We start from the raw sequence: 72,089 nt of genomic DNA on the forward strand, positions 1-72,089 counted from the left end.
AAAGTCCATTTGTGCACTAGGGATAAATATTGGTTCCACTGTCAGAGGTCACATAGACTGCCCAGGCCTCCTAACTGACACCTACATTCAGAGGGCTTGGTTAGGTCTAATGTTGCTTTCCCAGCGTTATGACTGGGATCCCTGTGCTCTCACTTGTTCAGGCCAGCTGTTTCTGTGGATTTCTCCAGCATGGTCTTGACCCCTTTGCTCATTCCTCCTCCCTCTCTACAGCTGGATTCAAGGAGTATGGCTCAGTGCTTAGCTGTGGGTGTCTGCTTTTGTTTTTACGATGGCATTCAAGGCAATCATAAATGTCATTATGAAGGAAAGGCATTTAAGGTAGCCTCTCCACTATTGCTTAGATTCTTAGTTGGGGTCATCCTTGTGGATCTCTGGACATTTCCCTAGTGCCATATTTCTCTTTAAACCTATAATGGCTCTCTCTGTAAAGGGAAACCTTTTCCTTGAGAGAAGCCTTCCTGCCAGCCTGGTTCCAGACCACATCAGTCCCAAATAAACACACAGGAGGCTATATTAATTATGAGGCTGTTGGCCTTGCTTGTTTCTTACTGTCTAGCTCTGACTTAAGTATTTATCCCATAATTGTTAATCTAAGTATTACTCTTACCGGAGAATCGTTCCGGGCTTCCTACCCCATGGCGTTATATCTTGACTCTCTGTGTTTCTCCTTCCCAGAGTCCTCCTGGACTCCTAGCCCCACCTATCTTAGTTCACTATTGGCCAGCAGTGCTTTATTGACACAGGACTTCCACATCATCCCTCTATTAAGGTATCTCTTTTCTCGCTCTCCTCTATTCTTCCCCTAACTCAGTCTTCCTGATCCCTTATGTTCTCCTCTCCCCTCCTCTTCTCCCCTTCTCTTTTTCCTACCTCTCTCTCCTCCCTCCGTGCTCCCAATTTGCTCAGGAGCTCTTGTCCCTTTTCCCTTCTCTGGGGGACCATGTATGTCTCTTTTAGGGTCCTCCTTGTTTCCTAGCTTCTATGGTGATGTGGACTGTAGACTGATAATCCTTTGTTCTATATCTAATATCCACTTATGAGTAAGTACAAATCATGTTTGTCTTTCTGTGACTGGGTTACCTCACTCAGAATGGTTTCTTCTAGTTCCATCCATTTGCCTGAAAGTTTCAAGATTGCATTTTTCCCCCGCTGAGTAATGCAAAACATATTATATTCTTAGTGTTGCTTGTTCCTATGTTACATTCTGATCGTTTGTTTAATAGTAAAATCTGAATATGATCTTGAAACCTCAACCACACAAATGTGAACATGGATGAACACTTTACTTAGGAGCCTCTCTCCTTAACCTTAAGTCTGGTGTCACATTGAAGTTCCACTCAGAATACATCTTTAAGTGTACATATGTACAAAATAGTTCCTTCATTCCGGCTTATCTAATTTTCTAAATCGTCTAAATGAATACATACCTTTTAAAAGAAACAGAAACAAGGTTTTAAAAATGAGATAGAAATTTAATTCCAGCACATCATAGGTAGCTCTCTAGAAATTTATGGAGAAAGCAAGACAGAGACCCTTACTGAGGAGAAAAGCAACTTACTTGTTCGAATATAATAATAGGAATATCCATTACATTCTTTACCAATTAGGTTGCTAGTTAATTGGAAAAGGACCAGCTAGTTAAATTCTTGGCACACAATAGCTACTCAACGAACATTAATTAATTAATTAGGCAATAGAACAGTCTCCAGGAAGCATTACTGGGGACTCAAAAGCCTTGACAAGGAATCTGAAGGACACAGGTGGTGTTGTCATTTCTCTGTCCAACTAACAGTTGGGCATTTCAAAGAGAAAGGAGGCCACAGGAGGTGAAAAGCTGGCGATACAGATGGCGTCAAAGAATGAAATTCAGATTTTTGGATCCGGGTCTGAATGACACCAAAATGATGAGCTTTGGGCTAGAAAAGAAGCACATGCTAGCAGCACCAGGAACCATATGTTTGTCCAAAAATGAGCTATTCTGGTTAAAAGGTCCTGAAAAGGGAGGGTGTGATCTGGACACTGGTTGGAGCTTTTTCCCTTCTCAATTAAGCAGAATTAACCCACATCACTGAAGAGTTTCTAGTCAGTCACTTCTAAAACAAGAGGACGATGTTTCAGAACCTTCTACTCTTAATAGTCTATGGGTGGTTAAAGGGGAAATGAATCTGGGTTATATATTCACCTACTGTGGAGACCCAGCAGATGAGACCTGGAAGGAATCATACTATCAAGATAGCCAGTTGGCGAACAGAATTATACTGAAGAATAAACTGTGAAGTCATGACCACGGTTTCAGATGCCTATGGACCATTGTGTGGGGTATTGTAGAGAACAAAGAAATCTGGATACTATGAAACCAAAATGCAGTGAATGCAGTGTTGTGGCAGTCCTCTTCAAACTCAGTAGGAAGCTACGCAGTGGGAAAGTCTGGCGAATGTGAAGCAAATAGAAGCAGCTTTGCGCACGGGCAGGATATACACCTGCTCAGAAATTCTTAACTGTCAGGGTGAAAGCATTCAGTGGAATACAAGGAGGGTGAAAAGGGACAGGACCAACCACACCACAACGATTCATTTAGCAAGCCATTCATTCGGGCTGTATGAGATTCCAAGCAATTACCAATGGGCGTGGTACAACCAATCTGAATACGCACTTCGGCTAACTAGGAGAAACGCTGCCGGGGAACAACTGGAAGGGCACCCCAAGCGCACGGGCCGTCCTCCATCCCCGTGTTTAGCAACTGAATAGTTAAACTGGTGCGTGCTCACATCCGTGCAAGCAAAAACAGCACAGAATGTGCTTTAACACAGACGTCCCACTTGGCACGACTTCTTTAGTCCAAATTTCCGCTAATAAAATTCTAAAACTACATGTTTTGTCTTTCGAAAATTGTAATTTGCATTTAATTTAAATATCCACTTGACTGGAGATGTTTATCTTCATTCTGTGTCTTCCTGGTTTATATCATTTTTTTTTGCTTCCTGTTGGCCTATGGGAATTAAACACCTAACAGTTCAAAGCAATCCTTCAGTCCTTGTGTATGAGACAGAGTCTTGACTTTAAACATGTAATCTGTTTAAATAGGCATTGAATTAGTAAAGTCTCATAGAAATTTTAAATAAATGACTTACTATTAGTATTTACCTTAAGGGGAATTCTGAGCCAGCCAGAATTAATTTTATTTTATTTTATTTTTGGAGAGGGGGGTGTTCAAGAACTCATTATGTATTATGTAGACCAAGGTGACCTTGAGTGCTGGGATTAAAGGTGGACATCACCACCACCTGGTCTCCTTCTATTTCTTTGCACATGAATATTATCTATAGTTATAGTTTTTCTTAATCTGAGTAAACTTTGCCAGTAATTATATAGTCATCAATCTTTTTATTTTATTAATTCTATCCCATTTTACAGACTGCTCATGGATCTAGGTAACCCTGGCTTAGGAAACTTAGGTCTCAATCCTTTGTTTCATTTCACTTTCTCTGTCTTTCTTATGCTGTTGCATTTTTTGTTTGTTTCTGTAGCACTAAATGAAATCCAGTTTCTTGACTTAAAAAAAACCCTACAATTACTATCATCTCCTAAAATAAATGGATATATTTCATAATAAACTTTTATGTATGTGGTTTGACCTCAGTCTCTGAGCTAGGCTTCTGGTCCTGGCCCCTGCTGCTGTGGTAGATCTCCTGTAGGACTATTGTTTTCATCATCAAAGGACAAGAAACCTCTCCCACTCATGGTGTTCATCAACAAGTGGGTGTTTGGTTGTTGTTTTCTTTAGTTCCTTGCCTTTGGTTCAGGAGACACATAACGTGTTTTCTAAAGCAGGACATGAAGTTATTGTCAGTGGGGGTGAATGTGACCACAATGTATGATATACATGTGCAAGAATGTCATCATGAAACCCATTATATTGTACAATGAATACACACTAATAAAATAAACTTAAATAAATGACTTCAGTAGCTGATTAATGTACTCAATATCTGATAAATGCAAGATTTGGGATAAAAAAAATAATCTCCTGAGAGTGGGAGAGGTGAAGCCCCGTGGTCTGTCATGCAGGCTGTCGTGGTCTGTCATGTGTGCTGTCATGGTCTGTCATGCCTGCTGTTATGGTCTGTCAAGGCCCTTGTCCATTGCCCCTTGACGCCCACTGAGGATGGGAACATGGGAGTGCTGATCCCACCTCTCACCAGCTCAGGAGAGCGGTCCCTGCACCTCACCCTGGTAGCACAGTAGAGCTGACCCCATCGACAGGGCCACAGGTGATCCGGTGCCATAGACACATAGGCGATGTCTCCCCACGCTTCATCTGCCACATGATAAGTTGGGAGAGGGAGATGAGACCTCCCCTGCCCCCGCCTCTGCCCCCGCCCCTGCCCCCGCCCCCGCCCCCGTCCCCGCCTCTGCCCCCGCCCCTGCCCCTGCCCCTGCCCCCGCCCCTGCCCCCGTCCCCGCCCCTGCCCCCGCCCCCGCCCCCGCCCCCGCCCCTGCCCCTGCCCCTGGATACCTGTGGCAGGTGAGAGAGCTGGCCCTGAGGTCATGAGACTGGGAAGGATGGCCCTGGCCCTCACCAGCTGCAGCAATCAGGAGAGCTGGCCCTGCACCTTGCCTGAGCTACACTAGCGCTGACCCTGTTGGCAGGGACGTGAGTGAGCCAGACTGTGGGCATGAGAGCAGGAGACATTCCCTGCCCCCTCCCTCAGATGTCACGAGTGGAAACGGTAATGGAAATATGCTCTCCCACCCCTTGCCACCTATGGCAGGCAGGAGAGCGGGGCTCAGGCGTGTGAGAATGGAAGAGCTGGCCATGCCCTCGCCAAGTGCAGCAATCCGGACAGCAGCTCCTACACCTCACCTGGGCAAAACGGTAGAGCTAGCCCTGCTGCTGTGAGCACAGGTGAGCTGGGCCTGAGGGTGTCGAGCTACACTAGGAGAGCTAGCCTGGGCAGTGCTGCTAGACTAGGAGAGCTAGCCTGGGCAGTGCTGGAGAGCTCACCTGGGTGGTAACCATGAGGGAAAGCAGGCAGACTGACCAACCCAGCTGCTACCCAGAACTATGAGGTAAGCCCAACACAACACCCTCAACATCTATGAACTGCTGAAGCAACGTGAAGGAGCCAGACCTGCAGATCCAAAGCTACAGGATCTCCAAGACACAGGGCAACAATAGGATAGCCACGGGGAGTCCCAGTGAGGTCCCAGTATCGATTGTATAGCAGAAGTCAGAGGCCTTGAGCCAGACCAAACTCATTGCGATGAACACTTACAAGCATATACATAGACTAAAGGGTAAAGTGTGTGACTCACGGGGCCACACTACAGCTTCCATGACAAGATTTTTATTTGTTTTTTGTTTGTTTTGGTTTGATTACTTAGGAAGGTTTTTTGTTTGTTTTACTTTTAAATTTTGTTGGGGAGGGATTTGCAGGGGTGGAGAGAGGAAGAGAGGGCATGGGGAGACGATTGGATGCACGATGTGAAGTCCACAGAGAATCAATAAAAAAGGTTTTTTTAATCATCTTCTTTTATGCCATACATCTCCTTGACGGTGCATTATATAAGAACTGGATAAAGGCCGGTGAGGGGGCACAGTGGATAAAGTTGCTGCCTCTGAGGCTCAGATCCAGAACCCCACGTGGCAGAAGGAAAAACTGACTCCCACAGTTGTCCTCTGACCTCTACACACACACTGTGTACATGCGTGCCATGGCACAGGCACACACGTGAACACATACAACAAATGAATGAAAAGTTTAAAAAGAACAGTCAAATACACCCAGTCACGGCGGTGTGATAAAGGCGGCTTCCCTGTCTGTATCTAACTCTATTCTGTGCCTGCTATTCTGTGACAGAGGTTTCACAATAAAACTAAAACCATAAAAAAAGTTCACTTTACAGAGAATACTGTTGGCATCATGAGTGTGGAGGGCTTGTACGAATAGTGCTATACAATGAAATAAACTGAAGGATTTCCATCACTTTTGTAACAAATGTTTAATAGTTCTCCTCTGTTTGCATCCTTATTAAAGCCTGTGGAGTTTAGTCACTAAAAGTGGAACGGAGCATGAACGTGGCCTTCTGTATCACACTGGGCACTGACAAAGGGGTCCTGTCAACAGTCACTTAAAAAAAATCAGCGATTAATCATGGGGTTATGTTAAGAGAAGCTTTTTCTTTGAGAGAAGCCTTCCCGACAGCCTGGTTCTAGAGCCGCATCAGTCCCAAATAAACACACAGGAGGCTATATTAATTATGAAGCTGTTGGCCTTGCTTGTTTCTTACTGGCTAGCTCTGACTTAAGTAATTACCCCATAATTGTTAATCTAAGTATGTCTCTTACCGGAGAATAGTTCCGGGCTTCCTACCCCATGGTGTCACATGCCGACTCCTGTGTTTCTCCTTCCCAGAGTCCTCCTGGACTCCTAGTCCCTCCCATCTAGATTCCCTATTGGCCAGACAGTGCTTTATTGACAAATGCACAGGACTTCCCCAACAGGGTTAAAAAAGACAAGCTAGGCAAACAAACAAATTGCTTTTGACAATGCCCAAATAGTTGGGAATAGAAATCTGTACTTTAATTAAAAACCAATTCCCCTGTAAGTAATGGTGACATGAATAATGGACAGTGCACCATGCTGTGTTTCCTTCATGACATCTCAGATCCTGAGGTGATGAGGAGTGAGCCCTTCCTTCATGTTTGGTATTCAGAGTCCTGACTCAGAGGACGTGCGAGCACCTTCAACTCTGTGTGGAAAAGTCTGGAAGCATTCACAAACTACCATTGCCCTGCTCTCTAATGTCCTGTTAGCATTTAATAACTATCTAGCCGTCTAAACCCATCAGCCCCACCTCGCAGACTCGCAGGGTTTACTATGAGATTTTTCTGATTTCTATTTCTTCTCTTTTCTTTTTCACTTTAAAATTTTGGAGTGCTGGGTATTGAACCCAAGGCCTCCAAGGCAATAGGAATAGCACTGCCACTGAGATACATCCCTAGGGATTTTCTGATTTCTAACTGCAAATAGATTAAATTTTTATTATATTCTGTCATCTAACAACTGACCAAATATTGGTGTACCCATTCTAAGATTATTTACCATACCTTTTAGTTTAAATGAAAAAATAAGTAAATTCAGAGAAGCCACTCCAATATCACTTAATTTTAATATTGTAGTTTTTATTTTTCTAAATATCAATTATTAGTTCAATAATGCTAATTAAATAAATTGAGAACATACAGATATATGTATGCAATCATGTTTAATTTGGCATCGTAATCATTCAATATTTACTCTACCTTTACCTTATACACAATATTGTGCTAAGTGATATGAGTACATTAATGAGTAAGAATTCATCCACAACCTTATAGAAGACTTTGATTCACAGCTCCAAAAGACTGTTCAGGATATTATGAAATAATTCAATACAAGGTTCACCTAAGGAGTTAGGAAGTCCCATGCAGGCAGAGAGAGCTGTTCACAGAGATTCTGCATTGAGTGGGCATGTGAGGGTACTTAGATATATATCTGTGTGTGTTCCATTAGCAAACACGGATTAGAAATGCAGGTCAGTAAGCAAGGAACAAGCAAAATACTAAATTAAGAATTGAAAATATGGGTTGGCAAGATGGCTCAGTGTATAAGAGCACATGCCACCAATCCAGATGACCTGAGTTTGATCACACAAGCCTACATATCAGAAGGAGAAAACTGACTCCCAAAAGTCTCCTGACTATCCCCTGTCACACACATCACTTGCATGCTCGCATACACATTACACAAACAGACACACCCCACACATCCCATACTACACACACACACACATACACAGGCACACACACATGTACACATTTAAAAACACTTTTTAAAGGAATTGGGAATGTAAGAGTAATGGGAACCAGAACACACACCTTTAATCCAAGCACTTGGGAGGCAGAGGCAGGTAGATCTCTGTGAGTTCAAGGCCAGCCTGGTCTACAAAGTGAGTTTCAAGACAACTAGGACTATTACACAGAAAAAAAAATCCTGTCTTGAAAATTAAAAAATATATATAGAGTAATGGGAAACCATTAAAAGATTTTAGCCGGGGGTGGAACATAACCAAATTTACATATTTAAATATTTCTCCAGTTATAGAATAGATAAAGGTATGAAAGGTGACAACAGTAAAACAATCCAGATGCTATTCAACTAATCTACAGGAAAGACTCTGGGGTTAAAGATAAGTAAGGAAGAGTGGATAAAGAAAATGTGCTACATTTACACAATGGAGTATTACTTGGCTGTTAAAAACAATGACATCATGAAACTTGCAGGCAAATGGATGGAACTAGAAAAGATCATCCTGAGTGAGGGAACCCAGACTCAGAAAGACAAACATGGTAATGTACTCACTCTTAAGTGGATACTATCTGTAAAGCAAAGGATAACCATGCTACAATCCACAGACCCAGAGAAACTAAGTAACAAGAAGGCTGGAGCAGAGATGCATGAGTCTCTCTGTGAAGGAGAAATGGAATGGACATTACCAGTGGGAGTAGGGGTTTGGTGGGAGGATGTGGGAATGGGTTTGGGAACAAAAGGGATCAGGTTGGGGGACTCTGGAGGGAGAAAGAACTGGGAGAGACAGCTGGAATGGGGGGGAGATAGAAACCTAGAGCAATGGAAACTCCCAGGAATCTATGAATATGACCTGAGCTAACACTCACAGAAATGGGGGATATGGAGCCTGAACTGGACATCCCTCTTAGCCAGGTAAAACTTCCAGTGGAGGGCCTGGGACACCAACCCAGACACAAACCCTTTGACCTACAACTACAAGATATATATGGGTAAAGATGGTGCAGAAATTGTGGGAGTGACCAGCTAATGACCCGCCCAGCTGGAGATCCTTACCCTGATAGGAAGCTCACCCCTGGGGGACAGACCCTGGAGGCAGGATACACTAGAGATGTAGAATAGAGACAAACAGGACTGACAAAAAAGGAAAGAAAGAAAGTCAAGGAAATGATTCCTAATGACACTCAGCTCTACTCATAGGTTGGTGCCTAGCCCAACTGTCATTAGAGAGGCTTCACCCAGCAACTGATGGAGACAGATGCAGAGATCCACAGCCAAACATTAGGTGGAGTTTGGGGAATCCTGTAGAAGAGGGTAAGGAAGGATTGTAGAACCCAGTGGAGTCAGAGAACCATAAGGAAATACACAGAATCAACTAACCTGAGCTCATAAGGGTTCACAGAAACTGAACTAACAACCAGGGAATCTGCATGGGACTGACCTAGGGCCTCTGCACATGTGTTAGTGCATAGTTTGACCTTCTTGTGGAACTCCTAGCAGTGGTATCAAGAGCTGTCTCTGACTCTGTTGCCGGCTTTTGGGACCCACCCTTTCCATGGGATGGCTTCATCCAGCCTTAATAGAAGATGAGGTGCCCAGTCTCACTGCAACTCGATACACCATGGCTGGCTGATATCTATGGGATGCCCACCCATATCTAAAGAAAAACAGTGGAGGAGGAGAGGATGGCTGGTGGGGGGGCGGGGGAGGGAACTGTAAAGAGAGAAGGGAGAGGAAGCTTTTGTTCAGATGTAAAAACAAAAGAAGAAAGAAAATAAAAGAAGAAAAATAAATAAATACAAAAGAAAATAAAAGGGAAATGGGGAGAGGGACAAATACAGCACAGAATGTGTGACACTTGCTCATTGGTTAAGTAAGAAAGGGGGGGAGGAGGGGACAGCAGGGTCCACACTAAGATTTCTGGGTCTTCAGCTAAAGAGACGGGATAACACTTGCTAAGAAAGGAGTAGCGGTCAAACTTGGAGAAGGCAGTACTGGAGTAAGGGTTTGAATTTGGAGCAGATTTGTGGGTAGGAACTGGTTAAAAATTACACTGTCATTATAGTATATTTGAGTTTGAGGTGTTTCTGGCACAGCTGTCCAACATGAAGATGGCATACAGGTTAAGGATATTGGGAGAAGGCCTAGCCTTGGAATAGACTTGATAAATATTTGAAGGTGCATACAGAATGAAGTAGTGAGTGAGGGATGACATATTTCAGGAAGAAAGATGGGGGAGGGAAGGAGGGAGGGAAGGAAGGAGGAGGGAAGAAGGGATGGAGGTAAAGATTGACATAGATTTCTATGTTGTTGCAATATTAAGTCTGATTAAAATATATGGTCCTATTGATAGGCATAAATGTAAATTAAAACCCCCAAATTAGGCTGCTGTCATGGAAAACAGAGGGGAAATTTTTCCAAGAAAGAAGATTCAACAGAATTTAATGCTAAGAGGGTCAATGAAGAGAAATATAGAAAATTGGTTGTGGGATTAAGTGACAGTGAGTCTGTTGGCACAGGTCATGAGTGTAACAATGATGCCAAAAGAGAAGCATCAGAGACAACTGAGAAATGAACAAAATGGAAAACATGCACAGGATTTATTTGAGAAGTTTTATTATAAACGGCAGGCATCTGCACAGAGAAAACCAAGGCAGTTGAGATGGTTTTTTAAGATGGGAAAGACATTATCATCTTATGCATACATGTAAAATTTTAGCAAGAAGTCATGTTGAAGACTCATAAACAAGGAGGTATAAATAATTGGTCCCTAATGGTATGGGAAGCAAATAGATAGATAAAAGCAGGTGGAAAATTAGATGAAAGGAAATGCGACTCTGAATAGGTGAGAGGGTGGAAAATAAAAGGGAAGGTGAGTGGACTTAAGATGCGTTGCAGAAGTTTATGGGAAACGTGAACTTGTTCTGAGACATAAGGAGCACATGAAACCTCTGAGAGTTGGGGTTGGGGTAGGAAAATAGGAAAAGATCATAGCAGGAAACCAAGGAGAAGGAAGATAAAAAGCAGCTGTGGACTTAGTGTGTGACTTGCCAAGGAAACTGATGAGTGTAGACCAGCTGAGACCAACAATCAGATTTAGAGTGATGTGAGTTTAGTTAGATGTGTTTTCACTGACAGTGGCTATCTGAGTGCAGGCAAAGACAGACAGGCTTATCGAAGCTAATACCTGTTGCCAGACAGATAAATTACACAATGAAGGGACAGGATAGCATAATGTATTCGAGGTTCACCCATGCTGAGTAGCATTCCATGCTCTGTATATAATGTGTTTATCTATATACCAGTTAGCAGGTACTATAACCTGGGAAGTCTTGGAACTATTATCAATAATGTTATTACGAACATTTGCATACAAATCTTTTCGGGGTACCAAGGAGTAGAATTGCAGTGTCATCTGAAAAATATGTTTTTAAAAGTTCTTTCTTAAACTGGGGAATGGACTTCAATGATCCCCCATTGAAGGCCTCACCCTCCCTGGAGAGTGGATGGGGGATAGGAAGGGGGGTTGGTGGGGGGCATGGGAGGATGGGAGGGAGAGGGAACTGGGATTAATATGTAAAATAAGATTGTTTCTAAATTAAATAAATTTTTTTAACTGAGGAACAAACAGATTCCTAGAATGCCTGTCCCTGATCTCTAGCCCACTAGTAATACATGAGGGTTGAGGGTCCCTTCTACCTACCAACACAATATTATTGGCATATTTGATTACTGTCATCTTACTGAGTGAGATCCTTCCATCCCCCCTTAAGCTCTCCTTGTTACTTAGCCTCTCTGGTTCTGTAGACCATAGCATGATTATCTTTTACTTTAGAGCTAGCATCCATTTACGAGTGCATACATACCATGTCTGTCTTTCTGGGTATGAGTTACCGACCCAGGATGATTTTTTTCTGATTCCATGCATTTGCCTTCAAATTTCATAATGCCATTGTTTTTAAGAGCTGAGTAGTACTCCGCTGTGTAAATGTGTCACATTTTCTTTATCCTTTCTTCAGTTGAGGGACATCTTGGTGGTTTCCAGTTTCTGGCTATTATTAATAAAGCTGCTATAAACATAGTGGAGCAAGTGACCTTGTAGGAGGATGCAGCATCCTTTGTGTGTATGCCCAGGAGTAGTATGGCGGGTCTTGAGGTCGATCAAGTCCCAGCTTTTTGAGAAACTGCCATATTGATTCCCAAAGTGGCTGCTGTATTGTGATGATACCAGCTCCTCATTTTCCTTACTTTAACTGAAATTTGTTTAGCTATATCCTATGAATCGTCCCCTTCATTTTCTGCTTTTAAATTTAAAATTATGCTTTGAATTTAATTAAACACTAATCTGGGTCTTTACTTCTTATGCCTTGCAAGAAACTCTTCATTCACCTTGACACAATCCATCACTATATTAACCCTGACCTTTTATCACAGAGCTGCTGAAATGCTAAGAATTTAGTTAATCTCACTAAAAGATGTTGTCAAATGCCCTAAAATCCCTACAGCAAATCTTTACTAAAAGCACAGTTCTGCTTCGGCACCTCGATGCCTTTGTTTTTGCATCCTGGCTTTGAAAGGGTTCCCTGCCTAACTGGAGTTAGAGGAGGTCAGGGTCCAGGGTAGGCTTTCACTCACCATTAGCCTGGCGGGTAGCATTCCGCTCATCTTACCCATGAATGTGGCTTTGTGCTCCTTTACATCACAGCTCAGTGAGACAACAGCCCTGGAGAATGGAAACCGTGCATGCGTGGCCGCACGGCTAAGTCCAGTTTTCTCTTGGACATCTTATCCCTAGCCCAGCATCTACAGTAGTAAAATGGCTTGGGCCTCCCAAGCCTCCATCTCGAGTCATCTACTGGATGCACAAACCTTAGTGCGCTCTGAGCCTCTGCTTGGTGAGGAGACTGCCAGCTTCCAGCGTTTGAGTCCCAAGACAGCAGAGGAAGCGCGTGGGGTGGCATGCTCGCTGGCTGTGTCCCAGCTCACTCTCAAGTCTCCCCAAAATGGCGTGGAGTGTGTTTTACCAGTTAGTACAGAAACGATGTGGTGAATCAGCCGTGGTTTTTCTTCATCTTTAAACCGTTCTTAACTCCCCCAAAGGCATACGAGTTGGTTTATCACTGAGAAGTCAGTACCGTTCTCTCTTTACTGTGGGAACGACCCTATCCCACCAACAAATATTAAACTCGGAACTGCTTCTACGTGATACACAGAATCCTGAGGGGAAGACAGAAAGATTCATAGCATGCACAGCTAAGTCAGTTCTGTTACGGTCGGGAAAAATGATGAACTAACATCATCACAGTTAGTCCATTAATTCTTGGAGTGGGGGAGGGGCAAATGAGTGCATTGAGATGGGGAGAAAACAGGGATGGCAATGCCAGCAAGAAGTAGGAAAGTATGGTGTGCAGGGTGGATCTGTTTGAGAAAGGCCATTGGCAAGGAACCCACAGGAGCTGGTGAGACAGTTTATTATGGCCATGATTTACAGCTGAGAGGAGTACATTTAGTACACTATAGGAGTTTGTTCACCTTTTGACTGTGTGAAGTAGGTCTGTTATCTTTGTCTGTGTGTGTGTGTCTCTCTCTCTGTGTCTCTGTGTGTGTCTGTGTCTGTGTGTGCGCGCGCACGTGTGTGTGTGTGTGTGTGTGTGTGTGTGTGTTTATTATGAGGCTATCACAATGTCAACAGTGGTTCTCTCTTTGGTGGTAATATAACAAATGTCCCCCCTTTCCCTTATCTTTAGTTTCCAAATTCTCCACAGTGAGCACACATTGGCTCTATAATGGAAAGATAAATTATTAAATGACGAAATGACAGGGAGTAATAAAGTGTCTGACTGTGCTAGTCACTTCTCTCTAATTCACCTTAGTGAATATATGGGAATACATTAAGAAAACCTTCCTGAAAGTAGTTTTTCATGTAAAAAAAAAAAACAGATTACAGTTTGGTCCCCTCTCACAAAGCACAAAGCATATCTGAAGAATTAATCTTACCAAGCGTAAAACAAGAGTGACAACAAGAGCAGAGGACTAAAACCCTTTACAAAAGCCTTGCAGGTTTGGCTTTAACGAAAGCATAGCCTTTCATTGCCAAATGTGCCTATGGGTGTGAAGCCGGGGTGAAGCATAAGGCAGTCCTTGGATCTGCAGCAAGCCCTCGTTTGCCTTGCAGATGCCTGGCCTCACCAGTGCCTGGAAGCCTGGAGAAGCCCAGCATGTCCTAGGAGTTCAAAAGCTATTTCTAAAACCAAATGGCAAAATGGTTTTCCATGATCTCTCAGCTATTTCCAGGCTACAGAGATCAGGTATCTGCTGTGGAACAGTCTTTGTACACTGTAACTATGTATTACTCTCATGGCTAATAAAAAGCTGACTGAAACAAATAAAAAATAATTAAAAATTTAAAAAAATAAAAACTGAATGGCCTATAGCTGAACAGGAGAGCCAGACTAGGAGAAATCTGGGAAGACATGCCAGAGATGTAAATGCCATGTGCCTTGGGGAAGCATATAGATTAATAGAAATGGGTTAATTTAAGTTGTAAGAGCTAGTTCACAATAAGCCTGTGCTATTGATCAAGCATTTATAATTAATATTAAGACTGGTTATATCTGAAGGTTCTGACCAAGGCAAAACTCCTGAGGATGCAAGAAAAGCATTAAATGCCAGCTGTTACTCACCCTCCTCCTCCCTCTCCCCCTCCTCCTCCTCCTCCCTCTCCCCTTTCTCTTCCTCCCTCTCCTCTTCTCCTCCTTTTCTCTCTCCTTCTCCTCTCCTTTCTCCTCCTCCTCCTCCTCCCTTAGGTGGAACTGTGTTAGGAATTTAAGCTAGGGCCTCACACATGCTAAGTGTTCTACCATTTCACTATACTCCCAGTCCTCAACTTTTTAGTTATTTTTTAGATTATGCATATGTGTGTGGGTATCTGCACCTGTGTGGGTACTAGGTAGGGACTGAACCCAGATCCTGGGAATTCAAAAACTGGTACCCACACAGGTAATCTCTGGGGCCAGAGGCATTAGACCCTCTGAACCTGGAGTATAGGCAGTTGTGAGCAGCCCAGCATGGGTGCAGGGAATCATACTCAGCCTCCCTGAAAGAACAGTCAATGTACTTAGGCATCAATCATCTTTCTAGCCCCTCAATTTTTTCTTTCTTTTTATTTTTTTAAGTGTCTATGACCAATATTGAGAAAAGCCTAGAAAAATAGCATGAACATAACTATAGTTAAGTGACTCATGTTCCACCCTTGCTTTCCTTATGTTTTATCCTTTGGAATCAAGATGTGACCAGAGCTGGGCGTCTTTAGGGCACTAGGACAGACTATATCCCCTGTTCGTGAAACCAACAGCAAAGTGTTCCTAGTCCGGCTTCACCTTTCTCTCTGATGGCAGCAGGAAAGAGCCTCTGCTTTTAAGGTCTCTTGTGATTAGATCGTCTCATGCATAAGACTCTGAGTTCGGCCCCTGGTGTAGTGAAGAGAGAGAGAAATAATGGAGATTAGAGAAATGGTTCCATGTTTAGAGTTCTTGCTTCATAGGGGTCTGGGTTGAGTCTCCAGCACACACAACCATTCACACCCATCTGTAACTCTGACTCCAGGGGTCCAGGTGTGTAGAGTGTAGTCTTTCCTTCCAGTCGCCTGGGCCCTGCCACGTTGCAGTCCCCCAAATAACACACAGGACACTATATTAATTATGAAGCTGTTGGCTGTTTGCTTGTTTCTTACTGGCTAGCTCTGACTTAAGTATTAACCCATAATTGTTCATCTAAGTATTTCTCTTACTGGAAAAAAGGGTCGGGACCTCTTATTCCTCTGGCAGGCTACATTGTCTCCCTGTGTCTCTCTTTCCCAGAATCCTCCTCAACTCCTGGTCCCACCTATCTTGCTTCCCTATTGGCCAACAGTGCTTTATTGACATATACACAGGACTTCCCCATCACAAGTGCCCTGTACGGACCTCCAGGAGCACTTCATGCACACAGGACAAATATACCCATGCTGACAAAATGTCATATACATAAAAAGATAAAGAGGTGATATAGACATAAAAAGTCCATTGCGCTGATTGATTTGACTAATGCATATTATATAAAAATATTGAAATACTATGCTGCAATCCACAAATAGGCACAACTGTTACATGCCTATCATAAAAAAACACATTTTTTATTTTTTATTTAAATTAGAAACAAGCTTGCTTCACATGTTAATCCCAGTTCCCTCCCCTCTTCCCCCCACCCCCTCACCAGTGACCCCAGCCCACCAGCCAGTCTCCACTCTGTTCCCCAGGGAGGGTGAGGCCCTCCATGGGGGATCTCCAGAGTCTGTCATTTCATTCAGGTCAGGGCATAGGCCCTCCCCCAAGAGTCCAGGCATTTTAGCAGGATGGGTTGCTATAGGCATAATTGTGAGTAGTTAGTCTCCAGAAATCACATTGTGTCATTGAAACTTTATCTCCACTTTGAACAGAAATTCCTTGTTTGGCCTTTTGCCCAACTTTCTAGCAACTTATCTGTGAGGCTGACTAGCTAGATTCTCCAAGTAGGTGGAATGTTGTAGTTTGTGTACTCTATGCCTTTTCGATAAGCATAACGTCCTCATTATATGGCATGTCTTTATGTGAGGTTTTCCATACATGAGTTATACCGTGATTGAATTGGTTATAAGATGAGATGTTAGCATACATAAAGCACAGAATACACTGCATACATGTTAGCTGCTCTTGCGATTACTGCAGTTCTCAGCCTGGCCCAAGTCACTTAGCTAATAGAAATGTAGAAGGGAAACAGAAGCAATTCCAGTTGTGAAATTAATTGCTGCTACTATTGCCGAATTTTCTCCCAGAGCAGATGAGGCTCATGGCCATGACCCTTGCGGCAATGAATCTACATTTCACTTACTCAGCCCAACGTATAAAATCTGATGTACAACATCAACTTTTAAGAATTGGGCTTGCACCCAATAGATAGATAGTTTAGTAACTGAGTGCAGTCCTTGATCATCCAAGCCCTTCCCTGGGTTAAACTGGAACCAAAATAAACATTATGAAGCATGTGCTGCATCTTGAAAGATAGGTTAAAAGTTGGTATCTCTAGTTTCATGGAAAAGTGACGTTGAAAGAGACAAAATACCTAATGTAACATAGCAAGACTGAGTGAGAAGCCACTGTGTTCTTAGGACACATCTACCTGGCCCTTCTGACACCAAAGCCCATGGTCTTTTCATAATCCACATCTCCTCATGAAACCCTGGAGTTGAGGAGAGATGCCTCTGACCAAAGTCTGCCAAGAAGAGAACTGTGAGTTTGGGGACATTGAAGAAGCTACGAATTCTCTTAGCACATCCAAAGGTGGGAATAAAACCACTGACATCCATATAAGGATGTCAGACTCAGTAGAGGCTGATGCACCAGGCCCACAGCCTTTGTTGTGAGCTCTGTGGGAGTGCATCCACAGTCTTGGCTTCCCACTCTCCACCAGATGCCAGTGGCAGCATGCCCACACCAGTTGCTACCAACAAAAATGTCTGTGAGGGTAATGTTCACAAGGGAACAAAATCATTCCTCCTTGAGAAACCCTGCCCAGGGCAAACACTTCACAATTCGGCAGCAGAAATGAGTTAACTGATGAATAGAAACAGCCTGGGTCAACATTAGTCCGAAGGCAATTAAGGACTGAACCAAGGATGAGAATGAGAAGATTTATTCCTGTGTCCTGTCTTGACATAAGGCAATGAGCTGACTGGCACAAAGCTAAGTAGTGAATACCAGAGAGTTGTTGATCCACACAGCCAAGCTGTGCCTTGTTTAGTTTTCTGGTGAAATTACTGATGGTTGAGCAGACCAGTGAATCAGAGAGCTACTGTTTATGATGGAGTTTTGCAAGTATTGCTGTCCTATCTATAAAAGCTTAGGGCATAAATCTCCTTCAATCTTGACACATATACAACCTCATTTATACATTCAACATTTCCAGATATACAACATATATGTATCACACACCATAGATAGATAGATAGATAGATAGATAGATAGATAGATAGATAGATAGATTTATACACAAACTGTGTGCATAAATAAAACATACCCACTCACTATCAGCTTCTGGAGGTTAACTCTTCAGGGTGTCAAAGCAGTATCCGTTGGGGTCAATAGCTCAAGCTTTGGAGTTCTTTTCTCCAACTGAATTGGTGTTCTGCCAAGTGACCTTAAACAAGTTTATCTGAGTTTCTTGTGCCTCAGTTTCTCCATGTATAAATTAGGTACAATAACCATCCCTTACCAGGACATAACTCCTGCCTAGAATTCCAGCACTCAAGAGGAGGCAGGCAGAGGAGAACAAGTTCAAGGCTCTCTTCAGCTGCATAATTAGTTCAAGGGTATTCTGGGATATGGGAGATCCTGTCTAAGCAAAACAAAAATAAAATCAATACTACGTTATCCAATATTGTTAACAATTAAATAAGTAAATACAGATGCCCAACATGCTATGCACTGTGGAAAGTGCCTAATAGATAATTTGCAGTCAGTTTTTATTAACTAGTGCTATGATACTGACATCAAAAACACTCTTTAAAGATAATACAGTTAATACGCATTTTAGAGAGAACATTGCTAATTATTAATAGTCTGGTTCTTTTACTTGGTGATATAAGCATCCTTGCATCACTAAATATTTTACATGATCTTTTATAATATATATCCACATTGTTCAATGTAAATTGGCTTTTCCATATATGTGTGTCTGTGTAATATATGCATATATGTTCATCTGTGTACACATATGACTACAGGTGCACTCAGCCATGTGTGTGTACATGAAGGCCAGAGATAGACATGGAGAGTCATCCTCATCACTTACATGTTGAGACAGGGTCTCTCACGAAACTTGCAGGTCAGTGTAGATGGCCAGTGAGTCTCCAGAAATCCTTTGTCCCACAAGTGCTAGGGTTACATGTGACCACCATGTCCAGCTTTTCACAGGGGTGCTGAGGATTCAAACTCAGGTCCTCATGCTTGCACACCAAGCACTTTACCTACTGAGCCACCTCCATGGCCCCTTGGAGCTTCCTATCGAAGCATTGGGATGCTGAGCATGGGAGAGCATCATTTTCAGTGCTTCCTGCGGAGACAGCCCTAGAAGTAAAGATGTTGAGATAAAAGGAATTATTTATTTTGAAGCCCACTGACACAAGTTAGATCTTGAGTAGCATATCACCCAGAGTTGTCTGTAGTATTTTACACTTGGTTTGTTATGAAGAAGGCATAGGAGATTGCTGTTGAGTCAAAAGGAAAAATTAATTCAAGTCAAGATGCTTCCCCCTCAGCTCTCTGAACAGCAACTGGATTCTGAAATGCACAGCGTGGGTGATGTGAGCAGCCACCGAAGGTGACTGGCTGAGGATGAGGGGCTGGGAACCGTGCTAGCATCTCTCCAGCACCAGATTATATTATGTGTCAGCATTTCCTGATATACCTTGTCCAACCCTGGATGTCAGGAGTCCTCAGCTTCACACCATGAAGAATTGGGAGAAGTCAGGGCAGAGGCCGAGCCAACACATATTTTCCAGGTTTTCTCTCCTCATTTATTCCATTCATGGAGAATTCCTCCTGGCAAGGTGTTTCTGCCCTGTGTCAGCAGTCTAGTATAATTTTGCAGTGCTTTGCTAAAATAGTGAAAGGGCTACAAAGTTTCCAGGCAGGAAATTGCTTGAAACTGTTCCTCGGAAGGAAAACCTTGCTGGAAGAGGCTGATCACACTGACCTGAATGGGAGGTGGTGGCGTGACACCAGGGTCACATCCTTTAGCCAAGCGCTTAATAGCAACCTGCTGCTGAAGGAAGGGGTCTCAGAGGTCATCAGTACCTGCCCTTCAGTATCTAGAGATGCAAAATTCAAAGATTCATGAATCCTCAACACTGCTCAGATCCTCAAGGTCAGCCACACTGCCTCCATAGTTACTCTCCAAAGAGCTCTTTCCGAATTCCATTTAAGAATACACTACGAGCATAGCTGAGCAAATGGCCTTGTGGTATGAGTGTGCCTGCCTTGGGTGTATGCCCATGGGTGGAATTGCTGGGTCTTGAGGTAGATCGATTCCCAGTTTCCTGAGAAACTGCCATACTGATTTCCATAGTGGCTGTTTAGGTTTGTACTCCCACCAGCAATGGAGGAGTGCTCCCCTTCCTTTACATCCTCTCCAGCATGAACTGTCATCAGTGTTTTTGATCTTAGACATTCTGATAGGTGTAAGATGGTATCTCAGAGTCCTAGCAGCATTATTTGTAATAATCAGAACCTTGAAACAACCTAGAGGCCCCTCAACTGAATAATGGATAAAGAAAATGTGGTAATTTACACAATGGATTACTACTCAGCAGTTTAAATAAAAACAATGACATCTTGAAATTTGCAGGCAAAAGAATTGGAATTAGGAAAAAAACATCCTGAGTGAGGTAACCCAAACCCAGAAAGATAAACACAGTATGTAATCATTCATAAGTGCATATTAGACATAAAGCAAAGGAAAACCAGTCTACAATCCACAACCCCAGAGAAGACAGAGAAAAGAGGACCCTAAGAGGGACACACATGGATGGCCCCAGGAAGGGAAAATAGTTAAGCTCTCTTGGACAAACTTGGAAGGGAGGTAGGAGGGAGGATATGGGGAATGGGAACATGAGGGATCCAGAAGGCTGAGTTCAGGGAGGGGCAGAGGGGAAGAGCAATGAAAAAGATATCTTGATAGAGGAAGCCATTATAGGGTTAGAGAGAAACCCTGTGCTAGAGAAATTCCCAGGAGTCTACAAGGATGATCCCAGATAAGACTCCTAGCAATAGTGAAGAGGGTGACTGAATGGGCTATTAGGTGCCAGCTGTGTTAACCCCATGTTGCGGGACAATATGTTGCAGACTAGTGTTTGTGGGGCTGCAATCAGGACCAGCTGAACAACCCCAGGTCTGTTCCTGAGTGGGGGGAGTGTGCATGAGGGAAGGCTAACTATTGGCATTAAAGAAAAGATGAAGATGTCAGATCATATCAGGAGGGCAGTGTCAGTTAATGCTGAATGCCACCACGTTTATTCATGCATCAATCTTAAGTAACCAACCAAAGGTGGGGACAATGGCAGAAGACTTCTATTATCATGTATAAATGGCAGACAGCAATTACTTTCCTTTTTTTTTTTGGTTTTTTGAGACAGGGTTTCTCTGTATTGCCTTGGAGCCTGTCCTGGAGCTTGCTCTGTAGGCCAGGCCGGTTTCGAACTCACAGAGATCCTCCTGCCTCTGCCTCCTGATTGCTGGGATTAAAGGTGTGTGCCACCAACAAGTGGCAGAAATTACTTCCCTTAATTCTAAAGACCCTCTGTAGCTGCATGTGCTATCTAGCCTTCAGGATGAATGTAAACTCACCTGGGCCTATTGTTATTTAGGTAGGAACCATTCACCACCGAGGTCAGGACATTCTATAGCCATCAACCTAATCAAGCTAATATCTTAAAGACAATAGGAGTCAAGGCTCTCTGAACTCGTGGAAGGACAGAATAGATTTCCAATATACATGCCCGCCCCACACAATGGGCCTTCCACTTTAAGCAGATTAGTGACTACTCTAATTGTCATCATAGAACCTACATTCAGTAACTGATGGAAGCAGACACAGTGACCCACAGCCAACCACTGGGCTGAGCTCCTGGTGTTCAGCTGAAGAGAGGGATGAGGGATCATATAAACAAAGGGGGTCAAGAGCAGGGCGGTGAGACAGCTGACCTGAGCTAGTGGGAGCTCACAGACAGCTAGGGAACCTGAATGGAACTGAACTAGACCCTCTGAATGTGGTTGACACTTATGTTATCCCCGGTGCATGAACTGGCTTATTGGAGCCCATTCTCTATGGTGGGATACCTTGCTCAGCCTTGAAACAGTGGGGAGGAGCTTGGTCCTGCCTCAATTTAGTATGCCAAACTTTGTTGACTCCCCAAGGAAGACCTTACCCATTCTAAGGAGTGGATGGGGGAGACGGGGGTGCAAGAGAAGGGAAGGGAGAGGGAACTACGGTTGGTATGTAAAATGGAAAAACATTTAAATTAAAAAAATGTGATAAGTGAGATTAAAGTTCTGCCTAGATATACAAAGTAGCAGACAACTCAACATTTCATGCAGGAGGTACTCTTTGGAACTCTAACTAGAAGGTTCATCCCTTCTACAAGCTCTGAATTCCTAAACAAAATTATGTCTTCAGAGCAATGATGAGTGACTTAAGGTGTTTGCAAAACATTACTTAGCAATGAGCTTAGGTCTAATATTGCTATAGCAAATCACCACAAATTTGACTTAAAAGAGTAAAATAAAAACCTATGCTTGTACTTCTGTGGGTCAGAAGCATAGCCTTGGTGTCAGAAAACTGAAGTCAAGGCAGCACAGCAAGGCTGGCTCCTTCTGGGGTCCCTGGTATAAAATCTGTCTCTTCCTTTCTCACAGGTTTACTGGCTAGACACATAGCTTTGGGTTGTGGCTTCCTGTCCACAGTTTCAAATCAGAGGTAGAGTTCCTTCTGTCCTTGTAGCTTTCCCCCGACCACAACAGTGAAAGGCCCTCCTCTCTCAAAGCCCTGTATGATCAAATTTATGGACCCTCAGAAAACCCAGGATGTCAGAGAGGTTTTTTTTTCTTTCTTAACTGAGCCACATCTTTGAAGTCCCCTCTGCCATGAGAAGTAATATTCACAGGTTCCAAGGATTAGGGGACCAGTGACCTCTTTTGTTTTTATGAAGGGAGAAGCATTCTGCCTGCCATGTTAATTGTTTTCAACCCATTTTAATTAAAATGGCAATAATAGCTTCAATGTATTATTGTACCTTACAATGTCTAAACATTGATGTAGGCGCTCTCTACACATTACCAAAAAACGTTTGCAAAAATACAACAAAGTCAGTGTCACTCTCCATTTCATAGACAGTGAAAAGGAGCCAGGAGCTGAGATACAAGACCCTCGCATGCAGATTCCTGGCTACTCAGCGACGGAAGTAGTATACAGACAGCCACTTCCCAATGAAACCCCTGCTCCCTGTGTAAGCCTTGCAGCAACCACTCTCAGCTGGAGCTTGGCGAGCATCTCTATGTGGGGAAGTCCTGCCTCTCCAGCAACAGCCTACAGTTTTAGATTTCTCTGCTGCCTCAGGCTCCATCTGCAGCACCAGTGAAATCTAGAGATGAGGATTCGAAAGCTTCCTCTGGGAAAATCTCTTCTAAACCAGCTGGTGACTTGGGGTAGCACGTGACTGACAGGGCCTGTGAGCTAGTCTTTAGCAGCATCCTCTCCACAGCCAGTACAACATGGTTGTTTCTGCCCTGCTGAGACCTTAAATAGCGCCTCTGATAGCCAGGTTAGCTTTTGTAGCTCTGACTTTCTGCAAAGATCGCGGGAGGGCTCCCAGGCTGTTGAAAATAAATGTCATAGAGTAAATTCTTGTGTGCATAGAGTTAGTTTACTCTGAGGACACCAAGAATGAAAACCCATAATTCTAAATGAAGTCTTAAAATAACTTCATATTCCAGACACCCAAAATATTAATGTCACCTTTCTGCAAGATGCTGAAATAAAGATGCACATGTCATATGAATGTCAGGGCCAAAAAGTGACAGAATAAAAAAAAACTAAATTTCAAAAATATTGACATTTACTGAGCACCTTCTGTTTGCCAGGAACTCAGAAATAGATCGAATCTCCTCTATGGAATAGCTATAAATAATCAATTGTTCCTGGTCAAAATCCAAAATCTTAGTAACTTGTATGTCTGAGGTCATCCTGCAGAAAGTTGGTAAGGCCTGAGATTTTCTAATCGTGACTAGAATCTGCTCTACTACATGTGTGCTGAAGCAGGCCAAGCTCAAGGATACAGGCAGGAGAAGAGTCTACCCTGATTCATGGGGAGGCCACATGACTTGGCAACAATATTTATGTGCTCATGGGTTGTATGGGAAATAGAAAACGTTAAAGCTGAAGTTCAGGACAAGTATCGACTCTCAATTTAGCGCCAGCTATCAAAAGTCTCAGTGCACCTAGCAGATTGGGTGAGAGTGACTGCTGGTAATTCCACAGCACCCCCTCAGAGAGGCTTGCAGATCTGTGGAAATTCAGTCACACTCATCTTCTCAACAACTCTGGAATGGAACAGTCACCACAAATTAACTTCTGTTTATAAATAGAGAAACTACAGCATTTGCCCAGGGTCACTAGCGAACTGGAAAGGCAGAAGCCCTCAGACTACCACCCACGCTGCTCACCCACTGACAGGGATGAATGCAACGCAATTCAGAGACTTGCGGTGAGACATCCAGTCAGCCTGGCAGCACTCCGTCCAATTTCTGTGTCCACAGCTTCTGTGTCCATCATCCTTCCAAGCCATCACTGATGTTACACGGAGGTTCCTCCGTGTGATAAACAGCACATTTATGTTAATGAAAACTAATTGATTGTCTAACTGAAGAGCCTCAAAGTTCTGGCCAGGGAGATCCTCAAAGCCGTTCCCAAGAGGATCACAGCTTGAGAAGAACACCAACTGGAGGAAGCATTAAAGGAAGAAAAATGAAGGGAAGCCTCGCTAAGAAGGGATTTGAAAGGGACACCCAGGGCGGACTGGATGGACCACACCCAAGGGAGCCCACTGCTCCTGAAGTATTGCACAGGTCTGGCTCTCCTCGGCACTTGCCATCACTGATAGCATGGTTGTATTCAAGGGTTGAAATTCTTGCAAGCATAACAAGTGGGTTCCGCAGGGTTTCCCTAAAAACCCCATGTGTCGTCTGAAAGCCTAAGACCACTCACTGTAAACACGGGTGGAATTCAATGTGGCCTTAAACAAAAGTGTGAGGCTTGCTCCAGTTACCAGTCATTGCACTTACATGGACGTCTTTGCAGCTAAAAATGCTACTATGAGCACAAGACTTGGCACTGGGGATACACCACACAGCAGAGCTGACTGTGGTGTGGGCCGACCACCCAGCTCTTCTTGGCTCCTAGAGAAGCTCAGAGGTGCCAGCTCCTCCCTAAGACAAAAGAGTGGCTGTTATGAAAACTTCATGATATGTGGGTTGGGTGAATTTAATGAATTTGATGAAAGCTCTACATCATTTCACTTTATTGGTTCTAGATTTATTAAGGAAAACCAGAGGCTGTCACTGTACAAAATTGGGTTTGGTGTCTCCCTCTGCATCTGCCTTTCCAATCAATAAAGTCCAAAGGGAAAAGAAGCAATCTGATGTGTGTGAGGGGAGAGGCAGGGTGGTTTCAATAAATCCTGCTACATACACAATAGAGGAGATAAAAATTTTTCCATTACCATTATTCTATTTATTTAACATCGTGGCCACAGTTTCCCCTCCCTGCTTTCCCCCAAGTCCCTCCCGACTACTCCTCCTCTATCCCCACCCGCTGCATCCACCCCTCTTCAGCTTCCGCTGAGGGGAGGGCAGAACTCCCGTGGGTATCAACAAGGCGTGGCATATCAAGCTGCACTAAGACTAAGCACCTCCCCATGTATTAAGGCTAGGTAAGAAGACCCAGGATGAGGAGTAGGGCCCCAAAGGCCGGCATAAGAGTCAGAAACAGCCCCTGCTGCCACTGTTAGGAGTCCCACGAGAGGACCAAGCTACCCAACTGTAACATAGATGCAGAGGACCTAGGTCAGTCCCATGCAGGTTCCCTGGTTGTCTGCTAGACTTTGTGATCCCCTATGAGGCCTGGTTAGTTGTGAGGGTCTTCTCGTGCTGTCCTTGACATGAGCAATCAGGTTGGGGGAGAGTACTGGAAGAGACTTCTGGAAAGGGTGGGCATTTTGGGGTCAGGTAGAAACCTGGCACAAGGGAGTCTCCCAGGAGTCTACAAGAATGACCTCAGCTAAGACTCCAAGCATTGTCAGATATGGGGCCTGAACTGACCATCTTCTGTGAACAGATCAGTGCCTAGTCCAGTTGCCATATGACAGACTTCACCCAGAAACTGATGGAAACAGATGCAGACCCACAGCCAAACATTAGGTGGATCTCTGGAAATCCTGCAGAGGGGTCAAGGAGACCAACATTTTAAAAGGCACAGCACAATCCAGCTTTAAAGAAAGCAGGTGCAGCACCCAGAAGCATGTGCAAGCAGCCTCCTGAGCCCAGCCCAGAGGCTCCGGGGATTCAGCAAGATCCCGCCACAAGAGGGGCCTGGGAAGACAGCTCAGCCAGTAAAAAAATAATTGCTGTGCAAGCATAAAGACATGAGTTTGATACTCAGAAACCACATTAATAAACAATCAAACAAATGAATAGATAAATCAGTAAATATTTAAAAAATAAAACAAAGATGTGACTCCAAACCAGCTCACATCACAGAAATCAACCGCCATGATCAAGTAGGCTTTGTCCCAGGGATGCAGGGATGGTTAAACATACGAAAACGTATCACTGTAATCCACCATATAAAAAAGCTGCAAAAGAAAAACCACATGATCATCTCACTAGATGTTGAAAAAGCCTTTGGCAAAAGCCAACACCACTTCAAGATAAAGGTCCTAGAGAGATCAGGAATAACAGGAACGTACCTGAATATAATAAAAGCAATATACAGTAAACCAACAGCTAACATCAAACTAAATGGAGAGAAACTCAAAGCAATTCCTCTAAAATCAGGAACAAGACAAGGCTGTCCACTCTCTCCGTATCTCTTCAATATTGTATTTGAAGTTCTAGCTAGAGCAAGAAGACAGCAAAAGAAGGTCAATGATATACAAATTGGAAAGAAAGAAGTCAAACTTTCACTATTTGCAGATGGTATGATAGTTTACATAAGTGACCCAAAAAATTCTACCAGGGAACTCCTACAGCTGATAAACACCTTCAGCAAAGTGGCAGGATACAAAATTAACTTAAAAATTCAGTAGTCCTACTATATACAGACAATAAATGGACTGAGAAAAATCACAGAAACAACACCCATTACAGTAGCAACAAACAATATTAAGTATCTTGGGATAACTCTAATTAAACAAGTGAAAGACTTGTATCACAAGAACCTTGAGTCTGTAAAGAAAGATACCAGAAAATGGAAAGATCTCCCATGCTCTTGGATAGGTAGGATCAACATAGTAAAAATGGCAATCTTACCAAAAGCAATCTGCAGATTCAATACAATCCCCATCAAAATCCCAGTACAATTCTTCACAGACCCTGAAAGAACAATTCTCAATTTTATATGTTAAAAAACAATACTCAAGATTCAAGCTCTGTTATAGAGCTATAGTACTGAAAACAGCTTGATAATGGCACAAAATAGACAGGTAGACCAATGGAATCAAATTCAAAGCTCTGATATTAACCCAAATGGTGCTGGCATAAGTGGATGCTGGCATGTAGAAGACTGCAGATAAATCCATATCTATTTCCATGCACAAAACTTAAACCCAATTGGATCAAAGACCTCAAAATAAATACAGCCACACTGAACCTCTTAAAAGAAAAAGTGGGAGGTACCCTTGAACAAATTGGTACAGGAGACTGCTTCCTGAACATAACTCCAGTAGCACAGACACTGAGACTGACAATTAACAAATGGGACCTCCTGAAACTAAGAAGCTTCTGTAAGGCAAAGGACACAGTCAGCAAGACAAATAGGCAGCCCACAGAATGGGAAAAGATCTTCACCAACCCCACATCTGACAAAAGGCTGATTTCCAAAATATACAAAGAACTCAAGAAGCTAGTCACCAAAACACCATACAATCCAGTTAAAAATTGGGGTATAGAACTAAGTAGAGAATTCTCAAGAGAGGAGTCTAAAATGGCTGAGAGACACTTCAGAAAGTGCTCAACATCCTTAGCCATCAGGGAAATTCAAATCAAAACAACTCTGAGATACCATCTTACTCCTGTCAGAATGACTAAAATCAAAAACACCAGTGAGAGTTTATGCTGGAGAGGATGTAGAAAAAAGGGGAACACTCCCCCACTGCCGGTGGGAGTGCAAACTTGTACAATCACTTTGGAAATCAGTATGTCAGTATGTGGTGCTTCCTCAGGAAAATGGGAATCCATCTACCACAAGATCCAGCAATTCCACTCTTAGGCATATATCCAAAGGATGCACATTCATACAACAAAGATATCTGTTCCACTATGTTCATAGCAGCATTATTTGTAATAGTCAGAACCTGGAAATGACCTAGATGCCCCTCAACTGAAGAATAGATAAATAAAATGTGGTACATTTACACAATGGAGTACTACTCAGGGGAAAAAAAACAATGAAATCTTGAAATTCCCAGGCAAATGGATGGGATTAGGAGAAACCATCATGAGTGAGGTAACCCAGCCACAAAAAGACAAACATGGTATATACTCACTCACAAATGGATATTACATATATAGCAAAGGACTACCAGCTTACAATCCACACTGCCAGAGAAGCTAGGAAACAAAGAGGACCCTAAGAGAGACATATATAGTCCCCCAGAGAAGGGGAAAGGGACAAGATCTCCTGAGCAAATTGGGAAAACAGGGAGAGGGGAGAAGGAGTTAGGAGAAAGAGAAGGGGAGAACAGGAGGGGGGGAGGAGGACATGAGGGAGCAGGAAGATTATGTCAGGGGAAGAACAGAGGAGAACAAGAAAAGAGATACCTTAAGAGAGGGAGCCATCGGGGGTGTCAGTAAGGAGGCCTAGGTAATCTATTGAGCCTTGGGCAGTAGATCAGTATTTATCCCAGGTATACACATGGACTTTGGACTCCCATCCAAAAATGTGAGATGCACTCTCACCCTGAACTCTTGGGGAAGGGTCTAGGCCCTGCCCTGGATGAAATGACAGACTATGGACACCTCCAAGGAGGGCCTCACCCTCCCTGGGGAAATGAGGGGATATTGGGGGGGTGGAGAAGGGCACGGGAGGATGGGAGGGAGAGGGAGAGGGACCTGGAACTGACTTGTGAAGCAACCTTGTTTCTAATCTAAATTTAAATTTAAAAACAAACAAATAAATAAATAAATAAGAGAGAGAGCCATTATAGGTTTGGAGAGAAATCTAGCACTAGGGAAATGTCCAGAGAGCTATAAAGATGACCCCAACTAAGAATCTAAGCAATAGTGGAGAGGCTACCTTAAATCACCTTCCCCTGTAATAAGATTGATGACTGCCTTAAATGCTATCCTGGAAACAGAAACAGACACTCACAGCTAAGCACTGAGCTATATTCCTGGAATCCAGTTGTAGAGAGAGAGGAGTGATGAGCAAAGGGGTCAAGACCACGCTGGGGAAACCCACAGAAACAGCTGACCTGAGCCAGTGGGAGCTCACAGACCCCAGTCTGACAGCTGGGAAACCGGCATAGGACCGAACCAGGCCCCCTGAACATGGGTGTCAGTGAGGAGGCCTGAGCAGTCTATGGGGCCTCTGGTAGTGGAACAGTATTTATCCCTAGTACATGAATGGACTTTGGGAGCCCATTCCAAACAGAGGGATGCTCTCTCAGCCTAGACACATGGGGGTGGGGGTCTAGGCCCTGCTTCAAATGATATGACATACTTTGAAGATCCCCCATGGAAGGCCTCACCCTTCCTGGGCAGCAGAAGGGGCATGTGATGGGTGATTGGTGGGGGCATGGGAGGATGACAGGGAGAAGGGACTGGGATTGATATGTAAAATGAGATTGTTTCTAATTTAAATTAAAAAAGGAAAAAGCAGCAAAGATGTAGTGATGAGGAGGTGGGAGCATGGGCCTGGGGCTCCATGACCAGCCAGCCTAACCAAGCCAGGAAGCTCCCAGTCTCTGTAAGACAGCCTGTCTCAAAAGGCACGGTAGACGGCGCCTTAGCAATGACATCTGCGGTTGTTCTGTAGCCTGGAAATGCAATAATGAATGCACACATGTGCATGCACACATGCGCACACATACACACACACACACACACACACACACACACAATGAAATGAATTAGTGGCCACGGAGGAAGAACTATGGAGCAAATACCCAATCTCCAAGTAGTCTCAATTATAACTATAAGTACATATATTATTAATAAAATATTTAAAATCTAGTCTGTCAGATGTTAGAATAATATGCCATGACAGAGCATGATTTATTCTAGGAATGAAAGTGATTATTGCCTGATATCATGAAATCTATAATTTATCATACTGAGGGGTGAGAAGAAAAGCCATCTGATTGCTTCAATAGATGTTTTTGAGAAAACTTGATAAAATTTTAAGTATGTAGCCTAGAAATAGAAGAACATTCTTTAAGATGCTATACCTATAATCCAATCATTTAGCCACAAAATACTTAAATCTAAATCTCTTTCAATATGTTTAATATAGAAGATGAGATAAATATGTCCAATATCACAACTATTATTTTAACATTTTTTCTGAAAATTCTGGATAATAACATGAAGCCATAAAAGCAAAAGAAATTATACATATTAGGAACAAGAAGAAATTTTATGCCTATTTACATACAATAAAACTATCCAATTGAAAAGATGCAAAACAAAACATTGCAATATTTTACTTTTTCCCAAGTGAAGTAAATATTGAGATTAATGGAAAAAAATCAGAAACATGATCATTACAAAGCAAGATGTATCTTCTCTCCACTCAGTTATCTCAATTCCTGTATTTCTGTACTAGTGGCTTAGCTAGTGGCAAGCTCCATTCTCTGATCCTCAGACAGGCTTGTACAAGCAAGATACCACCTGGATCAGGCCAGCCACAATCCCAACAAAATGAGGGAGGAGCTTGTGAAGTCCCACCCATCTGAGCAGCTTTTGGCAGCTGATGGCTACTAGGAAAAGGATAGCCGTTTTTCTTTGGGGATTGCAACCACAAGAAGCTACCTGTGTGCCAGCAGATGCTCCCCACACGCGTGTACATACAAGCAGCGCTAAATGGACTCAGATGGTATCACATGTTTTTAAAGACGAAAGAGAGACCATGAAGTTGGGAATGGATAGACGTAGGGGCTTGGGGGAGAAACAGGGGTGAGTGCATGGTGATGGAGGACAGGCTCCAAATACATTGTGCGGGTGTGAGACAAGTGATTTTTTTGAAATGCGTATGCCCTTTTTTTTAAAACTTTTTAGGGTTTTTAATAGTCAAACGCAGAGGTCTGGTTCATTTCACCGCCAAACCAGGGAGCAGGAACTTCTCAGACTTCTCTTTGTGATGACCAGGATGTAAAGGTACCTGCGGCAGCGAACGTCACATTGTCCTTGTTCTTCTTGATCTTGAGAGATTTGGCATCCTTCCGCCAGACTGTGAGCAGGAAGTCCTTGATCTCCTCAATTTCCCGTGGTACGGAGATGGGCGCTCGGCACTGGAGACCGGCGCTCGACACTGGAGACCTCACAGAGGGAAGAAGCGAAGAGGTCGGAAAAAGCGAAGTGTGTATATCTTCATAGACTTCTCTATATAACAGTTACAACTTATTTCTCAATAAATTTCAACTACATGTTGTTAAGATCTAACATAGAATTCTCCCATTTGGTCAAAAAAGAAAAGAAATGATGGTAAGAGAAATACAGACATGAATGGTTCAGAAAATGTAAAAGAAACAACAAAATGCCAGTCCTCAAACTTCTCACTCTGTAAAATGTGGTGACAAAGTTGGGACAAGGTGAGGAGCACTTCAAAGAAAGTACGTGCATGTGAATAAATGGTTCTTTGTGAATGGGAAATGAACAGCATGCCTCTCTAGAGTATTCTAGACATTTGTGACAGACTACTCTGTGTCACAGTATACCAGGTCCATGCATCAAGCTATATGGCTGTGGAAGTCATGCCTAAACCATTTTCAGACTCTCCAGGTCCAAATAGGGAACCTCACTACCCTTCCAGAGACCCACTCCCAGGTTCCTCTGATCTACGGTGAAGTAGTTGTTTCCCTCTCGTCCTAAACCTCGGGGCTGTTGTGATTGTTTGTTTGTTTGTTTGTTTCCCCTCTTGCTGGCCAAATCCCCATCTTTCATGAATCAATCTAATCCATGAATGAGAAATGTCTTACTTTTATTTAGAAACTGAACTATTGCTACCCACCCTGGCTCTTGAAAGGCCAATATCATGCATTCGTTTACTCACATACTCACCCAAGAACTGTTCATTCATTCCAAGCCAGGGACCAGGCATAGGTGGCTGACGCCATCAGGGTGCCAATTGGAGAAAGTAAGAGCCCACACGGGCATTATAGTTCAACGGGAGACGCAAACAAGTTGAAGCAATTAGAATACAGTCCCTACAGGAGGCGCTGTAGAAGACAGAGTATCATTTGAGCCAAACTGAGTAGAGGTGTACAGGGGCCCTGAAGGTGTGCAGGGGCTGATAAAGAGGACAAAGAATGACTCTGCTCACTAATTTCCTTATCTAAGTCAACCTCCTCAGTCAACATTCTCAGAGCCAGCAGACAAGCTTCCAAGAGTAGGGAGCTATGCTGGTTGGGGCAGACCGGACACTGCAGGTCATGTTTTATGGATCCTGGAAGTGGTGATGGTATTTGAAATTATTCTTTCAGAACTAACAAAAGTTTCCAGTGTTCATGACGAATTCTTGGCAGAGTGTGTTTAAGAATCTCTTTACCCTTGGGAGCTGAAGTCCCCTCTAAGTTCTGCTTCAGCAATCCTTTGTTAGATGACAGCACCATGGCTCCAAGGATGGGAAAGGAGTTTATAAAGAAAACATTGTTCTGGTCCTCAGTAAATGTTTGCACTCTACTGAGTCTGACAGCCAAAGCCTGAGGACAAAGATCAACTTCCTGATGTGAGTTTTTCCTACCAATGCTCACAATTGACTAAATTTTCTTAGGCTAGAATCAGGGTCTGCTACCACAGTAAACATTTGAAGTGTATAGTACAGAGCTGGAAAAATCTTACTAATTTTTGTCTAGGTGAATGTGAATAATATAAAGCAAATGTTTTTTAATAATCTCCTGAGAACTCCTGGCCAGCTCTCACTGATTTTAGCTACTACAAATACTACTTTGCTGACAAGTTGCTCCTAGTCTTTTTGAGCATAGTTGAAAATATAAATTAAAATTTGTTATGAGGGACAGTAGTTACTATGATGTCCTTATTTTTCCTTCTTTAAATATGCACACCCAGGCTGTATCTTGGAAGGAAATAAATTACGATCTTTTTCCTATAGCAATATGATTTGATTCCAGTGTAACTTTTTAATTTAAATTTCATTAAACGTGATATAGTGATTGCTGGAAATGTGACATATTTGTTGATCTTCAGGGGAAAAAGCAATATGAGTGAAATCTATAACAAAGAAAAATGAGTGTCTGCTTTCACCATGTCTGTGAACATCACATGAAAGGTTCTCAGGAAGCAAAACCATCTATCTTTATCCAAGGACAGCATGGCTGATCTCATAGAAGATCCTAAGGAAGGGAAGATCGGAGTAAGAGAGATGAGAGGAGGAGGGAGGCAAGCAGGCTACCACTAGGTGAATTTACCAAGATCAACACTCAAAACCAATCATAATTTTATAAATTATCAACAGTTGGTGTTCTGGTTGGTTTTTATTATCAACTTTGCACACCCCAGAGTCACCAGAAAAAGAAGGAACCTTAACTGAGTAATTGCTCAATTTAGATTGGTCTATGACATGTTTGTAAGACATTGTCTTGATTGATGATTGATTTGGAGTTGGGGGGGGCAGCCCACTGTAGGCAGCATTATCCCCATACAGGCGGGCCTGGGATGTATAAGAATACTAGTTAGGTGAGCCAGGAATGAGCCACAAGCAAGACAGTTAGCAACATTCCTCTGATGGTTCCTGCCTTGAATCCCTTCCCTGGCTTGTCTCTGTGATGGACTTTGACCTGGGAATTGCAAAGAAGAGTAAGCCTTTTCTTTTCCAAGTGACCTATGGTCATACTTACTGTCTTATTACAGTACCACAATGAAGCTAGAACAGTTAGAAATAGAATCTTCCACAATGCAATTATTGTATCAGCAGAAATATAGGGCAGGGTCACCAAAACTAAGGATATGTGTCACAGGCCCTGTGGTGGAAACTATTAGTGATTTTGCCAAATGAGCACGCAGCTGAATTGTCTTCTAAATGTCTGTGCTTACGCCACAGGCTGTGGTCAGGGAAACCTCTTTCAGCAGTAAGTGACACCGGAGTCAGGGCACACAACTGTTCAAACAGTGAGAGAAAGAGACTGGTAGCTGCTTATCTCCAGATGGGACATCTATGTCACTCTCTCCAAGGCCCAGGGAACCTCACAGAAGGGGAAGCAGAAGTGTGGGACCTGAAGGATGGGGAAGTGTGGAGTGGGACACTGACTTCTGGGGATGATACGGTCGTTGCAGTGATGGACAGGAAGCAGCCGAAGGCTGCCTGTGGGCCAAAAAGAAAGTGGGGGGATGGTAAAAGGAAAGGAAAGACACAAGAGTAGGAGGAAAGTACAGAGGAAGAAGTACATGGGGTCCCCATGGGGAGAAGCATGTCAGCAGGGGGGAGGGGGAGGGAGAAGCATGTCAGCAGGGGGAGAGCGGTGTGCAGCGTGCGTAATCTAATTACAGCACACACGTTTAGTGCAATACAAACTCCAGAAGACATTTGCACAAAAGTGGACAAGTCAATTACATAATTTAAATGGAAATTCCAAGTGACCTAGATTAATTACAGCTGTTTAAGAACAATTGGGAACATGAATTATCTGACTTTATGATTTATTACTAAGCTATAATAATTAAGAGTGTGATATGAGCATCAACAAAAACAAACAGAAGAGACAGACTAGAGCCCAGCAATAAATACACATATGGTCACTGTCTCAATTATTGATCTATTGCTGTGAGGAGATGCCACGATAAAGGCAATTCCTATAAAAGAAAGTATTTACTAAGGGGCTGGCCTACAGTTTCAGAGATTAAGTCCATTATGGTCCTGACAGGGAACATGGCAGCACACATTACACTGGAGCAGTAGCTGACAGCTGCATCCTGACCCACAAGCTGAGACAGATAATGTCCAGGCCTGGCATGGAGACACACCTCCTCCAACAAGGCCACGCCTACTCCAACAAAGCCCCACCCCCAATCCTTTTGAAATAGTGCCACTCCCTGATGACAAAGTATTCAAATATAAGAGATTATGGGTACATTCTCATTCAAACTACAAGACTCTGCTTTAACAGAGATATAAAGGAAGTCCAGTAGAGGACACAGAGTTGTCAACAAATGATGCTGAAATTATTCTAAATCCACATAATAGGAGTTGGAGAAGTGGCCAGTGATTAAGACCCAGGTACAGTTCCTAGCACTCATATGGCAGCTCACAAGCCACCTGTAATTCCATTTCCAGAGGATCTGATACCCTCTTCTAGCCTCCACTGGAACCAGATATGCAAGTGGTACCCTTGCATGAATGTGGGCAAACACTCATATTCATAAAAAAGTAAATATATCAAAATAAAATAAAAGCCATTTAAAAATGAACTTCAGTGTATAACTGACAGCACATGCAGAACTTAACTCAAAATGGACCTATACATACAACCTAACACTGTGAAGTATTTATGACAAAACCTTCGATTAACCTGTAACATAACATGGTTATTTCTCATTGTGTTTAAAAAGGTTTATAGAGAGAATTCAAGGCAAAAAGATAGAAAAACTGTGCAGTTTGGCAAGCGAAGGTATATGAACATGGTTAAATTTGCCAACATGGTAAACAAGGCAGGGTTCTAATAAAATAGCTATAAATGCTAAAGAAATTTAAACCATTGGGGAAATAATCAACTTCATAGGACCTCCAGTCACCTAGGAAACAAGCCTATGTGAGGACACTGGTGATTTGAAAGAATGGAACCCCCAACGGGAGTGGAACTATTGGATGGTGTGGCCTTATTGGAGTGAGTGTTGTCTTGTTGAGAGGAAGTGTGTCACTGTGGAAGTAGGCTTTGAGGTCTCATATATGGTTGAAATTCCTCCCAGCCTCTCAGACTAATTCCTGCTGCCTGTGGGTCAAGATGCAAGACTCTCGGCTACTTCTCCAGCACCATGGCTGCCTGCAAAACACCGTGTAGTACCTTGATGATGATGGACTAAACCTCTGAAAATGTAAGCCATCCCAATTAAATGATTTCCTTTATAAGAGTTTCTGTGGTCATGGGATCTCTTCACAGCAATAGAAACCCTAACTAGGACAGAGAATTATCTTGAATATATACATATATATTGGTTTTTCAAGATAGGGCTTCTCTGTATTGTTTTGGAGGCTGTCATGGAACTCGCTCTGTAGACCAGGCTGGCCTCGAACTCACAGAGATCCACCTGCCTCTGCCTCCCGAGTGCTGGGATTAAAGGTGTGCGCCACCACCATCCAGGTGTCACCATTCCCTGGGCTTGGATTCTGAGCAGTTTAAGAAGGCTGGGCATAGTATCATCCCCCTCTACTTCCTGACAACCGATGCAGTGGAACCATCCAAACCTCCCGTTACTGCCACCATGCCTTCCCCACCAAGACCGACTGTAGGCCCCTGGAGCTATAAACTAAGATAAACTCTTTCCTTCTTAAATTGCTTCTTGTCAAGTATTAGTTCTCCATTTAGAAAAAAAGTAACAAATACAAACATGAAGGACAAGGCTCTCAGGATTTGCTATAACAATAGAGAAATCATCTTAAGGCCAGAAACCTCACCTAGTGAAATATGCAGTTTAGCAATGTAAACTTGTTTGAAAAGAATGCCTGAACAACAAAAAAAAGATTTCAGGGCATTCTTCTCTGGCCTGGAAAGATTTCCCCAAGTTAATCTGGGGAGGCCACGACAGCTGTGACTCGAGGGAACCAGGCTACATCTCAAATTGGCACTGCCATCTACGGGTACATGAGATGAAAGAGTCAGGACTTCATGGAGAACTGAACCAGAAAGATGATGAGGACAAGCAATGTGTAGGGGTTGGATTCCATATGAAACCCCCTAGGAAGCTACCTGTAAAACTGCAAAGGTGAAACCTAAGCTGCAATGGATCCTGCAGGGCACTAGAGATGGCAGAAACATGGAATATTTGCCAAGGAGAGCTGTAGGTACTGAGTAGAGCACCCAAGAAGGCCACACGTACCACAGGCAACAGAGTTAGAGGATGCGCTGTAGGACCCCAATGGAGTATAGATGATGTCATCGTGAGGACCCAGTGTTGACCTTGGAAGGTCAGATTTTGGTATTTTCTGTAGGTCTTCCTCTGATCCAATCTTCTCGGGGTATATCCCCATCGCTTCCTTTTGGGATTGGAATGTCTGTTTTGTCCAGTTGTATACTGGAGGGGCATGCAGCTTGCTCTTCGATTTTATAGGAGCTCACAGTTAAGAGACAACAGTCTGGGTTGTCTTCCTGCTCTGTCTTTAATTCCTTTTTCACCAAGATTGACAGCATGAAGAGTTGCAGCTATGCGTTCCCATTGACGTGGCATCAACTGTTTCTGTGCCTTCCCTGCCATAGAAAAACTGTATTCTCTAAAAAAAAAATAAGATAAGGCCAGGCAGTAGTGGTGCATGCTCTTAATCCCAGAGCTTGGGAGGCAGAGGCAGGAGGATCTTTGTGAGTTCCAGCCCAGCCTGGTCTACAAAGCGAATTCCAAGACAGCCAGGGCTACACAGAGAAACCCTGTCTCAAAAACCCAAAAAGAAAAAGAAATAAGACAAAAATAAATCTTTCCTCTCTGAGAAAAATAACTGGAGCGGAGTTAGATAACAATTTACCTAATCGTTCTTTTCCTTCCCAGTGAATATTCAAATAAGCAAGGCCACCTTGTTCTTCCTCCTCTTTTACTCGTACAAGCATGAAGGTTCTGTAGGCTTTCTCGTAGTTCATCAGTATCACATGAACTTCTATTTGTTGTTTTGCCTTATTTGTGTTTAGGAAAAGAAGGTAAGCGTGAAAAGAGATCGAAACAGAATGAATGAGAGGAACAAGATAGTTTTAATAAAAGGAATAGTGGTGACATCTTTGGGTAGACAAAGGACAGAACAACAAATGTATAGTCTGTTCTAAGTTTCCCAAATCTCTGTGGAGATACGGCTAACAGAAAATGATCCAGAGCTGTGAACAGAGAAGACCTGGCGACAAGTCATCAGATCAACTGCTACCATGTGGTACTCAGCAGCCAGATTTGCTTTAAGTATGCCTGCATTCATGGTGTACTATGAAATCTCCCCCATTAAAACATAAGACTAACTAAATACAAAACTTTGCATATTCACATCAAATATGATATTTTTGTCTGCATGCTGCCAATTTCCAACCTGTGTATTGAACCTAAGTCTGAATATCTTTGGTTGCCTTGTTACAGTTTTAAGAGGCATCCACCACCATGTTTATGATTTATTCCTCAAGAGGAAAGGATTTAAGACTTCTGATGAAGACTTCCTTAGTGTGGCATACTGACTATATGTTCATCTCTGTTCCTTTCCAAAACTTCCCTAACAAGTAAACAAACATTAGGAGCATAAGGACTGAGAAAGAAATGGAGAAAAATCATTATCAAATTAACTGAAAAGAGACACCTGGAGGAGCTGAAGAGACAGCTCAGTGGTTAAGAGCATTGACTGTTCTTCCATGTACTCTAGGTTCAATTCCCACCACCTACAAGGCAACTCACAACTGTCTATAACTCCAGTTACAGGGGACCCGGTATCTTCACACAAATATACATGCAAGTAAAACACCAATGCTCATGAAATAAAAATAAATATTAGAGAGAGAGAGAGAGAGAGAGAGAGAGAGAGAGAGAGAGAGAGAGAGAGAGAGAGAACTGAGAGAAGGAAGATGCCAACATGATTCTGGAAGATGAGAGATCGACTGAAAGTGTATCATAAGTGAGTTCTCTGGATACCAAATGCCTAGAGGGAAAGGAGATAAGGAAATGAAAAACAAACCTATTCATAAACTCCAAAGAACCTTGGGAATTGGCAGCCACAAGGGTACAAGACGTGCAGATGATATGAGAATTCGGATGCTTCAACAAGGAGCAGTCAGGTATCAGGACCACTTTCCTCTTTCAGTACAACCAGAGCACTATCCATTCTACTCCATGGACAAAGCATCTGGAGAAATTAAACTAGAGGTTTGCCAAGTGCATGGATACTGGTTAAAGTGAACAAAAAATGTCAGGCTTAAAATAGGTTTAAAAAAACTTCATTCTGCACAAACGAGTGTCCTTGAGTCTCTTTGTACTGCTTAGATTCATAAACACAGAAACAAGCGTGTGATTCCCAGTCCCCAGGCAGAGATTTGTGTAGCCCTGAATAGGCCCAGGAAATGCCACAGATATTGATGTGTGAGGATCCCTAAAAAGAAAGTGCCACTTAATAACTCTTCACATAACTGGACACAAAAGAGGAAATAAATACTTCTAAGATGGTACAAAGTGTCTCAGGAAAACCCAGGGAACGCTAAGAGTTTGTCAAGGCATGCCCAGGGCTTTGTGAATGAGCATGAGTCAGATGTACTGATAGACACCAGTTTTGAACTCATGTCCCTTCTAGTCCAATAAGAAACAGTCATCTACTTTCACCTTAAGTCCTTGTCATCTACATCTAATTTTAAATGCATGTTTATGTGCACTATTTTGATATATTGAGAAATGTCTAGAAAAAATAAGAAGTCACTGGGTGACTAGGACTTTAAAAGATAACACAAGGGATCCATGGTGTGACTAAAATGTTCTGTTTCTTGCCTGTAGGTACATAAATATGTGCCTACACGTATGGTACCATTGCTTAGGACTATGTAGACATTCACACACAACTTCCAAGTAGTACAAATAAAAGCGGTAAAAGAAGAGGAGGGTGGGTAGATGAAGGGAAGTGTCTACACTCAGTTCCACCCTTTATGTATAGGAAATGAATAAGGTTACTTTTCCATCGTTCTAGGAGAGTGTGTCCTAGAACGTGGAAAGTTGTTTAAAAAGCAGACACAAACAGTCTCGCTACATATGATGATCCTAACACTAATGTACTTAGAGAAATACAATTAGATATTAATATTCTGCTCTAGATATTTTTAATCGAAGAACAATTTCAAACAAAAGTAACTTTTACCCCCAAGTATCATTTTCAGGTCCCATTACCTCGTGAGGGGTCCTGTTCAGCTATTTTCATCTAGGATAAGTCCTTGCAGTCCTCAGGTATCAGAGGTCATGGAGAATTCTTAAAGACAAACATCCTTTCAAAAATCAGTAATGTTAGTACAGCCATGAGCTCACACAAAGTGAGGGAAAAAAATATAGGAAGGAGAAAAAGAAGTTTTACACTTTTTGATGACTTGCCAACAGTTTCCTTCTTGAATTTGCATGTTTCCATGACAACAAAAAACCTTATCTGTCAGTTAATTAGCAGGAAAAATGCTATCAGGAAGCATTTGTTTCATGTGTGTATAAGGTTTTACCTCACTGGCTATGTTAGCATGTGTGTGTGTGTGTAAGGCTTTACCTCACTGGCTATGTTAGCATGTGTGTGTGTGTGTGTAAGGCTTTACCTCACTGGCTATGTTAGCATGTGTGTGTAAGGCTTTACCTCACTGGCTATGTTAGCATGTGTGTATAAGTATTTACCTCACTGGCTATGTTAGCAGCACCAGACACTCCTTGCCAGCGACTCTGCTTAGGTGACTCCCAGGTGCTTCCAGAACATTGGCATTTGGCATGCAAAAGCTCTTTGCTGTGACATTTGTCATTTCATATTTCGAACCCTCTCCTACAATGCTCCCCAGACGAGGAGACGCTGGAGTATGGGGATAACTGGGAAAGAAACCCTTTATCTTCCTCAGGGGTCTATAACTAACAGATCTGGGGACACCTTGTTAAATTCTAACCTAAAGAAGCTCATGGAGAACTACTAGTGCAGACAGAAAAGTTAAAATTCTAGATATCTGAAGACTCGCCAGAAGCGCGGAGAGTGCCAGGGCTCACCATGGAAAAGCAATACTGGAGACACCTGGTGGAACCCGACCGACTGCACATCAGTGGAGCTGTGAAACTCACTCGGTGAAAGGAGAGAGTATCTGGACACCAGAGAAGTCTTTGAGCCACCCCCACACCCCACACCCGCCTAAGGCAGTATTGTCAAAGAGGCATTCATGGCGGAATATCTGGCATTGTGCGTGATGGAGCTTTTCAGTGTGCTAAGGAAGAATTTAGATAAATCAGTGGCTAATTCCGGAAATAACACCTTGCTAACTGCTCCCATTCCAAAAGAGAAAAGCACGTTCCTCCACAGGGAACTCAGGAAATTAGCAACTACAAATTCTAACTGCAGATTCTTTGTTCTCTTTTTCTTCTTGCACTCATAAAGGATATGAGTTCCTGAGTCACATTTGTTCATTAATAGAACAGCGAGTTTTCTCTTTAACAATGATCAAGTCACTCTCAGGAGCCTACAGCAAAAGGAATCCTCCTACATAGAGACATCACAAAGTGGCAGGCTGACAGGCACGGATCCTAGCTTCCTGAGCACAGAGTGTCTTAGACACTATTGGAATGGCACAAAGTATACCCTGTCTATTTAACACAACTCTCTCAAAATTCACAAAAGTACCAAAAGCCACCTTGCATCAAGAATTTGGAGACAGCTAAACAAAAGTAGGTGACCTTCATGGGTGACGAAAATGCTGGTAAGTCCAACCTCATTAATTTTGCTAGGGACAGCCTCTTTTGCAAAAGGGCCCTATGTTTTTCCTTGAGTATCAGTTGGTTGTAAATGTAGATTCTGTGGGAACAGCACATGGTGACGAAGGGCGGGTCCCTGGTCCTGTGATGTGATACCTTGAAGTAGCCACTGTGCTCAATAGGGCTCGGGAGCTGCAAAGTGCCCTCTGCATTGATTCTGAGAGTGGCACTTGGTGAGGATAGTGGTAGAAGCATGCCACATCTACATGTTTAGACGTTTTACAGCCTGGGTAGCCAATAAAGAAGCTAATAATGCGAAATATATGGGAGAAACAGAAAACTGCTTCCTCTATAAGCAATGAATAAAGGATATAAGCCACAACAGAAGGTGAGACAATTATGCAGCAAGCGGATGCTGAACACTACCTGAACCCAGCAACTAACTTTAAATACCGCTAAAGGTGAAATGACCAGCCATACTATAACTTTCCACCTGTGAATTATTCTTTCCTGGTAATTGAATGTTAACATAGTTGATGTTGTTAAAATGTCTAGGTTTACCCAGAAATGAGACACAGACTGTGAGTCAACGGTCCCACGTGGAGTTTTATTGGTGGACAGGGAAGGATGGGGGGGGACCAACCCGTGCAGAGCTGAGTAAATGAGTGAGAGAGAGAGAGAGAGAGAGAGAGAGAGAGATGATGATGATGATGATGATGATGATGAGAGTAAGAGAAAGAAAGTAAAAGAGAGCATAAGCAGGCAGGGGTCTGTCCTTTAAAGGGGTCCTTTGCACCTGCGTGGTTCTCACAGAACTCTGGGCTGGCCAGAGTGCTGCCTGAGTGTATCCTGCCAGGTAACAGGGCAGGCCAGCGTAATGCCTGAACCTTTCATTCCCATCTTTATTTATGATTAAAAAGAGGTGGGGGTGTTAGACGTGGCAGGTTCAGTATCAAGGACATTGAGATCTTAAGACTGCTTCCTGCTGACCTGGGGGCGTCGATCATCTTTGGAGGAACCTGAGAGAGCTGGGGTGTTGCCACATCTGGAGTAGCTGGTTGCTCCATTGTAGTCCTGGCTGTCTGAAACTCTGGCATCTCTGTAGATCTGGCAAGATGTTAGCAGAGTAGAGGACAAAGTTAGGTTTAAATTTTTCTTTCTTACATCCTGGTATTTGAGGGGAAGATTGTAAGATGAGGGAGGGGTTCCTGAGAGGTCCCAAGATAAGGGCGGGGAGTCCCAGGACCAGGGAGAGGTTGAATAATATCTGGAGTGAATCTGAACTGTTTGGATGGGTCCAATTTGGCTTCCTGGAACTTACAAGAATCCTTTGAGTTTGTGAAAACATATGCATTAGACATATCAGCAGCATATTTGTGTTAGAAAAGACTTGGCTGAAAGCATTAACATTTTTAAAACTGACAGATATTTTTACTACAATGAAAGGCACCTTAATTTTGAGCTTATAGTTATGATTATATAGTGGTATAGTTGTTTAGCGCTCTGTTGCAGTTAGATTAGTATCTTATCAGAACTTTATTGATTAATGTTAAGACTATGAAAAGTAGTATGATGAAAGAGAAACCTGGAATATACTCTATTTTTTAATGTCTCAACTTACTTTATTACATTACCATCTTACATAGATAAACCTTAGAATCCCTGTTCCTGAAATCTGTTTAATGGCAGAGCTTTGCCTTGTCTGTTACTTTAAGCTGGCAAAGCTACCAGCCGTCAAAAGCACCAGAGTTCTTGAGAAGGATAAGATTTTACCTGAGGTTTGAGAATGAGAGACTTAGTAGCTGACTGCATGGACCCCCAAGGTCCTCCATAGTTGTTGAAATCAGAAGCTCCAAAGACATCTGCCTTTTGCTGATAGTGAGACCTATGGATTGGGGACTTTTTAGGAAGGCTTTCCTACAGTTGACCCGAGCAACGTGGAGAAAGTTGATTGCAGTGTCCTCTTGTCCAGTGAAGAGTCCTTTGAAGCAGTTGAGGTGAAGGGCAAGGTTGCTTAGTGGCCAGCATTGTCACTTTTGTGGGCAGAGTTTCTTTAGTGTCCACCAGTCTCCTTGGAGGAAATGGGGTGGTGCCAGCAGCTGGCCTGTCTCTCTGTTATAGAAAGCTTTTAAATAAAACATTTAAATCCATGTTCTCTAGATCTCTGAGCATTTGAGGGCTGTTTGAAAAATCTTTTGTAATAGTCTTACCTTATATTTTTTACACATACATATAGATACATTAAACAGGATTGGGTAAAAGTGTTTGACCCGCACTTGTAGCAAACAGATTTAAAGAGACATTCAGTGATGAGAAGGAAGATTTGCTGTAGATAGAACAGGGGACCCTGGAAAGGCACAGTATTCCATAAACAAGCCATGAGCATCAGGGCCAGTGAAAGATGAAATTAGAGACAAAAATAAAAGAGATAAAACGCAAATGAATTGTATCTGTCAGCAGGCTTGGCTGGCAGAAGCTGGCTAGACTGAATGGGTGTGCCTATAGCTAGGTCACTCGGTAAACATGGCGGCCTCAGTAAACACATTTTCAATCTAGGCTGCATGTTAGGCATAGCCAAGATGGCGGCCTCTATAGGCACATTCCCATCTGCTGGCCATGGCCTTTTTTCTCCACAAATGAGGCGGAAAGATGTGTAACCACCATAGGTCTAAGAAACAAATGAACATCCAGTGCCAGGGTATAAAACCCGAGAGACCCCTCATGGGTCTGAGCAGTAAAAAACCCAAAAACCTCAAACCTCATTTGTGGGGAAAGAAATGAAAAACTCTCAGAGCGTCCTGAGCAGATACTAAACTGGGATGAACAGGAGAGACAAAACAGGACACTCCCAGGTGGTTCCCGCCATGAGACAGCTTTAGCCATGATGGGAAGCAGCAGAAAGCCTCTGTGCCACGAGGTTTGATGAGGGGGAGGGGTCCATGAGAGAGGCAGAGGATAGGACTCAGAAGTCCGAAGGGGCAAAACTGCCAAAGGCTTGCAGCCAAAACCTCATCCATGGGAAGTTATTTCCTGTGAGTGAGGCTGAAGACGGGTCAGTACCATCTCAGAACTCATCAGCCTGAGATCGAGGCCAAGGGCAGAAATGGCCCGAAAAGCAAAGCAATCAATAAGTCCTAACTCATGGAAGCAAGGGGGAGGGGACTTACCAGACATGGCAATGGTGGATGGAAGAATCCAGAGACCCTTAGTTGGAAAAGCGACCAAGTTGAAGGTGTCAGGTTGTCGGCATCTCAGTTAAAGCTTAGGAAGGAGGAGTGCCAGAAAACCTGTCAAGTCACGGCATCAAGTGTTGTTAAATATGGAATAATGACTGACACAATGGACGGAACACAAGCCATGGAGAGCTTATTAACCATAGTTTATTATAGCGAGACTGAAAGGGGGAAACAGACATGAAGGAGAGAGAGAGAGAGAGAGAGAGAGAGAGAGAGAGAGAGAGAGAGAGAGAGAGAGAGAGAGAAGAGTAAGAGAGAGGATGAGATGATGAGAGTAAGAGAAGAATAAAAGAGAGAGAGACAAGAGTAAGAGAGCATAAGCGGGCAGGGGTCAGTCCTTTAAAGGGGTCCTTTGCACCTGTGTGGTTCTCACAGAACTCTGGGCTGGCCAGAGTGTTGCCTGAGTGCATTCTGCCAGGTAACAGGGCAGGCCAGAGTAATGCCTGAACCTACCAGTTGAGCCACTAGGTCAAGTTACTGGTCTTCAAGAAAGATTTATTTGAAGGTTACATTAAATGATACCATTAAGATACAATCAAACAACTGAGAAAAATTACACAAAAAATCATAATTTCTTTCAGAAATAAGTGACATGAAAAAGTAGGGTGAGAGGTTAGCTACCAGAAAGAAAGAAAGGAGGTTCTAGAAAGATAGCAACCAAAAGCGGTATGGACCCTAGTTTAACAAGATAACAGGAAAAAGGGATGTAGAGTACAAATGTGTTTTTTTAAGATTTATTTATTTATTACATATACAGTGTTCTGCCTACATGCCAGAAGAGGACACCAGATTGAATTGTAGATGGTTGTGAGCCACCATGTGGTTGCTGGGAATTGAACTCAGGACCCCTGAAAGAGCAGTCAGTGCTCTTAACCTCTGAGCCATCTCTCCAGCCCACAAATGTGTTTTAAAGGAGAGTGCTCAATCAGATGACGTTGTGAAGTCTTTGTTAAGATATAGTGGTATTTCAAGTTTTTGTCTATAAAAATACTGAAGTATTTATGGATAAAATAATGTAACATGTTTCTTTCAAATATGCTAGGAAAAAAGGTATGGGAATGAAAAATTTAGAACCTTTGAAACTAGTTGATGGGCACATGAGGGCACATGATACTATTCTATTATTGTATTGTTAAAATACTCCATACTTAACTTTTAAGGCTTAAAAGAGAGAAAGCACGAGGGAAAATAACTCTGTAAAGTGCCTACCTTGCAAGGACATGAGTTCAGTTCCCAGAACCCATGGTACGTAGCAAGATATGAGAGTATGTGCTTGTACTCCCAGCACTGGAGAGATTGAGCCAGACGGAGCTCTAGGAGTAACACTCAAGATGACATGGAAAGTTGTCTTCTCACCCCATAGCCTCTTACACACTGAAGGTGAAATACAAACAAGAGAATAAGAGATTTCCTAGGATAAGCTATTCACAAGAGAGAAAGTGAACAAAACAGTATATTCATACTGTTCCACTATGTTAAACTCAAGAAACCCACTGGCAGAAAGGGAGGACTAATGAGCATAGGGGTCAAGACTGGGCTGGTTTAACCCACAGAAACAGCTGACCTGAACAAGGGGTAGCTCTTGAACCCCAGACTGATGGCTAGGAATCCAGCATGGGACTGATCCACCTCAATATGGGTGTCAGTGAGGGAGGCCTAGGCAATCTGTGGGGCCTTGCGTAGTAGGTCAGTATTTATCCCTGGCATACAAATGGACTTTGGGTGCCCACCCCACAATGAGAGATGCTCTCTTAGCCTAGACTCTTTGGGGGAGGGCCTAGGCCCTGCCCTGGATGAAATGACAGACTATGGACCCCCCCCCATGGAGGGCCTCACCCTCCCAGGGGAAAGGAGTGGGGATTGGGGGAGGGGGATTTGTGGGAGGGAGTGGGAGGAGAGGAGGGAGAGGGAGAGGGATCTGGGGTTGACATGTGAAGCAACCTTGTTTCTAATTTAACTTTAAAAATAAAAATGACAAAAAATAATAATAACCACCTTGAGTTTATATTGTACCAGAATTAGGATAGTGGTCATCAAGGAATTATTAAAAACGTCCAATACTGACAAAGATATAGGCAGAGAGGAGCACTGCAATAACTACATTCCCACCAATACAATAATATTGTTGGGAATGCAACCATACTGCCACTATGGAAACCAGTAGGAAATTCCTTGAAAAGCTGAAAATAGAATTAAAATACAACCCAGCTAAACCACTCTTTGGAGGGATACAATTCAGCCCAAATACGGAAAGGAGGGCCTGGGCCCTCCCCCAAATGATGTGATAGATTTTGATTATCTCCTGTGGAAGGCCTCACTATCCCTGGGGAATAGGTTGGGGAAGGTTGGGGGATCGGTGGGAAGCATGGGAGGATGGGAGGACGAGCGAATGGGAGGGATGGATATGTAAATGATAGTGTTTCTAAAATAAATAAATTTTAAAAAGAAAAAAAAAGAAGACAGCAGTGAGCTGGTTAACAGATCTGGTTAAACAGAACAAGCCACCGTGTCTTCACTAACCAAGAAGGCTCACATTCACCCCTGTGGGTAGTTGAACCTTTTTAAGGACAAGGAACATCAGTTCAGGCCTTAGCTAACCAGTCTCACCCATCTTCCTTTGGGAAAACAATGAAAGAAACAGACTGGCTGTAGATGTCAAATACAAGAAGACATATCACATATTTGATACCAGTTACTGTGGAAGTCTTTTTGTCTGAATTACATTCCTCTGGTTTTGGTGTTTATTTTTATTGTGCATTTTTTTCTTTTTTTTTTTTTTCTTTTTTCTTTTTTGGTTTTACTAGTCAGGGTTTCTCTGTATTGTTTTGGAGGCTGTCAGTCCAGCCCGGCCTCGAACTCAGAGATCCGCCTGCCTCTGCCTCCCGAGTGCTGGGATTAAAGGCGTGTGCCACCACCGCCCGGCTTTTATGGTGCATTTTAAAAAATCTGTTCACAGGTGAAAATAATGCTGTTGCTTTTCCTACAAAAGTAGATGGTTCAAGGATAAAAAAAGACAAGTACATTCAAAGTTCATTAGTAGAGCAGAATATGGGAGCCCTAGGATGGCTAAAGGGCAACCGCGCACGATTTTTGTAATGTTTCATCAGTAAATTAAGCTGGGCTGAGTGATGGCTCAGTCTCTCCATGAAGCCTGCCACCCTTCTCTGATAGGTCACCTATGTCTGGAAGTTCCCAGGAATGCTGATAGAGACTACTGTAATTCTGCATAAAAGCCCTGGTGGGAGACATTGGTCAAGATCTCTTTCTTGCCTGCAGAACTTCTTTGAAAATTATTACTGTCAGTCTCTGTGAGGAAGAATAAGCTCCCAGGACAGAACATGAAGACTGCAAAGCAGACAGACCCTAAAGGAAGCTGTAAAGCCCTTTCTCACCCTGGAAAGGCAATGTGGCCTCCAAGGTGTCAAGACATTTAAGGACACTATCACACACACCTTCAGTTCAGTCCATGGGATCCAAAGTCATCAAGAGTGTTTCAAACTTACGTTGATACTGTGTAGACCCCTACAGTTTCCCTAAACAGCTATCAAACTCTTTTTGAGTTTCTATATTCTGTTCTGGTATTATATAGAGTAACTAATTTTATCCAGTCAGCTAATATATATTGACTACCTGTTTTGTCCCTAGGTATTTGTCCTAGTCACTGTTCTATTGCTTTGAAGAGACCCCATGGCCAAGACAACTCTTAGAAAGCATTTAATTGGTGGCTTGCTCACAGTTTTAGAGGTTAGTCCATTATCATCATGGCGAGAAGCATAGTGGCTTTCATGGCACTTAAGCAATAGCAGAGTTCTACGCTGATCCTGGGGCATCAGGGAGAGAATGAGATTGTATTTGGCTTGGGTTTTTTAAACCAAAAAGCCCACCTCCAGTGACACACTTCCTCCAACAAGGCCACACCAACTCCAACAAGGTCACACCTCCTAATCATTCTCAAATTCTTAAACAGTGCCACTCCCTGGTGACTAAGCATTAAAATAAATGAGTCTATGGGGTCCATTCTTTCTCACACCACCAGAGTATCAAACACTGTAAAGAGAACAGAAAATGAAATTCCTTAAACTCTAAGACATTGAAATACAGCCAGTTAGATAAGACTTAACCACAGCACGTCAGTCACTACCGTGTGAGTGGTTCAGACAGAGTTTTACAGAAGCTTATAGTACAGCAAGAGATAGAACTGACATGTAGAAAATGTGCAGCCAGTGTCTGATGAATTAAGCTGAACCAGCAGCACTTAATATTGAAAATAAAGACAAGTGCCATGACAGGAACATGTGATAATCGGGGAGTGTGCAGGAAAAGACTGACAGATTACACATTTGTTTCCCTTCCAATTGTTAATTTTTCTTAAAATAATACTTAAAGAGACATATTTTGTCTCCGCTACATAAGGAGATTTCTGTGGGTTGTATATCTTACAATAAGAATATGAACACAATTATAATCACCTCTGATTTTTTATATAATATCAAGGCAATTAGTCCGAAGCCTATAGTATTCGTTTAATTGGAGACCACCTTGGAAAAGTTGTTATGTGATTAGAAATTTCTTATCTGGAACTTAATTGTTTTTCTTATTTCAAATTTTGAAAACAGAAGCAGAACTTGGTTAATATTGATCATCAACTTGGTAGGAACTAGAACCATCTTATAGATAAACCTCTGGTCATCTCTGTGAGGGATTTTCTAGATTGGGTTCATTGGGGTAGGAAGGTTACTCTTGAATGTGGGCAGCACCATACGGTGGCCTGGGGTCCTGAACTAAACACAAAGAAGAAAGTAAGCTAAGCTCCTGAATCCTTTGCTCTCTGCTTCTTAACAGTAGAAACAAGGCAACCAGCTGCCTCTTGCTCCTGCTGCCACAATTTCCCTACCCTATACGCTCAACCTGGGAGCCAAAGAAAGTCTTCCTTTTATAAGTTACTTTTCTCATGTTATTTTGTCACAGCAACAAGTAATGAATACAATTAGCATTCTGGAAAAAAATTTAAATCACATTTGGGAAGGGCACCACACAGGCAGTATATCGGCAGGGAGGAGGGGTGATGGGAACCTGTGTATGGTGGCATCAATTCATGACTCAAGATTAGAATGCCCGAAGCTTGGCTAGCAGCTCATCACAGGGGGGTCATTGTCAAGGCAGAATCTCAGAACTAAAATATTCATGCAAAAATGGCCGGCACATAAATAGAGGCAAAATATTCATACTAAAGTGGGAGGCACATAAATCAACGCGCTAGGTAGCAAAGTCGGCGTCATAAGCTGAAGGAGGAAGCCTAACTTGTAGTCAGAGTGGAAAAGAAGCAAAAGGGTCAACATGTGGATGAAACGGGATAGCGTAAGGGGTGGGTAGCGTGAGCAGGCTGAAGAACGCTTCGCAGGGAAGGACACGCCCAGGTATATCCCAGACCAATCGGATAAGGGGGCCTGGTGACTGCAGAGGAGATGGCTAAGTCTAGGTGACACTTAGGATTCTAAACCCACTCCTGCTAGAGACTGGACCCCAAGGAGCTCCTATCTGGGAGTGGGGCTTCCCCCTGAAGTTACAGCTTTGACTCAGCAGTGAGGTTGCTGAGCTCCCTGGGGAACAGGCTCTTTCTGAAATCAATAAACTAGCCTGCAGTTTCTACATTTTCGTCTTGAACGGGTTATCCGGTGTCTGCTTATCTGGGATGTAACCAGAGTATCTACCACTGCGAATTTGTGGATACCCACGTTCTGAGACCCCCTTTAATGACAGTGACAACAAGCAATATTTATGGGCTTCTTTCCATGTGCCAGAAACTCTACTGACGGCATCTATCTCCAGCAGTGATAAGCTGCTGAGTGTGTCCCAGCGCAGTGCCTGACAGATGCTCAAAAATAGTTATTGAACACAAGCACGTAGCAAGGCAAACCCCTTGCCCTGCCTTTCTGGGATAAGAATGTGCTCAAGGAGAGAAGAAACCTCTCCTCTCATGCTCCAGTCACAATGGGCAGCGCTAACTTATTTATTCTGTTTATTTTTCCTTTTGAGACAGGGTCTCCCATAACCCAGACAATCTCAAACATACTGTGTAGTCTAAGTCAGTCTTGAACTTCTGAGCCTCCAGTCTCCATCTCCCAAGTGATGGAATTACGGGTGCTTACCATAACATGTGGTTTGCATGGTGCTGGGACCAAACCCAGGGCTTTGTGGGCACTATGAAAGCACCCTACCAGCCGGGCGTTGGTGGCGCATGCCTTTAATCCCAGCACTCGGGAGGCAGAGACAGGCGGATCACTGTGAGTTCGAGACCAGCCTGGTCTACCGAGTGAGTTCCAGGACAGGCTCCAAAAACAATACAGAGAAACCCTGTCTCGAAAAACAAAACAAAAACAAAAAAAAAAAAACCAAAAAAAAGCACCCTACCAATTAAGCTCCATCCTCAACTGAGACAAGGTCCTGCTATACATCCTTGGCTGGCCTGGAAACCCTCATCTAGAGTCCCCAGACAGCCGTTTAACTTGCAACAATCCTCCTGCCTCTGTCATATGAATTCTATTATAGATGTGTGCCAACATGACTGGTTCAACATGCCCAGTTTTCAGGATGCCATCTTAACCTCGGCTCCCTTAACTCAAGCCATGTCCTGTCCCTTAATTCTAAAGCACAATGTAAAAGAGACTCTCAGCCTCCTTATGTCTCAGACAGATGTGTGTTGAATTTAAGAAGACTTCAAACAGAAAGCGCAAGAAGAATCATAGATAAAGAAAAACCTGGAAAACCCAACTGCAAATGTGAATACAGCATCAGCTTCTTGAGATGGGTCTGGTGGCGTGCATGCTGGTGAACCCAGGGCTCAGGGCCCTGGGATGGGAGATCACCCAGGGCTCCTAAACAAGACTGTCTGCAACAACAGAGTAAACCTGTCTCCAACAAATAAAAACGAATCAAAGTTTGAAAAGCTTTTTGGTCAGCCACACTGGAAATGATCAAGGGCTACTCTAATTTTTCTAGATTAAATTGTCTTTGAGAACCATTTTGAAATAAGGGAAAATTATAACAGGCTACAATAAATTTGTTCCCAAAAAAGTTCAAGCGTTCAGACACTTGTTCATTTAATAACTGCTGATATGCCTGTAATACGCTTAGCACTCTGCAAGCACTGACTATATAGAGTGATGAACCCGACCTTTGGTCTAGGGGAGATAACAGCACTCAGAACTGTGTGGCCCGTGCTTCCCACAGGAAGCCATGGTGCACAGGAAGGTACCACTCACCGTGTCTGGTCTGGACTGAATGTAGAGCGAAAAGATCATTCCGCAAACAAACATTGATGTGGCTCTTCACGGTAGTGATGGAACTTAGAATACCTTGAGAGGCGATGTCGAGGGCTGAAAAAGCCTGAGTGGAAGCCATGGGCAGGTGGAGAAAATTCTCCAGGCTCTCACAAACACTCAGAGGCTGTGCCGGGTTCACTGTGTCAAGTCACCAAGAGTTCTGCCCTGTTTACTTTAGAAATGCACTTGGTGTTGCTGTGAAGCCTTTTGTCACCTCAGACAGATGTCGTCCTACAAGAACTTAACTGGCCAAGGTTTAAGGCAGCTTGACAGTCCCAGTAGAAAGAAATCAAACATACCCTTTTCCCATGTGATCTGAAACAACTTGAGGGGAATAAGCTTGAACAAAACCCTCATGAGAACAGATCACAAAAACAGTTCCCACAAACCCGCAAGAGAAGCCTCACCAGAAATGGCCCAACAGCTCCTTGTACTTCCACCCTCCAGAGCTGTGAGCAAACTCACTTCTGGTGGTTGGAACCAACCACTGTGTGTTTTTCTGTGTGGTCTGGCTGCCCTGGAAAATGAACACAATATCTAAGGAGTTACATATTTAGATTCCATATTCATTTGAAGATAAATATAAAAGTAAAATGAGAAAAGTCATAACGTCTAATGGGAAGTTTGAATACTTTGAGTAGGGGAGATATTTTTAAGCATAACAAAAACTGAGGAAAAACATTGATATGATAATAATTTTATAATTAAGCTAACAACTAAAACCCCAGCATGGATAGAAGAGAGGCTCATGAAGTCCCCTCATCAGACAATAAGCTATTGAAAATGGATGGCTGCTAAGGAAGGGACAGTAAGTTTTCCTCAGGAATGTGATCTTCAAAATGTTACCCTGGGTTCAATAGATGGTCCTACACCTATACATACAGAAACAGCACTATGTGGATTCAATACATTGAGGTCTGAGAGGAGAGAAAAAGAGAGAGCACATGAAGTTGGGAAGGAAAAACAGGAATAGGGATAGGGGAGGAGATAGGGTGTGGGTTGGTAACACAGGAGTGTGTGTGTGTGTGTGTGTGTGTGTGTGTGTGTGTGTGTGTGATTCTCAGACAAAAAATAGCTAGCTGGCAGAAAATATATAAGAAACACAAAATAAAATAGCACACTTAGAAATTACTGTCAGGACTTTGATGATCCCCCATGGGAGGCCTCACCCTTCCTCAGGAGTGGATGGGGAATAGGGGTAATAGGAGGATGGGAGGGAGAAGGAACTGGGATTGGTATGCAAAATAAGATTGTTTTCAATTTAACTAAAAATTAATTAAAAAAAGAAATCACTGTAAGTGTGTGAATGACAGAAAGATACAGATAGACCCAAAGAGAAAAACAAGAGCATGACTAGCCAGTTCACAAGACAGTAAACTCAAGAAGCATGAAAAGCAGCCTCCTTGATAGTGAAGGCTCCACATGTTACAGCATCAAGTCATCATCTTGAAGATGAGACAACTAAGATTAAACTTATCATTCTAATTATTGAGATACTGTGCAGATATGAGTTGGAACATACAGATAGCATGTCCTTTGGACTCATTCCTCATTTACAGAAACTAACCCTAAGGAATAAACTGGCAAGAAAGCAATAAGAGATAAATGTTCATTATAGGACATTATTTTTCTGTCAGTGCAAAACTAGTTGATACACAAGACAGAATCTACAGTATAATAATACCCAGTTCTCATTAAATCGTGGCAGGAAAGAAAGATACCTATTGCTAAATGGTTATTATTTTGTGACAAGTGCAAGAAAAGCAGTAAAGTTACAGGGGCTGCAGCGATGCCTCTATCAGTAAAGATCCCTATGAACAAGCATGGGGCCGTGAGCTTGGATCCCCGGCATCCAGGTAAAGGCTGAGCATGGTCATACAGCTCTGCAACTGGGACATGGATACAGATGGATCCCCAGGGCTTATTTGCCAACCAGAATAGTTACATTGGTGTGGTGGTTTGAAGGAGAATGGCCCCCACAGGCTCATATGATTCAGTGCTTGGTCTCCGATTAGTGGAACTGTCTGGGAAGGATTGAAGGTGTGGCCTTGTTGGAGGAGGTGTGTCAGTGCTTGTGGACTTTGAGGTTTCAAAGCCCCATGCCTGTCCCAGTCTCACTCTCTCTGGCTGCAAGTTGGAAGATCAGCTGTGAGCTCTCAGATCCTGTTCCAGCATTTAAATGCTTCATTTCATAAGTTGCTTTGATCATGGGGTCTCTTCACAGCTATAGAACGCTGACTGATACAGTTAGCAAGCCCATGTTCAGTAAGAGACCCTATCTAAAAAAGTAATCAGTTAGGCAAGATACCTAATGTCTGTCTCTGACCCAGACAAGCACACATATGTGAACACCCAAGCACATGCACATGTGAACATGTGTATGAGAGAGAGAAGGTGAGAGAGAGAGAGTGTGTGTGTGTAAGTACAGTGTAATGTTAACATCTTTGAAAGCTTAATACATGTGAAAAGTTTAGAGTAATAGAATTTGGCTAACTATAGAATATGACTTTACCAGCACAGCTGCACAGTTAGAAATTCCCTATGCAAAACTGAAACCTCATTTGTTGATGATGTAATTCCACACAGTCTCATACATTTCTGTGTTCATGGAGTTGGATAGTAATTAGGAAGGAAAAAATACCCCAATTTCCTATATCATCATCATGTTCAAATTACACAAAAACCACATAAATACACACTGCTAATTACAAAGGAAATGCTGATTTATACTAATTAAAATGTGTAACATGCATTCACCTATTTCCAATGAAAAAAAAAGATGTTTTATTGGCTATTTATGTGTTCACCATTTTACAATTATCATTTGAATCTCACAAGCTGTGAACTTGTGTGTGTAACTCATATGTATGTCTTGAGGGTTTCTTAGCCAACACACCTGCACACATGATATTCTGCAAATCAGAACCTACAGCAGAACATTCACTGTCTGACACCTTGCTCCCCAAAATAGTAAAATATGGTACACATTGAGGACAAAAATCTATCAGAGCTGACAAAAATGTTATCAATTAGTAGAGAAGACATCAAAAGAATCATCTACATATTCAAATTTCAGAATATGCCAATGATATTTAAAAGTTCAAATTCATTTTAACACACATCCACAACACATAAGATGAAAATGTACCAATGGAGCCAGTATCAGAGAAGTTGAAGAAAAAAACAGAGCACTAGAAACTATCAAAAAAGATCTTTCCATTTTCCATTATCTTCTTCAATTTCTTTCTTCAAAGACTCAAAGTTCTTGTCATACAGGTCTTTCACTTGTTTGGTTAGAATTACCCCCAAGATATTTTATATTATTTGTGGATACTGTAAAGGGTGATGTTTCTCAGACTTCTTTCTTGGTCCATTTATCATTTATAGGAGGGATGCTGGTTTGTTTGACTTTCTTGTAACCTGCCACTTTGGTGAAGGTGTTTATCAGCTGTAGGAGTTCCCTGGTAGAATTTTTCCAGTCACACATGTATACTTTCATATCATCTACAAATAGCACAAGTTTCATTTTTCCTTTCTAATTTATATCACCTTGATCTCCCTTTGTTGTCTTACTGCTTTACCTAAAACTTCAAGTACTATTGAATAGATATAGAAAGAGTGGGAGCCTTCTCTTATTCCTAATTTTCATGAAATCCCTTTGAGTTTCTCTCCCTTTAGTTTAATGTTGGCTGTTAGCTTGCTGTATATTGCCTTTATCATATTTAGGTATGCCCTTGTTACCCCTGATCTCTCCAAGACCTTTATCATGAAGGGGTGTTGGGTTTTGTTGAAGGCTTTTTCAGCATCTAATGAGATAATCACGTGGTTTTCATTTTTGAAAACAGCTTAGCATCAGTGGCCTGTAAATGTGCTTAGGTGACTTATTATGTTCTCAGAATTCCTGGAAATAAACAAAATTAAAAGAGAAAGATAATTTTGAAAGCATTACAACTGAAATACTTCCAAATTTGATGAAAATTATCAGACAAAATCCAGGAAAGTCAATAACACATGAACACAATTGTATCAAGGCACAAAAATGATGAGATTGACTAGTATAAGTCTGCAGAATATCAGCAAAAAATACATGATATTGCTTTTTTACAACCATTTATTTGTTAGAAGCATGCTCATGACATAGCACATGTGTGGAGATTAGAGGACAGCTTGCAGGATGAGGTCTTTCCTTCCATCATGTGAATTCCATGGATGTAACCCAAGTCATCAATGCTGTTAGTAAGAACCTTAAACCACAGAGCTAGCCCAAACCCATTTTGAAAAGAAATCAAAGTGCCCTAGAAAGCTCTGGCAATGGTGTGCATATTTGAATACTTGAAAGGAAGGGGCATCGCTTTTGTAGAATTCAGGATCAAATACAACAACATTCTTACCCTAGGCGATCCTTCTACAACTGAACTATGTGGCCAGTCCCTAATCCAGACAGTGTCTCATGTGTAGCCCAGGCTGGCCTCCCTCCAACTTCCAATCCTCCTGCCTCTACCTTTGAATGCCAATCATGCCTGACTGAAATGCAGGAGGATTTTAAGGGGCAATTCAAAGACAGGAGCATGTGTTCATCTTGCTCTCAGATCTTAACGCCCCGTCTTTGGTTGCCTCTATCTCTGGGTAACAGAGACAACATGCTCTGTATAACCTCAGGTACCTAGAAAAGTGAGTGCAGCCCTGGCTAAGAAATAAAACCAAATGTTTATGTTAACACTAAGTGCCTTACGGCCCTGAGCATATTAACGAAGCATTCATGTTCTCAGGTTTTAGCTCCCTCTACATGAGGTTTGATTAAACCATTTCTTTTCTGTGTATGTATGCATTGGACATATTATGTGTGTGCATGTGCATGTATGTGTTTATAGGCATGAGTGTGTGCATGTGGAGGCCAGAGATCAATGACACATATTTTCCTCAATTGCTTTCTCACCTTATTTTCTGAGCCAGGGACACTCATTGAACCTGGAACTCACCAAGTCAGCTCTGCCTACCAGTCAGTGCTACAAGGGTCCACCTGTCTCTGCCTCCCCACTGCTAAGACTGCGGGTACATACTGCCTCATCTGGATTTTAAGTGGGTTTGGGGGACCCAAACTTGGGTTCTCGCTTTGCCAGCTGAGCCATCTCCATCGATCACCTCTTAAATCGTTTCAGCATCTGTGGTTTCCCATCAATCAGATCACGGGCAACACAGAAAGCCTTCTTCACTAGATGCTGACTTCAGAGTAGTGGGAAGACATCTGGCCATGGTGGAATCACCCACCATCCCAAAGGAAAAGGAGAATCAAGAACGTGGGAAAAACATCTGGTGCTGAGTCCCTAAGAGGTGACCTGGAAGGGAAAGGACCAGCCTGTAGACTGGTTATCCAGTCAAGAGTGTCGTGAAAGCCGCAGTAACAACAGTTCTGCCCTGCCGTTCTGGGTACCCACAGGGCCCGCACAGTGAGACCCACTCTGAATCACAGATGAAGGCTGTGGACTAGGCACTCTGTGGAAGCCCTCCTTCCTGCTCCAACAGTCTGTGATGTGCATTTTTATTGTGAAATAAAATTAAAATGGAAACAGACAAACATTTTTCACACCCCATCCTGGTTTAACGTTTCAGCACACACACACACACACACACACACACACACACACACACACACACACACACACACACACTGCTCATCTCTCTGTTAGACTTTGGGCCTTATGAGAATAAGAAGGATGAAGAAACTTTGTCTGTGGTGTGTTTATTAGGAGACATGGCGTGTACTCCCAAGGCTATTCCTGCCTGCCCTTCCCCTCCACCTACCTGACCTCATGAAAGTGTAAGTGCATTCCCAGTCTATCCTTGTAGCTAGGGGCAGCCATGGGGCATAATTCTAGCCACTGGGACACAACAGATGTCAAACAGGGGCTTCTGGGAACGTTTCCTCTATTGCTTATTTGTTTATGTGTGTATTTTTGCACACATGAGTGTGCTTCTGTGAGAATATGCGCAGATGTGTGGGTGGGTGCGCTCACCAGCCGTGTGCATGTGTGGGCCAGAGATTGACATCGGATATCTTCTTTTGTTATTCTCTATCCTTTTCAAATTCTGTTCTGATTTATTCATTGTTATTTTATGTATAGGAATGCTTTGCCTACATGTGCCCCTGTGCAGCACACATATGTGTGCAGGGCCCACAGATCCCATAAGAGAGTGTCAAATCCCCTGGAACTGCAGTTACAGGCTGTTGTGAGCCACCATAGGAGTGTTAGGAATTGAACCCAGGTCCTAGAAGAGCAGCCAGTCCTTTTAACCACAGAACAACGAACCATTTCACCAGCCTCAGGGGCCATCCACCTTATTTTTTTTTACTTTTTTTTAAAATTTTGAACTTTTCATACAACCTGTTTTGATCATATTCTTTCCTCTCCTGCAACTCTTCCTAAAGACCTCCCCTCCCCCCCCCACAACTTCAAGTTCTCCCTCTGTCTTAAAAAGCACACACAACATAAATAAATAACATGCAGTCTGTTTTGCATTGACCAATGACTCCTGAACATGAGGCCTGCCCTGGGCACGGTCACTCCACTGAAGAAAACTGACTTGTCTCTCTCCCTGCTGGCATCAATTGCAAATAGTGTCTTGGTTAGGGTGGGGCTCTGTGCCCACTTCTCCTTCAAGCTGGGCCTTTGTCTGGCTTGGACTTGTGCAAATCCTAGTGAATCTGTCCTAAGTGCTTAGTCATCTAACTATGCCTTCCAGAACAAGTGAATGGAAACTTAAAACTGCGCTATTATTTCATCGTGTGATTCTTCTTCAGACAGAGTCTCACCAGGTGGCCTAGGCTGACCTGGCACTCACAATCCTCCTGCCTCAACATCCCCACTCCTGGGAGTACAGATGACTAAGCACCACTACACTTGGCTTTGTGTGGTTCCTCCTAATAATGTGTCCAACTGAATCCTGATGCACTATGAATCAGCGTCTCTAGATTCTTAATTCCTTCTCTTTCTTACATTTATTTATGTGTGCTGGTGTATGTGTGTGTGCATGTGTGTGTGCACGTGTGTGCATGTATGTGTGTGCATGTGTGTGCATGTGTGTGCATGTATGTGTGTGCATGTGTGTGCATATGGGTGTGTGCATGTGTGTGTGCATGTATGTGTGTGCATGTGTGTGCATGTATGTGTGTGCATGTGTGTGTGCATGTGTGTATGTGCATGTGTGTGTGCATGTATGTGTGTGCATGTATGTGTGTGCATGTGTGTGCATGTATGTGTGGGCATGTGTGTGTGGGCATGTGTGTACGTGCATGTGTGTGCACGTGTGTGCATGTATGTGTGTGCATGTGTGTGCATGTATGTGCGTGCCTGCGTGTGCGTGTGTGTGTGTCTGTATGTATCTGTGTCTGTATCTGTGTGCATCTGTGTCTGTGTGTATTATTCTAAGGATTTAACCCAGAGCCTTGAACATGCAAGGCAAGTACTCTTACCACTAAATGATAACACCATCCAGGACATGAGCGACTTCTATTTTGGATTTTTGTTTTAAATAGCATTAGGCTAAATAACATTGTTTCAGCATTCTTTAGCAAAGAAGACAGCATTGTTTATTAGGCAAAAACATGTGGTTTCTTGTCTTTCTAGGACTCAGAAACATAACACCAAAGAACAACCTGCTTATGACGTCCTCTTGCTACTTTTTAAGTCTAACTTCCACACAGTTGACATTGACAACTCACAAGAGTTGTCTATCAAATGCTGTCTATTTCTTCAGTTTGCTAGCAAGGGAGAAACCAGTGTGTTATGAACAGGCTAGTAGCAGCAGCCCACCCACTCGGGCACCGTTCCCCTCATTTACTGCCCTTACCACCCCGGCACAGTCCCCCCTGCAGCTGGAGCTCTGCCCACATGCCCACTATGTCTGGCTAGAGTTCTATTACAAGAAGGCGACTTTGATTTCTGGGATCAAAAAAAGACTAGGATGGCTAGGCGTTGTGAGTCGGGAGGGGTTTTCTGGTACCCTCTGCTGATGGCTGTACTATGCAAGCTCTTCATCCTACCTCACATGGTTCTTCCACTCTCCGCCACACCACATTCTAGGTGTAGGTGTTTTAACAGCTCGACAGATAAAATCTGAAGCTGTGGGTGTTTAAGCAACTTGACCAAATTCCCACTGCTGATAAAGAAGTGGGATTCCTTCCATTGCCCTATTCCTCCGTCTCAATTCTGGTTCTAGCTCTTCCCCTCCGGACTTTAACTTACATCACCGTACAGGCCTGGGAGGAGTTCCTTGAGTAGTCAGCACCTGGTGATGGATTTGACCTCTGAGTGGTGACTTCAGGGCACCTGACGCTATACCAGCCTTTTCCTTTCCAGGGTGAGGCTGGGGAACATCATTTTTGGCCAGCCAAGCTGCTTGTCCCAGGCCAAGCCTCTTGTCTATGGGCAGTGTCTCTCCATCCTTGTTCCCATATCCCGGTGAAAAGGTCTCACTTCTCCATGGCATCCCAGCTTTCTTGATGCCCATAATACCCAGAACATATCTAATCTGCTCACTCTATTTCATTGTAATATTTGTTTTTTATTCTCTCCTCCCTCTCTCTCTCTTTCTCTCTCTCTCTCTCTCTCTCTCTCTCTCTCCCTCTCCCTCTCTTTCCCTGTGTGTGTGTGTGTGTGTGTATAACACACATATGTGCATGTACAAAAATCTATAGAAACCAAAACATGGGGCCTTCTAATTACAGCCAGTTGTGGGTACCTGAAATGGGTCCTGAGAACAGAACCCAAGTTCTCTGGATCTGCAGCCCTGATTATCGTTTTTTAGTGTCATCCTACCAGTAAAAAGAGCATTGTCCACATCTTTTTTTAAGGGATTAACTGTATGGTAAGAGTTTTGTGCAATTAAAGATATTTTTCCTACGAAACAGAACATTCCAAGCAATTTTTCTTTCTTCTTCAATTTCTTTTGACTGCTAGGTCCTGGAAGGCACCGTGTTCTACACAAGGAAACACACTGAGCTTTAATTATGTGTTAAAATTACAGTCCCTGCTTCCATCCTGTTTAAGAGAGCTGGATTCACCAAATGCTGAAATAGGCCAAGTTGCCTTTCATATCTTCTCCCCTTTCGTGGTACCTTGTCCCCAGACACCCTACACCTCTGTCATGTGTCACCCAGACACATCCATAGAGACCTGTAAACTTCAGGCTGCTCTTACTTTCCATCTTGTCTGAGTCATAATTATCTGTTCAGAGTCTCATTTCCCAGAGTCATATGCTCTGTTTCCACCACACAATAATCGTATCTGTTAAATGGCTCAATTACAAATGCCTTCGTTACCTCTTCTCAAGGGTAGCAAGTTATCAGTTAGCTTGTCTTCCAAAACTGGAGTAGAGGTCACTGGCCAGAAGGAGAATGGAGGGACAGTGTCGGGTGACCCCAGAAGCACAGGAGCAAAGCTTGGCAAGCGGCCAGATGAGATGGCAGGTGCAGATGGCAGCAATCCAGCACCCAGGGAGTCCACTGTCAGCTAATTGACAGGTGAAAACAGCCAGGCAGGTGGCCAGCAGCGTGGACTCAGCCAACGGAAGTGAGGTCAGGCACAGGGTCAGAAACCCAAGAATAGGAGTCTAAGAATCAAGGAATCCACAGAACTGAGAAACTCAGTGTAAAAAAAAAAAGCTAGATTACTGAACCATCTCTCCCTAGCTTCTGTAGCCTTTCCCAACTGTGGTTAACAATAGAAATCCTAGGAATGAAAAGGTTGTAATCGATTCAGAAGAAAACACACGGGGCAGTATTTGAAGGGCTAAGGTTACTGGGACCATAAGGAGTTGAGTTCCAGAAGGGGAAACATTTATAGCATGGCAAGAATGGCAATGACTGAATCCCTGTTAAACTCAAGCTCAGTTCCATTAATACCACTTTGCAGCACAAACTTAGGCAAGGAGTGGAGAAAGATGGTCGAGAGAAACTGCACAAGGGAGAGTAGAGAATTATAGCAGAGTTTGTTACGGCAGCACAAAGAGAATACAGTCGTTTCGGAAGAATACGCTAAGGAGAGGTGCAGTGTGGGCAAAGGCAGGGATTGTGAAGGTATATACTCAGTGGACCTGGGAATTGTGCCTTGTCCATTGTGATTTCAACATGATAGTATAGGAGAAAACTTCAACTTTATTTTCTATATATGCATGTAAGTTAGGAGGCCTAACTTAACACCAGTGCAGTCATGACAGACTACAGGCTAACAATACTGAGACTAGGCCTCACTCTTAAAATAACCAGGAAAACCCACAGGGGACCAATCAGAATTGAGACAAACAAGAACTAGATGCCCCGAAACATTAAGGAGAGCTTACAATTAAAGGAAAGTTGTCAATTTTCTTGCAGCAATGCTAGCACCAATCCCTGTCTGACAAGCTTCTGCTGCCCCATTTTTACCCAATCAGGAGTTCAACCCCCATTTGAACACAGAATTCCTGTATCTCCCATCCTTTACTCCATAAAAACCCTGCCATAGCTGAGCTCACTGCTCTCCCTAATCCAACCACTGTGTTGAAATATACAGAGAGCCCAAGCTTGAGCTTGCAATAAAGGCTCTTTGCTTTCGCATACAAACTTGGACTCCTGGTGGCATGGGCATAATACATATGTATTCACATATCTATATACATTTACATATTGCATTAGTCATAGTATAGGAAAGAACTGGTATAATGAACATATTTAGGTACATACATACATACATAGATATGGAGGGGAGTTTCTAGAGTAGCTTACAGGTTGTGGTCCAGTTAGGAACGGCTGTCTACCAATGGAAGGTCCAAAAGTCCAGCAGTTTCTCAGTCCATGAGGCTGGACATCCTGGCTAGTCTTCAGAATATTCCAGACCCTAAGCTCTAATGCCAGCGAAGGAATGCACTTGCCAGTGAGAGGGGGAGCAGGTAGGCAGAGACAGCAAGCTTCCTTCTTCTGAGTCCTTTGTGCAGGCTGCCTCCAGAAGGTGTGGTCCAGGTTAAAAGTGGGTCTTCCCTCCTGGAAAGATTTAGACTAAAGGCAGGTCTTCCCGCTTCAAATTACCTAATTAAGAAAACTCCCTCACAGGTGTGCCCTGCTGCTTGGATTTTGATTAATTCCAGATGTCATCAAGTTGAAAAACCAACTACATATTTCTATACATAGTCACAATCACTTTCACATAGGAAGAAGAGACAGTCAGCCATGTGTCTAAAGTTGTTCGGACATCTCATATACATTGAATATATACATTGTTTTTGTCATCATTCCCTAAAGAATGCGGTATAACAACTATTTACACCATATTAAGTATTACAAGTAATCTAAAAGTTATGTAAAGTCTACAGGAGTATATGCCTAAATTATATGCAAATAGTATGCCATTCAATGTAAGGGACTTGAGCATCCATGAATTTTTATATCTGCAGGGGACTAGGATCAATCTGTGGAAGACATCATAGGCAACTGAACACAGACACACATAATCTATATTACATTTGCATATATATTCAAGCAATTTTACAATTTGATGACAAATTAGCAAGGTTTCATGTGTGCACATCCTGAAGAATAAAACTTTGTCTTTGGGAAATGTATTCAAGGATTCTAATTAGACATGTAAACATAATCAGTTTTGCAAAGGCAGTTATAAAAATACAAACCAGAGAGAGAGCACAGGTATGAGGACATTAGAGGCCTTCACAATAATCCATGCAGCAGATGGCAGGACAATGGTCTATAAATGGGGAGGACAAAGCATCCTTTGAGGAATAAAATCTACATACTTAGTTACTTAAGTGACACAGAGAAAGAGAAATATCAGCCTTCTTTTTTGTTGTTTTGTTTTGTTTTGAGACAGGGTTTCTCGGTGTAACAGTCTTTGCTGTCCTGGAACTCCCACTATAAACCAGGTTGGCTTTGAACTCACAAAGATCCACCGCCTTTGCCTCCTGAGTGCTGAGATTAAAGCATGTGCCGCCACCACCACTCGGCCAGCCTTCTTAATATATGCAAATAATTACAATGAGATGGAAACACCATTAACTAAGTCAAAAAGAGAAAGAAAAATTAGTAGATGGTATGATTCGATATAAGTTTGTGGAAAGCCCTCTGAAACTAAGTGAAACTATGATAAACAATTGAGAATCTGTCTATGTATCAGTGATGTCTGGATACTTAAGAATGCACAAAATCACCCTAGGAAAATATCTGGTAAAGGGCAAGGGAAAGAGCAGAACCTGTACACCCCTAAATTTGATGAAACACCATGTTAGGCCATGACTGAAAAAGTAACTGCACAGATGTTTGAGTGAGTGTTAGCCAGCACACTCTTAGATTTAAAACAGGAGCAGGAAAGGGGAAGCAGTCATACCTGAGGGAGATCTATGCAAAACCACAGTGTTTTCGTATGCAAGTCCCCCCCCACCCGCATTGAGAATCCTACCGTGCCTGATCAAGCCTTCCTGAAAGAAAGAGAACGGTTAACAGTCTGATGAGAAAGGAAAGCGGACTTAACAAGCGATTGGTCCACAGTCCCACGCATCTGTCCTCCTACAAACACATGATCTGCCTATAGCTCACACCTTATCTATAGAGTGCTGGCCTTTTCATGGCCTGAGGCAAACTGTCAGTCATGAAGTCACTGCCTAAAATGCATCTGAGCACAAGGCAGTCTGCCATTGACATCACTCATCAGACCTGGACAACAACTTACTGGGAATTCATGGATTCTGGCTAAAACACTCCATGCAAATTAGGCCTTTGGATTCTTTAGGTTCCTCTCACTTCAGATGTAATTTTCAGGCCGCTCAGCTACGCAGAGTAAATGATCCTGGTAGGAAACTGCATTGGACCATGTTCTCCAAAACCTCATTGTCTGCAATAATAAAACTGAGATCAAATAACTGCAGATGTGTTCTGTAAACTTTTAATTGTTATATAACTGTCAACCATTATTAGTAATATCCTGGCTCTGGAATGTGTTTTGTGGTTAGCGAGTCATGATTTAATGGCAAAGTAATTTCATCTCATTTTCACCATCAGTCACACAAAACAAGTAGTAAATTAACTGGAAGAAATGCATGATGTTTTACCAGACAAAATTTGCATTTTGATGAGCTAGGCAAAAAAAATTTATAAATAAATTATATACAGTAAAGGTAGAATTTGGTGGTGGGTCCTTAAACTGGTGGGTTATGACCCCTTTGGGGGTTGAACAATCCTTTCACAGGGGACACCTAAGACCATCGAAAAACACAGATATTTACATTGCAATTCATAACAGCAGCAAAATTACAGTTCTGAAGCTGCAATGAAAATAGTTGTATGGTCAGGGTCACCACAACATGAGGAGCTGTATTAAAGGGCCGATGCGTTAGGAAGGTTGAGAACCACAGATTTAAATAATCACCCAATGGACAGTACTGTATAAATTATATAGGATCCCCATTAGAGCTCAGAAAATCAGAAGGATGTTAGCTACATTGTTATACTCTTGAAGGGATAAGATAGGGGCATTATTTTAGAAGAAAATCTTGTTACAATGTAATTAACTAATTCTGGACAAAATGCAGAAAAGCACTTGTTCCAGAAACTGGCCTTAAGAAAGCCAGCTAACCATAAGGGAGAAAACCAAGACGTCACAGCTCTGCAAGACTTCACAGCTGTGTTTGAGTGGAGCTCTGGTGGAATGGAAGGGGAAGAGGATATGGCTGAATGTTCAACCATGCTAACATTAAAACATTTTAACTCATGAAAGGAATGATGGTGAAACTAAGTCCCAAGGAAAGTGAGGAATGAAGGAAAAACTGGCAGTCAGGGGAAGCAAAATCCACCCAACTTTGACATTTCATGGTCATGAGTGGAAATGAGATGGTTGGCAGTAAACTCAACTTTACACACACCCGGGGTATTTGAGAACAGGAAGGTGATTTCTTGAAAGAATTCTTTGCTTGAGAAAGCGCTATCTAATATTAGGTGTTTTGTATGGAAGTGTGGGGAGACAGGATGGAGAAACAGAAACAGAGGCAATCGTCTCTGGACAGAAAGGATGTGAAATAATACAGAGGAGATGAAGAATAGGCCCATAGGCCAGCCCTACTGCACTAAGTATTCAATATTTTCAGTTTTGTGGCCGTTTCTTTCTACAAGGCCTAATATGACAGCACATACTGAGTGTGGCGGCCATTACCTGGAAATATGGTACCAGGACAAGAATAAATCCCAGCTGTTTTCTTATGTGACCATAGGATAATTTTTACACACGAATGTTTTCCTTAACTTTGTGTGTTTCTTCTGAGCCCATTTTTTAGCAGTTGAAATGCATAGCTATATATTTACTCTTAAACACTTAAAAGGAAAACAGACAGCCATATTTCTCAAGTGAAGCAGACTTGTCTCCTCGGCTTGACCATGGATCACATTAAGTGGTGGCTGTCAGGCAAACGAGACCAGATGTGAGACAACGCATTATGTCAGTGGATTTGCCTACACTCAAACTGGAAGCAACCCATCCCAAAATAATGGTATGTGTTTCCACATGAGAACTAAATTATTAGAGCTGAAAAAAAATAAATGCTCCTTTCCATTACAGCCAACTACTAAAGGATTCTGCAGAGGAAGCACCCTAAAATGAATTAGTTGTAGAACTGTTGCTGTTATGTTAAAAAGATTTACTAGTTCTACAAATGTCAGGAAATTAGCATTTTACACAACGCTGTAACACAGGAACATGGGAAACCCTAAGACACCTCTGAAAGTCACATTTGAAGGACAGTGTTTACGAGGTTACAAAGTCACATTATGATACAAAATGGCAGTGTCACTAGGGTAAATGTCACTGGCTAGCCGATTTTATTTTGGGCAGGCCATTAAAGGACTGAGACTGCCAAATTCATCTTTCATTTGGATGAGCTTCAGCAACCCATTTACAACTGGCTGACTCATCCTGTTGATGTCTCTAACAGGAAGATAACTTTTTGGAATATTGCCTCAAGAAATTATTTAATTACAATTTTTACAATATGCAAGGCACTCCTGCCAAGAACATCTAAAAACTTAGTTAGGTGATAGACAGACATGTCAGAGCAAAACTCTAACAAATGAATTTACTAGAAAAAATAAGTGGTGCACACCTAAGTGCTTACTCTACCATAGTCCAGTCCCAGTCTATCAGAGCTGTAAATAAGCAAAAGATCTTTCCCATCTTCAACAGATGTAGATGGTATTCGCATTCTCTTGTTATTTCAAAATAATAAATTTTTTAAAATTCATTTTACATTCCTATCAAAGTTCTCCCTCCCACCCCTCCTCCCACACCCCCTCATTTCCTCCTCAGCCCATCTCCCAGCCACTCCTCCCTACAAGTAAGGGTTCCCATGGGGAGCCAACATAGTCTGGCACTATAAGTTAGAGCAGGACCAAGTTCCTCCCTCTTGTGTTAAGGCTGAGCATGGCATCCCCTCATAGGGAATGGGCTCCAACAAGCTAGTTCAATCACCAGGGATAGATCCTAGTCCTACAGCCAGGGGCCCCTCAGATAGTTCAAGCTTCACAACTGTTTCCTGGATCCTGAGAGCCTAGTCTGGTTCCATGGAGGCTCCCCGGCTGTCTGTCCAGAGTTCATGAGTTCCCACTAGCTCAGTTCAACCATCTCTGTAGATTGCTTCATCGTGATCCATCCTGAGTTTGTCAGAAAAACAAACACAGCATGTACTCACTCATAAGTGGATATTAAATATAAAGCAAAGAATAACCATACTACAATCCACAGCTCCAGAGAAGCTAGGTAACAAGGAGAACACTAAGAGGGACACCTGGACTGCCCTGGAAAGGGGAATTAGATGAGATCTCCTGGGTAAACTGAAGGTCAGGGGGACAGTAACGGGGGGGGGGGATGGGGATGGGGGATGAGAACATGAGGGAATGGGATGGTGGAGAGGGAGGGACGGAGAGGGAGAGCAAAGTAGGAGATAGCGGGAAAGACAGAGACACTATGGGGTTAGGGGAAATTCCCAAGAATACACAAGGATGACCCCAGCTACGACTCCTAGTAAGAGTGGAGAGGATGCCCAGACTGGCCTTCTCCTGTAATCAGATTGGTGAATATCACAGCCGTCATCATGGGGCGTTTATCCAGTAATTGATGGGACCAGATGCAGAGATCCACAACCAAGCACCAGGCCGAGCTCCGGGAATCCAGTCAGAGAAAGGGAGGAGGGAACATGAGCAAGGGAGGTAAAAAAATTCTTTAAACAATTGTTATGAAAACTGGCAGTACAATTAGGTAAGATATCAAGCCACAAGGTTTTGCAGTTGTCAATGATGAATTACTAGGTGCAAGACATTAATGGATCAAGTACGTAGTGATATTGTCGGTATTTATATTAAAAATGGTAAGAGTTAAATGGTTAATGTGCTACCATAAGACCTTCAGAAGATAATACCTTATAAGAGGTGGGTTGGCCAGTCACAAAAAGAGAAACTTGATATGTACTCTCTCATATATGGATTTTAGACATAGATCTGGGGAGTGCCAGCCTACAATCCCATGGCCAGAGAGTCTGAGAAACAAAACTTTCATTCAATGGCTGATGGAAGCAGAGGCAAACTCCTACAGCTAAACACTGAGTTGAACTCAAGGAACCCAGTAACAGAAAGGGAAGACTGATGAGCAAAGGGGTTAAGACTGGGCTGGTTTAACCCCCAGAAACAGCTGACCTGACAAGTTTTAGCTCTCGAATCCCAGACTGATGGCTGGGAATCCAGCATGGGACTCATCAAGACCCCCTGAATGTGGGTGTCAGTGAGGAGGCCTAGGTAATCTATTGAGCCTTGGGTAGTAGATTAGTATTTATCCCTCGAATACAAATGGACTTTAGGTGCCTATCCCACAATGAGAGAAGCATTCTCACCATGGATTCTTGGGGGAGGGTCTAGGCCCTGCCCTGGATGAAATGACAGACTATGGACACCCCCATGGAGGCCCTCATCCTCCCTGGGGAAATGAGGGGACGTTTGGGGGTTGGTGGGAAGGCATGGGAGGAGGGGAGGGAAAGGGAGAGGGATTGACATGTGAAGCAACCTTGTGTCTAATTTAAATTTAAAAATAAATAATAATAAAAAGAGGTGGGTTAGCAATAGAAAATAAGAAGCAGAGCATATCCCTTCTCTGGCCTTATTTGCTTATAATCAACTTTTCTTTGACTCCCATATTGTTTTTTTTTAACATTGGTCCAGTCACAGCAGGATGATGTAGCAGGGAAAACATTTTATTTGGAATATCCAGGTTGAAATTCAATCTGAACTTATGCATCTTATTCTAAATCGAGGAGACTGGATTATGAGGCAGTCTGGGATGATACCCCATCACACAGGAGAGCACAAAATCACTTGTGATTTGCCCTGAAGATGTCAGGGGCAGTCACTGGGCACACAGAAGCTTCTGTGGGACCCCTTGATAGACAACTCATTGTTTGATAGGGAAGTCTTGTCACAGTGGATTAGGAATAGACCTTTCTGGCCCTTGTGATCATACACCCATAATAAGTTACAGTCATTTGTTGTGTTATGGTTCTAAGTAATACATTCATATGGTTGCTTTTAAATCCTATATTCTAGTTCCATTTGTGGACCATGGCAACACTTCTGCTCATGTCATGATATGAACTTAAGTAAACTGAAGTTTATGATCTCATTACAAAGGCGAAGATAAAGAAACCACCCAGGTATGCATGGCGATTCCTAAACACAGTGTGCAGAACCACTTGAGAAACCCACGAAGGAACAAACTTGGACCCACCCAGACTTACAGATAGAACTGGGGTACACTCGGAAATCTACTTTTTGTTAGCTCTGTGGGAATTCTATAACGTGTGTCACGCTATCTGCTCAATTAATACTACTTTGAGATCTCGTCTTACCCCTGTCAAAATGACTCAGATACAAAAAGGAGGACAAATGCTGGGGCAGACGTGGGGATGGAGAAACACCTTTTCATTTCTGGTAGGAACGCACACTGGTGTAGTCACCATGGAAACCACAATGGACACTCCTCAGAAACACTAAAAATAGATCTACCAGGCCACCCAGCAATACCACTCTTGGATACACACAGTGGACTCTGTGTCCTGCTACAGAGATACCTACCACCCAAGTTCCTTGCTGCTCTATTAACAATAACCAAATGAAATTACCTAAATGCCCATCAGTGTATTTGCCATATAGGTAGTTCTAATACACAGAGTCAAAATCCACACACTGAAAACGCCCAGGGAATTAAAGATACTGCTTTGAGTCTCACAGCAGGATTTAACTCCAGATCCAGCCCTCTGTAGCTGGGGGAGCTTAGATTGAGTTAAGAAGTAATCTGATGGCTTTAGTGCAAAAATTCTACCAGACTTTCAAAGAAGATATAATGCCTGTACTCCTCAAATTAGTCCACTAAGTGGGAACAGAAGGAACATTGTCAAACTCGCTTTATAAGGCCACAGTCACCCTGATACCCAAACCACACAAAGACTCAAGAAAGAAAGAGAATTACAAACCAATATTCCTCATGAAAATTGATGCAAAAATACTCAATATAATACTCAAAAACCAAATCCAAGAACATGCCAAAAAGATCATCCAACATGATCAAGTGGGCTTCATCCCAGAGATGCAGAGATGGTTCCAACATATGAAAATCTGTCAATATAATCTACCATATAAACAAACTGAAAGGAAAAATCATCTCATTTAATGCTAGAATGATGTCACATTCATGATAAAGGTCTTAGAGACATCAGGATCACAAGGAACATACCTAAACATAATAAAGGCAATGTACTGCAAGCTAATAGCCAATATCAAATTAAATGGAGAGAAACTCAAAGCAATTCCACTAAAATCAGGAACAAGCCAAAGTATCGCTATTTGTAGATGATGTGGTAGTATACATAAGGTACCCGAAAAATTCTATCAGGGAACTTCTACAGCTGAGAAAAACCTTTAGTAAAGTTTCTGACATTACTAGGAAACACAATTCCACAGACAACGCCCTGATACTCTGTCCCTTACAATATTTCCACCCCTCTCCCACAACATTCCCTAAGTCTTAGGTACAGGAGTGTTTTGTAGATGTAGCCACCAAGACTGTGCTCCCTACCCCTGCATTTTGATTAGTTGTGGTTTATGTAATGGTCTCTGCCTATTACAGAGACAAGTCTCCTTGATGAGGGGTGAAAACTACACTTATCTGTGGGTATAAGGATAAATATTTAGAGTAAATTAGGAATTGTGTTGGTTTAGTAAAGAAGTGTTGTAGATTCTCCTTCAAAATCCATGACTTACTAGTCCTGGATGGCTGACTGGCCTTGCAGTACCATCCTCAATTTCCCTTTGGTTGAGTGAGTTGAATATTCATTTTGTTGAAATTCTTTGTTTTATATTTTCAGATGAAACTACCATTCTGAAAATGCAACCAAGGTCAGTGCTCTGGTTCATGGTAAATGAGCAAACTGCACAAGCAGAAGTGAACTAAACACTATACATGCTGATGGTCTGGTTTGACTTCCTAGGAACAACGGTAACTTCATGAAATTTACAGTGTAACGGCTGAAGAAAAGACCACAAGTGCTAACACGCTAAAACCTATGTTGCTCCTCTTTCCACACTTGTTTGCCTGGATCTTTCTAGATCAACTGATACCCAGGAAACATCTATATATATGAACCCAAGAATAAAAAATAACCTAAAACCATTTACCATTGGCCATTAATTTCTGTTCTGATACAGGATTTTTTTCTTTTTTGGAATCTTTTGACATACTTTTATCAATTCTTTGAGAATTTCATATATTATATTTTGATCATATCCACCTCTTACTCCCCCCCAAGTTCCTTACCTCCCAATCATCCCAACTTCATGCCTTCTTTTTGTTAATAACCCATTGTGCTATTCATATACTTCTGGGTGTGGATCTATTCACTGGAGTATGGTTGACCTACCAGTGGCTACACCCTTCCCTAGAA

This window comes from Mesocricetus auratus, unplaced genomic scaffold, assembly GCF_017639785.1.
Source record: "Mesocricetus auratus isolate SY011 unplaced genomic scaffold, BCM_Maur_2.0 Super-Scaffold_6730, whole genome shotgun sequence".
Taxonomy (NCBI): domain Eukaryota; kingdom Metazoa; phylum Chordata; class Mammalia; order Rodentia; family Cricetidae; genus Mesocricetus; species Mesocricetus auratus.